Here is a 70,836-nt window from a genome sequence, read left to right on the forward strand (position 1 = left end):
GCTAGCTCCCTGTCACATACAGAAGACTCTCACAGCAGATGTACTGGTCATCTGTCTTGTAACAGTCTTTCTTCCTCTTCCATGATGTTCCCTGAGCCTTATAACAATTGAGTGGTTGTTTTGCAGATGTACCCACTGGGCATGGACATCTCATGGTCAGTTGTTCTCTGCATTTTGACTAGTTGGGATACTGTCTCTGTCTACCGCAAAAGAAGCTTCTTTGATGAGACTGAGGGCTACACTTATCCACAGATATAAGGATAGGTACTTAGAATGCAATTGGGATTTTTGTTTTGTTTTGTTTTTCCCCTTTGAGACTGTAGTTTTGGAGCCTGTCCTGGATCTCGCTCTGTAGACCAGGCTGGCCTCGAACTCACAGAGATGAGTTCTACCTGGCTCTGCCTCCCAAGTGCTAGGATTAAAGGTGTGTGCCACTGCCGCCCGGCTGCAGTTGGGAATTCATAGTCTAGAAAAATGACAGTAGTTATTAGGTTCTCCTCTAATCTATGACATCACCAGTCACAAATAGATTCCTAGGGTTCCGGTACCAGGATGAATTCTCTCCCTACTGAGTGATCCAATTAGATGTCTGTTGGTTACCTGAAAGATAGATGTGCTACTGTAACACCCTTGGGAATATCTTACAATGCTGGTCATTGTCATGGATCATAAACTTTAGATTATTAATTGCTTTTCTCCCTTGGCAGCTTGCATACAGTGAGGGTTCTCAGAGAGGAGGCTTCCAGGTCAGTCCTAGCTTAATTTCTTTCTTTCTTTCTTTCTTTCTTTCTTTCTTTCTTTCTTTCTTTCTTTCTTTCTTTCTTTCTTTCTTTCTTTTCTTTTTTTTTTGAAGAAAACTTACTTGTTCTTTGAAACATTCATATATACACACAATGATTTCATTTTTTTACTTTAAACATCAACTAAAACCCAAGCAGCTGGGCACACCTATGAAGGATTTTCTTGATTGGATCCTGTGAGGTGAGGAGACCTACCTTAAATCTGGATCATTTGAAATCAGAAAACCTACCCAAAGACAGTCACAAGCCTTTAATTCCAGCACTTAGGAGGCAGGGGCAGGTCAATGTCTAAGTTAGAGGTCAGCCTGGTCTTCAGAGCAAATTCTAGGACAGTCAGATTTACACAGAGGAACCCTGAAAAAAAATATGGCCCATCCTAAATGGACCACACCTGTTTGTTTGTTTGTTTGTTTGTGACAGGGTTTCTCTGTGTAGTTTTGGTGCCTGTCCTGGATCTTGCTCTGTAGACCAGGCTGGCCTTGAACTCACAGAAATCGCCTGGCTCTGCCTCCCGAGTGCTGGGATGAAAGGCATGCGCCACCACTGCACAGCTGGACCACAACCTCTGATGGCAGCCTACCTAAAATGACACAGAAGAAGGGAGCCTTTTGCTTTTGACCTGCTTGCACTCACTTTCATTGGCAAGTTTACCTGTCCTAGAACCCTTTTCTTCAGGATTCCAACATACAATGAAGACCACCTAGACATCAGTAGTTCGGTTGTAGACTGAACAAACTGGATTCCACTGCTGACCCAGCTGGACCACAGCCTGTACACTACTCTTAATAAATCATAGATATCATTCTATTGGTTTTTGTACCGCTAGAAATTCTCAATACTCACACAGTGAAGGCTACATTTGAAATTGTGAAGGACTGAGGCACACGAGGCTTCAAGTCTTTAACATCCTTTAGTTAGATAATACCCTCAATTCCAGATCTCTGTAATATATAACTTAATAGTTATCTTAGTTAGGGTTTCTATTGCAACAAGACACTATGACCAAAAAGCAAGCTGGGGAGGAAAGGGTTTATTTGGCTTACACCTCAGCATTGCTGTTCATCACTGAAGGAAGTCAGGATAGGAACTCAAAAAGGGCAGAATCCCGGGGCAGGAGCTGATGCAGAGGCCATGGAAGGTTGTTGCTTACTGGTTTCTTTCCCATTGCTTGCTCAGCTGCCTTCTTATAGAACCCAGGACCAACAGCCCAGGTCTGGCACCACCCACCATAGGCTGAGCCCTTCCCCATTGATCACTAAATGGAAAAAAAAAAGCCCTACAGCTGGATCTCATGGAAGCATTTCCTCAACTGAGACCCCTTCCTCTGATGACCCTAGCTTGTGTCAAGTTGACACACAAAACCAGCCAGTTCAATAGTATTAAAATACTAATTTGATCTACCCAGTCTGGCATTAATTTTAACACCCTGTAAGCCTCAAAAGGATATTTTAAATGTGTTTGTTTGCTTATTTTGGTTCAGGTTTGCTGTGTCCTGAAGGCCCAGAAAAAAAAGAGGAACCGTTGAAAGACAGCTTCAAGTCACCAACACCAACGCATCAAAGGGCTGGCGATGTGGCTTATTTAATGGCAAGCTAACCCTTGTCTAGAACTCAGGAAGCTCTGGGTTCAGTCCCAATGTGATGGTCCCATCAGGAATTCAAGGCCAAGTCTGGGCTACATGAGACCCTATCTCAGTGAAAATCAACAATGTCCAATGTTTTGCAGATTTTACTGTGGCAGGAGGACCCGGAAGCGATGCCTCCTCCTGCAGCAGAATTTATCTGTCTTTGGCTTGTGTATGCGCATGTGCAGGCTGGTGTTCACAGAAGGCAGCAGAGGGTATCAAATCCCTAGGTGCTGGAGTGACAGGTGGTGAACTGTCTGATGTAGGCGCTGAGAGGCCAACCGGGTCCTCTGCAGAACAGTTGTCTTGATCTCTAGCCATCTCTCTAGTCCTCCATCTGACTTTGAGAGGGCTCTCTCCTGTGGTTTGTTTCCGGTTCATTTCCCCCAGCTAGACAGTTCAGAGAGGCCTAACTGAGTGATTTTTCTTCTTTTCCAGTGCCTTATTCTTACCCCCGAATACTACGAAACTATCTGAAAAACATGAAAAAAATTGTAATCCTTTGGAGTCCCTTTCACTCTTTGAATTGTTTTTTTAAAAGATTTATTTCTTTATTATGTACACAGTGTTCTGCTTGAACGCCGGAAGAGGGCACCAGATCTCATTACAGATGGTTGTGAGCCACCATGTGGTTGTGGGAATTGAACTCAGGACCTCTGGAAGAACAGCCAGTGCTCTTAACCTCTGAGCCATCTCTCCAGCCCCGAATTGTTTTTCTTTACTTAATAAATCTACATAAGCTCTGGAGAAAAAGAGAGAGGGAGAGGAGAGAGAGAGAGAGGAAGGAAGGAAGGAAAGAAACGAAAACGGAAAAGAAAAGTAGCTGCAAACAACTTCCCAGCTCCAGAAACCAAAACAACCTGAGGGTGGGCGAGACGACATGGTGCAGGCGCATAAAGCTCCTCCGAGTCTGCATTTGGCGCGAAATTCCCGTGTGGTGGGCGGGGCTCTGGACGGAACCGCCACTGATTGGACAGGTTTGGCGCGAAGTACCGCAGCTCCTGCTCCATGATTGGCTGGGGCTGGTGGGCGGGGCTTGGCGGAGGCGCGCGCGAAGCGGCGGCGCGGAAGGAGCACCGCGTGAAGCCCCGCGTCCGGGTGCTCCCTCCTCTGCCGCGGCCTGTCTTCCGCGGTGGTCTTCCCTCCGCGGTCCGGACTCTCAGCGCTGCCATGGACCTCGCGGCGGCCGCCGAGCCCGGCGCCGGAAGCCAGCACCCGGAGGTGCGCGACGAGGTGGCCGAGAAATGCCAGAAGCTGTTCCTAGACTTCCTGGAAGAGTGAGTGGCCTCCGGGGGCTGGAGGGCCTGGCGGAGCCTGGGGGCCCGGGGTGCTCGGGGTCCGGGAGGGATGGAGCCGGTCCGGACCGGAATCCAAAGCCGCGTCGAGCCCTTTTCCCCACCCTAGTGCCTCCCCGCGCCGTGCTTTGCTTCCTCCTCTTTGCTTTTCCGAGACAAGGTCTCCTCGAACTCGCTGGGTAGCCAGGGATGGTTTTGAACTAGCGCTCTTCCTGCCTCCACTCCGCGAGTGCGGGGATGACAGGGGCATCGCCATGCCCGGCGGCGGCGATGCTGGGAGCAGAACCCAGCCCTGCCGTTTGATTTCAGCGCTCACGTCACAGCCCAGTGAGGCCGGGGTTTGGGGGACCCGGGACTCTAGGGTAGGGTTGAGCACACAGCCAGGTACTGGGAGCTTGCGGTGCTGCGAGCCTGGGACACCCCGTGTTGGAGAAAGTTCCAGCAGGAGTCTGTGGCTCGAAAACTGCACAGTGGGGTGAGTTCTGCCCTGTTTGATGAAAGAATTGTTCTGGACATCTGCCTCCCTCCGTTTCTCCTCTTCCCTGCCATCCTTCTGGGCCCTGGACTCATAGCTTCCACCCCTTGGTTTATTTACATCATGCAGCAGGTACATACTAGTGCATTCCTTACTCTTCTGCCTCCAGTGTGGAGTGCAAACACATTGACTTGGCTTACAAAATTCTTTTTATTATTTGTTTATTATGCCAGTATGTAACAGAAATTTACTGTTTTGACCTTTTGGAGGTGTGTGCAAAAGGTAGCATCTTGAAGTGCATTTCAGCCTGTTGCATCCCTGTCATCCCTGTTGGAAACTCATCTTTCCACACAAACTCTACCTGTTAAACAGTTTTATGCGCCCCTTCCCTAGCCTACTGACAACTGCCACACTTACATCCCTGAATTGGATGATTATAGATGCCTTGTATACGTAGTGTGCGGGACTAATTTTGCTAGACAGCTTATTGCAGTCAGAGGTTTCCTTGTAGGGCAGAGTAAAATTACATGGCATGCGTATACCTACCACATATTGCTTACTCAGTCATCTTCCTTTTGGCTCCTTGAATTATACTGCTGTCTTATGAAATTCTGCTATACTTAAAACTGATTTAAAAAATTCATTTTCCTACTTGTGATAATGTTCTTGGTGCAGTCAGTACAACAGCATGCTCGTACTTCACAACCCAACTCAAGACTGTTGGAAAATACAAAATAGCGGCTCTCAACCTGTGGGTCTCAACACCTTGGGAGGAGCATAATCAGATTACGACTCCTACCAGTGGCAAAATTACAGTTATGAAGTAGCAATGAAATAACTGTATGGTTGGGGGTCACCACAGCATGAGGAACTGTATGAGGGTCACAGCATTAGGAAGGTTAAGAACCACTGCCATAAACCTTTGAGGCAGTAGGCAATAGCTGCTTCTTCCCTTGTGAGGGCAGTAAGCCTGTTTTCCAGGGGCTTCCTCCTGTCAGCTCTGGCTTTCTCAGCCCTCTAGCCATCTTACCACCTCAGCAAAGGTATTGAAAAGGTTCTGCAGATAATAAAAGTGCCTTCACTGGGTGCTGGGGCACGCCTCTAATCAGCAGAGACAGGCGAATCTCAGAGTGTAAGGCCAGCCTGGTCTACAGAGCAAGTTCCAGGACAGCCAGGGCTACACAGAGAAGCCTTCCCTGTCTCAAAAAACAAAACAAAAAAGAAGTGCCTTTACCTTTACTTGGTAGCTCCAAGTGTTGAAGCTAAGCATAAACAAAGACTTTGTTTTTAAAAATCAACTTCCTTTCACAGAAGCAGCTTTGTTTTGGTTTACAGAATAAAGTCTACTTTTTTCTTTTTTAACTTTTGTTTTGTTTTTCGAGACAGGCTTTCTGTCTGTAGCCCTGGCTGTCTAGAACTCACTCCTTAGACCAGGCTGGCCTCAAACTCAGAAATCCACCTGTCTCTGCCTCCCAAGGGCTGGGACTAAAGGCGTGCACCACCACCACCCAGCTACTTCTAAATTTTCTATTACAGTTTCATTCTCCAAAACCACCATCAGCTACCGTAGGTGGTTGAATCATCTGCTTTGTTTTTGGTTGCCTGCTTGTTTTCTTAATGTGTTGGGGAAGGAACCCAGGGCCTTATACATGCTAGACAAGCGTTCTGCCACTGAACTGTGTCTCCAGCATCACCCGCTTCTATTTATTTACTTGACAGGGTCTTACTTTGTTGCCGTGGCTGTCTGGAATGGACAGAAACCATTCTCTGTGCTAGGATTAAAGGAGTACACCGCTGCACACAGCTCCCTGGGCCTCTTTTGACTTTTTTATTTTGAAAAAAGTTCCCTCTGCGTTGCCCAGATGATCCTTGAACTTCCAGTTTTCCACCTTTAGCCTCTCCAGTAATTAGTATTACAGGCCTGCACCACCAAGCCCAGCCACTTGTTTTTTTTTTTTTTTTTTTTTTTATAAATTTAACTTGTAATGACTTTCAGGGAAGAATTCCAATGTTACTTCTTACATATTTGAATCTTTATTATAGATATTCCTTTATGCATAATTGGCTTATTTTTCTGGCACTTCTCATCAATAGAAACATTCTTTATTGTTTGTGTCTTGTCTCCTAAGAATGCTAACCCAGCCTTTTCTGTGCCTTTAGGTATCACATGTAATGCTTTATACTTGAATATGTCTAAAATAAATATTTTAGAAGAATTTGAGCCTGATGTAGTTAGAAGAGAAATTAATTTTGCTCAAAACAAAACCTGATCTACATAGTGTGTGAAAAGAGCAGAAAATAAATCTGTATGATAGTCTACTTTGCCTTTGGTTGGGACATTACCATCACTTCATGTGTTACATATTCTTGGGGTCTTTAACAGTGATACCTCATTTCTATGCGGGGTGTTGTTTGTTTTGCTTGCTTTAAGATTTTTTTTTGTGATATTGGAGATTAGATCTAAGGCTTCATGCGTGCTGGGCAAGCACTCTAGCACTGAACTATGTTCCTGATCTCTTTGTTCTGCTTCTTAAATTATGATTTATAGAAATTTTTTTTTGGTTTTTCGAGACAGGGTTTCTCTGTGTAGCTTTGCGCCTTTCCTGGGACTCACTTGGTAGCCCAGGCTGGCCTCGAACTCGCAGAGATCCGCCTGGCTCTGCCTCCCAAGTGCTGGGATTAAAGGCGTGCGCCACCACCAGCCCGGCGATTAATAGAAATTTAATACTTGGATTTTTAAACTCTGTTTCTTAACTGTCTGATCTTAATTACACATAACAATAATTTTAAAAACCTGTTGTTTAGAAAATGTTAAATCATCCAGAATGTCAGGTATATCTCTGTAAGCCAGTCTGGTCCACAGAGCGAGTTCAAGGACAGACAGGACTATGCACAGAAACCTTGTCTTGGAAAGAAAAAGTTTAGAAAAGTAAATAACTTGCCCCAAGTCCTGGAATGTGGACGTCTCTGATCCTAAAGCTGATGCCCATTAACCAATATACCAAGTTAGCTACTGTCCGGATTCTTTTTTACTGCCTCATTCCTCTGTTTAATGTGACTTTGTATCTGCAGGTTCCAGGGTAGTGATGGAGAAATTAAATACTTGCAGTTTGCAGAGGAGCTGATTCGTCCTGAAAGAAACACGCTGGTTGTGAGTTTTGCAGACCTGGAACAGTTTAACCAACAACTTTCTACCACCATTCAGGAAGAGTTCTATAGGTAAGAGCATGTTCATTTTTCCCTTCAAAAGACATGAAGCCTGAGAAGCCAACTTCTTGCCTGGATGTGTTCCTTTGTAAGGAAGAAGGCCAGCGTCACAATTACTTCCCTCTAAGGAGAGGCCCTTTGGTACAAGTGGTCCTGTTAATTCTGGTGTGTCTTTAACATAGGCCTCTGTGGAGCTGGGTTTCCTCATATCAGAAGTTTAAAAAACAGTTACTTTATATAGTTTTCCCAAAGGAGGAAATGCTCACTCTGTGTCATGCAGCTGTTCTATTATGCGCTGGCTCTAGCGCTCTCTCATAGCCCTGGCTGTCCTGGAACTCGCTCTGTAGACCAGGCTGGCCTTGAACTCATAGAGATCCACCTGCGTCTACCTCCCAAGTGCTGGGATTAAAGATGTGCACTGCCACCGCCCTGCGATTGCTTTCTCATTGTATTTGATCTTTACCTATCCTGTCTCACTCCTGGAATAGGTACTTGGAGTAACTGTCTACTAAGTCCTGGTTTTGCACCAAGGACATTACTTTTTCAGACAGGGTCTCACCATGGTTGCTGCCCAGGTTGACCCTGAACTCCTGCCTGGAGATCTTGCCTCAGCTTCCTGAATAGCTGAAATCACAAGCATACACCACTCATGCCTACTTAAGGGGTCTTTATAACAATAATGTTGTATTTGTCTTGTTAAAAGTTTTTGGGCAGTGGTGGCGCACGCCTTTAATCCCAGCACTCAGGAGGCAGAGCCAGGTGGATCTCTGTCTCTTTTAAAGTTTTGTTGTTGTTGTTTTGTTTTATTTTTCAAGACAGGATTTTTCTGTGAAACAGTCCTGGCTGTCCTAGAACTCACATGTAGACCAGGCTGGCCTCCAACTCAGAGAGATCCACCTGCCTCTGCCTCCCAAGTGCTGGGATTAAAGGCGTGTGTCACCACTACCTGGCCTTGTTTTTTGTTTTAAGACAGGGTTTCATTATACCCTGGTTGGTCTTGAACATGTTTTGTAGGCCAAGCTGACCTCAAACTCAGATCTCCCTGTCTCTGCCTCCCAAGTACTGGGGTCACATTCCAGCATAGCTTGAATGTTTTAGGGGTAGAAATAACTTGAGCTCATTTTGTTTTTAACTATGCATGACACAAAAAAAAATAGCTTTGTTGCCAGACGGTGGTGGCGCACGCCTTTAATCCCAGCACTTGGGAGGCAGAGACAGGCGGATCTCTGAGTTTAAGGCCAGCCTAATCTACAAAGAGTTCCAGGACAACCAGAGCTGTTATAGAGAAACCCTGTCTTAAAAAACAAAACAAAACAACAACTTTGTTCAGAAACAATGATCTACTTTGTTCTAAATAAATGCTTGGATAAATATGGATTTTTGTCAATAGTTACAAAAGAGAAGACACAGATTAGGAGACATGGTCCTGTTTTCATGGTGGATTGGAAGTTGGAGGAGTCTGAAGTATTTTAGTCATAGCTGACTGAAGAACACTTGAAGGGGAACTGGGCAGATAGCTCCATGGGTGAATGTGCTTGCTGTACAGCATTAGGGTCGGAGTTTATTTCCCGGTGCCCACATAAACTAGAGGGGTGGTTAATACCTGTGACCCCAAGGCTGGGGAACGGAGAAGGCGATCCCTATGCTTGCTGGCTAGCCAGTCTAGCTAATCAGTGAGGGACCTTGTGTAAAACATGATGCAGGAAGACACCTAGTGCTGCTCTCGGGCTTCAGATGTTTTTGTGGGTGCGCATGCTCATATCCACAGCAGCAGGGTTATTACAGAAGCAAGCAGCTGTCTGTGACCACGTGGGACGCTGTCGTCTCAAGCTGACAAACATGAAGAAGAAGGCAGACTTGGTAAGAGTGGGCTGTCACTGGTCTGTTTGTTTTTCAGAGTCTACCCTTACCTGTGTCGAGCCTTAAAGACTTTTGTGAAAGACCGAAAGGAGATCCCTTTTGCCAAGGATTTTTATGTTGCCTTCCAAGACCTACCTACTAGACACAAGTAAGGAAGGCATCTTTGGGGGTGAGAGGATCTGTCATACCAGTACCACTTACTGGGCATTCAGAAATGGCTAACAGCTGGCTTTATATTATACAGACCACTCTTACTTTGCTGGGTCTCAGTGTTCTCATCTGTCATGTCTTTTTTTTTTTAAATCTTTTTTGGGGTTTGTTGTTGCCTTTTAAAAAATTTTTTAAATGATTTATTTATTTGCATTGGTGCATCTGTGTAAGGGTGTTGGATCCCCTGGAACTAGAATTACAAATAGTTGTAAGCTGCCATGTGGATGCCAGGAATTGAACCCAGGTCCTCTAGAAGAGCATCCAGTGCTCTTAACCACTGAGCCGTCTCTCCAGCCCCCTGTCATGTCATTTGTTTTGAGTTTTCTACTTAAGTCAAAAGACAGATTTGTTGCTGTAAATATTTTTATAACGGCCAAGCCTTGAGCTATGTAGCTCGTGCTGGCTTCAAACTGCCAATCATCCAGTCTCTTCTTTGCATGTGCTGCTGCACCCAGTTCAGATTGGCGTTTTGAAGTGTTTAAACCTATTACCCATACAATTTAGATTGGAGAAACTTGTTTTCCCATGGAGATAGGACGGGCAGTATGAAGTGAGGCAGATACTTTTTTTTTTTTAAGATTTATTTATTTATTATATATACAGCATGTATGACTACAGGCCAGAAGAGGGCACCAGATATCATTATAGATGGTTGTGAGCCACCATGTGGTTGCTGGGAATTGAACTCAGGACCTCTGGAAGAGCAGTCAGTGCTCTTAACCTCTGAGCCATCTCTCCAGCCCCCAGCGTTGTCATTTTTAAGGCACCTTTTTAGGTAAACTGGGAGACAGGATTTGCTGAGGGGGGATTTGAGAAGTAAGCATAGTTTGCAGAAATTCATGAATAAGGCACAATAATTGGCACATGCCTAATCCCAGTACTCAGGAATCAGAGACATGTGATTTCTTTTGTGTTCAAGACCAGCTGGTCTACATAGTGAGTTCCAAGTCAGCCAGAGATATGTAGTGAAAGCCTATTTCAAAAAAGAAAAGGAAAAAGTAAAAGAAATTAATAAATTTTAGGGCTTTAATGAATATAGAGTCTCAGTATGTAGACTCACTGGCCTTGAACTTACAGTGATTGATTTTTACAGAAATTGACTATTTCTGCTTCCCTAAGTACTGGAATTAAAGGCATATACCAGTGGGGTTCAGAGAGATGATTCAAAGGTTAAGAGCACTGGCTGCTCTTCCAGAGGATCAGGTTCAGTTCTCAGAACACACATGGCAGCTCAAGCTGTCTGTAACTCTAGTTCCAGGGCATCCAGTGTAGAGTGTGTGTGTGTGTGTGTGTGTATTCATGAATCCCAAGCGTGTACAGTGCCCAAAGAGTGCTAGGTTCCCCTGGAGTGAGTTGCGTGTTGTGAACTGCCTGACATGGGTGCTTAGGAACTGAACTCAGATCTTCTGGAAGAGCAGCAGGTACTCTTAACCTCTGAGTTCTTCGGTCCTGAAACAGTATTTTTCACTGAGCCTGAGATGGCCCTCTGACTAGGCTGGCTGGCCAACAAACACCCAAAAATCTGCCGGTTCACCCCTTCGGTGACATGCTGTGGTTTTAGATGCAAGATCAAGGCACCTAGCTTTTTTATTTCTTCAGTCTTTTTATCTTTCATATTTATAATTATTTATTTAGGTTTATTGGGACAGAGTTTATGTCCTGGAACTCACTCTGTAGATCAGGCTGGCCTCAAACCCAAATATCCAACTGCCTCTGCCTCCCGAGTGCTGGGACTAAAGGTGTATGCCGACACTGCCCCGCTCATTTTTATTTTTGTTAGGAATTTGTGTTACATAAAATAGCAGTGGGCCTGCTGACCAAACCATTCTTTTAGGAGATTTGTCTCCATTCTTTTTTTTTTTTTTTTTAAAGATTTATTTATTTATTATGTATACAGAGGAGGGCGCCAGATCTCATTACAGATGGTAGTGAGCCACCATGTGGTTGCTGGGAATTGAACTCAGGACCTCTGGAAGAGCAGTCGGTGCTCTTAACCTCTGAGCCATCTCTCCAGCCCGTCTCCATTCTTTAAAGCATGTTTATCATTAATCACTCTTTTTTTTAAGATTTATTTATTTATTTATTTATTTATTTATTTATTTATTTATTTATTTATTATGTATACAGCATGTATGACTTTATGACTGCAGGCCAGAAGAGGGCACCAGATCTCATTGTAGATGGTTGTGAGCCACCATGTGGTTGCTGGGAATTGAACTCAGGTCCTCTGGAAGAGTAGTCAGTGCTCTTAACCTCTGAGCCATCGCTCCAGCCCCCATTAATCACTCTTAATAGAGACAGAAATTATGGACTGAAGAGATGGCTCAGCGGGTAAGAATGTGAACTGCTATTTGCAGAGGACCTGAATTTGGTTTCCAACACTAGTATCTATCAGGAGGCTCACAACTGCCTTTAACTCTCTAGGAGGATTTAGTGTCTCTGGCCTTTGAAAGCACTTGCCCTCACATGCACATACCCACCAGAGACACTCATACATAATTTTAAAAACTTAAAGAAAAATTTCTTAGGTTTCCTATGCTAAGAAAATGGGAAGTGGAAGCGGACTAGGGTTGTAGCTCAGTGTTAGGTCCTAGGTTTAGTCCCTAGAACTGAAGAAAAAGAAAGATGGATATTTATTAATTTGACTCTTGTCTTCAAACAGGATTCGTGAGCTCACGTCATCCAGGATCGGGGTGCTCACCCGCATCAGTGGGCAGGTGGTGCGCACTCACCCCGTTCACCCTGAGCTCGTGAGTGGGACCTTCCTGTGCCTGGACTGTCAAACAGTGATCAAGGACGTAGAACAGCAGTTCAAATACACACAGCCCAATATCTGCCGAAATCCAGTGTGTGCCAACAGGAAGAGGTTCCTGCTAGACACTAATAAATCAAGATTTGTTGACTTTCAAAAGGTACTTACTTATGTTTAAATCAGGTTCATATATATAAGTATTAGACAAATAGTACAATAGATCAGAGTCACTGTTAGTATTTTTTTTTGTTGTTGTTCTTTGTGATAACTCAATTTAGATGTCAGTTTTTAAGGAATTTATGTAAGCATTAGAGGTCTTTCTCCCTTTTCATAAAGTTTATTGCTGTACCATCAGCAAGTTTTATTCCTGAAGATGCTCTAATTTCTGTGAGGAGGGACTACGACTATTTCAGAAGAACTGGAGATGGAACAATAACCAAAATCTGAATATTCACATACCCGTGGGGTATTCGCAGAGGGATTCTAGGAAAGTACAACAGTGTGTTCTTCTATAAAGTCTCATTTCAACTTGAATGTACCCTAAGTGTGCTCTCAAGAGGACCTTTCAAAGTTACAGGGCCAGGCTTGGTTGTGCACATCTTAGACCTAGCCCTTGGGGGCAGTCGTAGGTAGGTCTCTGAGGCCAGCCTGGTTTACATAGCAACTTCAGGACAGCCAGAGCTACGTAATAGAGAAAGGAAAAAGTGACAGGTTTTCTTCTGTGACTCCGTGTCCATTGCAGGTCATCCTGTAACAATTGTCTCCACCGTGTTAGCAGATTAGCAAGAATAAAGGAGAGTGTCCTGTGAGGTAGAAGTGGTACATAGTCTGGGAATGTGCTTCAGTAGATAGAATGCTGGTTTAGCAGCACAAAGCCTTGGATTTTATCCCTAGCACACCATAAACTGGCTTCGGTGGTGCCTGCCTCTAGTCCCAGCACCTGGGAGGTAAAGGCAGAAGGATCAGAAATTCAAGGTCATCCTTCAGTATGTAATTGGAGACCGTGCTGGGCTACATGAGACCCTGTCTCTAAAACAAACAAAAAAAATCCCCATGTTCCTGAAAGTGCCCACACCTGTCTCTTTGCTTTCCAGTGGGAAACATTCATTGACCTTAAATATAGTTGATTTTTTTCCCCATTAGAGGTCAATACTGAAATAGTTAGGTGTGAAGTTTTGTTTTTGTTTTTTGTTTGTTGTTTTGTTTTTTGGAGTGGGTGTGGCTTCAAACAGTTTCAGTGTGTAGCCCTGGCTGTTCTGGAACTCACTTTGTAGAGTAGGATGGCTTCAAATTCGCCTACCTCTGCCTCCCAAGTGCTGGGGTTCAAGGTATGTGCTGCCATGCCCTGCTGAGGTGTGAAGATGATGTCTGCAGTTTGTAGATGTTACAATAAAGAAAGCGTCACTGGGTAGGCAAGATGGCTTAGCAAGTAAAGGTGTCTGCCACCAAGCCTGACCTGAATTTGATCCCACACACCTATTTTGGAAGGAGGAACGACTCCCCTGAAGTGTCCATGCATGCACACACACATACAGAAAATAAATGAAAATATGAAATTTTTTTAAAGAAAACATCTGTATGTAATTAATGTTAATGTATAGAGGTGTGAAAGTTTGTTGGAAGCTTTTCAAAAATTTCTTTGAGAAGTTTAAGGAGGGTATGACATAGTTGTTTTTTTTTTTTTCAAAGATTTATTTATTATGTATACTGCACACCAGAAGATGGCATCAGATTTCACTGCAGATGGCTGTGGACCACCATGTGGGTGCTGGGAATTGAACTCAGAACCTCTGGGAGAGCAGCCAGTGCTCTTAACCGCTGAGCTATCTCTCCAGCCCCAACATAGTCGTTTTGAAAACAGAATTGTTTTAGAGTAAAAGGTAGAAGTTTTTGGGGGTTTGATTTTGTTTTGTTGAGGCAGGTTCTCATGTAACACAGAAAGGTCTTAAACTCACAGTGTGGCCAAGGATAACCTGATCCTAATGCTTCCAATTACTGAGTGCTGGGATTACAGGCCTGCACAAACACACCCAGTTAAAAATGAAGGCTTTTTGGGGACCGGGGTGGTTCCGAAATGAGGTTTCTCTATAGAACAGTCCTGGCTGTCCTGAAACTCACTCTGTAGACAAGGCTGGCCTTGGACTCACAGAGACCTGCTTGCCTCTGCCTCCTGAGTGCTGGGATTAAAGGTGTGAACCACCACTGTTAAGCAAAAGCGGAGTTTTCAAAGATTTGTTTTTATCTATGAGTGGTTTTTGTTTGTTAGTTTGTATGTATATATGTGTGCTACTTGCATGTAGTACCCACAGAGGCCAGAAGAGGGTGTCAGGTTCTGTGTTACAGGAATTAGAGACTGCCTTAGGTTCTGTTGCTGTGATAAACATCATGACCAAAAACAACTTGGGGAGGAAAGAGTTTATTTCAACTTATAGTTGTAGTCCATCGTGGAAGGAAGTCAAGACAGGAAACTGGAGGCAGGTAATGATGCAGAGAGTATAGAATAGTGGTTCTCAACCTGTGGGTCATGACCCCCTTGTGAAGGGTGAAATGGCCCTTTCATAGGGGTTGCTTAAAAGACCATCAGAAAACAGATATTTTCTTTTTGTTTGTTTTTTGGTTTTTTGAGACACGGTTTCTCTGTGTAGCTTTGAGCCTGTCCTGGAACTCGCTTTGGAGACCAGGCTGGCCTCGAACTAACAGAGATCCGCCTACCTCTGCTTCCCAAGTGCTGGGATTAAAGGTGTGCACCACCACCGCCCGGCTTTTTTTCTTTTTTTTAAGATTTATTTATTTTATGTGTGTGAGTACTCTCTCTGCATGTATGCCTTTATACCAGAAGAGGGCAGCAGATCCCACTATAGATGGCTGTGAGCCACCAACCATGTGGTTGCTGGGAATTGAACTCAGGACCTCTGGAAGAGCAACCAGCACTCTTAACCTCTGAGCCATCTCTCCAGCCCGAGATATTTTCTTACAGTTCATAATAGTAGCAGAAATACAGTTATAAAGTAGCAACAAAAATAATTTTATGGTTGGGGGTCACCACAATATGAGGAACTGTATTAAAGGGTCGAAGCATTAGAAAGGTTGAGAAACACCTCCTTTTAACTTTTTAACTACTGAACCATCTCTTCAGCACCCCACCCACCCCATGACGAGGTTTCCCTGTGTAACAGTCCTGGCTGTCCTGGAACTCACTTTGTAGACCCGGTGTTAGATGTAATTGCTTAGCCAGTTGAACTATTTGACTAAAAGTAGTTTTAGGACACAATTTTATTTATTTATTTTTATGCATATGGGTGTTTTCCTTGCATGTATGTCTATGCACCGTATGTATTGCAGTGCCTATAGAGGCCAGAAGAGGGCATCAGAGTCCCTGGGATTGGAGTTATTGATGGTTGTGACCTTTCATATGGGTGGTTAGGAATTAAATCCAAGTCCTCTGGAGAGCAGCCAGTGATCCTAACTGCTGAGACATCTGCGCTCCTGGTACAACTTGTTAAGTGAATATTGATGTATGTCAAACGTCCCCAGGGCAGGGCCTATGGAGGTAGTTTAGTTGTAACATGTTTGTCACACAAACTTGAAGAGACCTGGATTTGATCCCTGGCACCCCCAAAAAGGCCAAATGTGGTGGCATGTACTTGGAATTAGAACTGGGGGGCGGGGGCAGAGACAGCCAGATCCGTAAAGCTAATTGGTCAACCAGCATAGCCAGATTGTTGAGTTCCAGGCCAGTGAGACCCTGTCTTTAAAGAGGTGGATGGTGCTGCCGAGCATGGACACCTGAGCTAGGCCCCTGGCCTCCCTCTGCACACACAGAAGAGTGTTGTCAGTTGCTTTTCACTCTTATTTGGTGGGGGAGGGGAGCTCTCCCCCAAATAAATCCTACATGAAGGCTTATTCTTAATTATGAATGCCCAATCTTAGCTTGGCTTAGTTTCTAGCCAGCTTTCCTCTTGTTTATTTTATTTTATTTATTTAATTTTTTGGTCTTTTGAGACAGGGATTCTCTGTAGTTTTGGAGCCTGTCCTGGAACTCACTCTGTAGACCAGGCTGGCCTCGAACTCACAGAGATCCGCCTGGCTCTGCCTCCCGAGTGCTGGGATTAAAGGTGTGCTCCACCACCGCCCAGCACCAGCTTTTCTTAGCTTAAATTTTCCTGACTATCTTTTGCCTCTGGGCTTTTCCCATTCTCTTACTTTTGTGAGTCTTACTCTTATTCCGTGGTTCGTTGTGTAGTTGGGTGGCTGGACCCTGGAGTCCTCCTCCTCCTCTAGCTGCTAGATCTCTTTTCCTAGAATTCTCCTTCTGTATATTCTCTCTGCCTGCCAGCCTCATCTATCCTTTCTCCTGCCTTGCATCAGCCGTTCAGTTCCTTGTTACACCATCAGGTGTTTTACACGGGCACAGTAACACAACTTCACAGAGTTAAACAAATACAACATAAACAAAAGGAACACCCCTTAAAATAATACTCTACTACAGAAAAGTGTACACACAGGCTGGGATATGTGGGTATTTGTAGCAGTTGATTTTACTTGTACAGTGTATAAAGGCATCGGTCTCTTTCTTTTGCTGTTGGTGTAGGTTCGTATTCAAGAGACTCAAGCGGAACTTCCCCGAGGAAGTATCCCCCGAAGTTTAGAGGTCATCCTGAGAGCTGAAGCTGTAGAGTCAGCCCAAGCTGGTGACAAGTGTGACTTCACGGGGACACTGATAGTTGTGCCTGATGTCTCCAAGCTTAGTGTACCAGGTCAGTGATTTGTTGCTCAGCTTTAACCAGTCCTGGTCACCTGCTCCTCCGAATACCTGGCTTCTACCAATTAGGGTGAATGTAGAAGTATGAAGAGATTGAAAAACTGATTTTTCTATGAAAGGTGCTGTTTCAACTTTGGCTTATTGAGTATATTAGTTCTTATTAGCACCTTTAGTATTTGAGCTGTGAAACACCTCCTCTCTCACTCTTAGGAGCACGTGCAGAGACGAACTCCCGAGTCAGTGGAGTTGACGGGTATGAGACAGAAGGCATTCGAGGGCTGCGGGCCCTTGGTGTCAGAGACCTGTCGTACAGGCTCGTCTTCCTTGCCTGTTATGTCGCGCCAACCAACCCCAGGGTAAGTCCTACTTTAACCTCTTTATTTCTTTGTTTGCCATGCTAGGGATCAAGCACGGGGTCTGGTGCATGCTTTGAATTGGACTCTGTCGCTAACCCTAGTGGTGAGGTTTACTAAGATGGCAGAGCCTGGTAAAGCCCTTTGCTTGAGCTCGGTTTCCTGTCGGTGATGACTTCTATTATGGCTCAGAGTAACATAAAACAATAGTAGCTTTTGTTTTCCTCACTGGACAAATGACAAGCTCTTACATATCTTTATTAACTGAAGCCTTGCTAGTTGAAGGACTATAGTCAAATCATAACTTTGACCTCTTGAGCACTTCCATTATAGTGGAATTTCTTTTCCTTTACATTATCTTGGCTTTAATGTTTTCGTTTTGTTTTTCTGCCACCTCTCAGTTTGGTGGGAAAGAACTCAGAGATGAAGAACAGACAGCTGAGAGCATTAAGAACCAAATGACAGTGAAGGAATGGGAAAAGGTGTTTGAAATGAGTCAGGACAAAAACCTGTACCACAATCTCTGCACCAGCCTCTTCCCTACTATACACGGTGAGAACTCCATTTGTGATACAGACTTGCAATCAGTAGTAAAGGTTTCATGGGTGGGACTGGTTCAGGCATCTTCATGTCGGGACTGAAGATCACTGACTGCTTCCAGAGAACCTGGGTTTGATTCACAATACCCACATAGTGACTCTCAACTGTCTGTAACTCCAGGTCTAGGGGATCAGTGCCTTCTGAGGGTCCCAAGCCTGCATGTGGTACATAACATACATGCAGACAAAACACCAATACACTTCAAGTTAATATGTCAACAGGCTTTTGGGTGCCCAAAAGGTTGGCTGGGGTTCGAGCAACAGCTCATACAGGGGCACAGATGACTCGCCTCAGTGCTAGTGGATAGCTGGGAGCTTGGTTCCTTACCATGTGAGATATCCAGGGGGCAGGCCTGCACCACAAAGCAGCTTGCTTAGTTCAGAACACAAGATCAGGGAGGAGACACAGTGCTCTTGTGTCCTACTGAATCTTGGAGCTACAGGCCTTTAATTCCACATAGTTATTTGTTGAAATTCAAGTCATACTAGGTACCTGTATTCCCTGCCTTCAAGGAGGAGGCTGACCCAGGAGAAAGCTTGTGAGCTCTATCTGTAGACTGTCTTTTAAGAGTCACTAAATTCATACCTACTTTGAAAGAGGAAAATTAAGTTCCACCTCCTTTATTTGAGACAAGTTCTCACTATGTAGTCTTGGCTGTTTTGGAACTATGTCGACCAGGCTAGCCTTGAACTCACAGGATCCACCTGCCTCTCCAAGTGCTGGGATTAAAGGCGTACACCCCTAACCCCCAGCTTCTTTTTTTTTTAAATTAAGTAACTGTGTGTATATATCATGCCAAGAGGGAGCACATTTGAAAGTCAGAGGACAGCTCTGTAGAGTTGGTTGTTTCCTTCTTCCTTCACGTGGGTTCCCAGTATCAAACTCTGGTCTTCTGGCTTAAGAAGCCGGAACCTTTACCTGCTGGGCCATCTCACCATCCCCCTGAAAGATGAATTTTTATCTGGAGCTTTTCATTTCAGGCAATGATGAAGTAAAACGCGGTGTCTTACTGATGCTGTTTGGTGGTGTTCCTAAGACAACAGGGGAAGGGACCTCTCTTCGTGGGGACATAAACGTTTGCATTGTTGGTGACCCAAGTACAGCTAAGAGCCAGTTTCTCAAGTAAGTGCCTGCAGTAGTACGGTGGGAAAAGCAGTGTGTGTGTGTGTGTGTGTGTGTGTGTGTGTGTGTGTGTGTGTGTAGACCAGCCGTGGTCTACAGCCATGCTCCCAAGAGTGCAGTCTGGTGGTTGCTGCTTTTGAGACAAGGTCTGTATAGCACGTGTCACTGAGCCCAGCCTAGTTTGTTTTAAGTTTTATGATTATTTCAAGTGTATCACAGGTAGAATTCTGTTTCATCTTTGATATGCTAGAGATTGAGTCCAGGGCCTTATATATGCTACCTCTTGAGCAGGGTCCTCATCCCTGAGATGAATTTTAGATTGAAAGTAATAGTTTTGTTTAAAGTATTCTATTTTTCTATTCGCTGTGCTCCCAACCGCAGTGCTGTCGGTTAGGACAGTATTGTGTTTTACATGTATGGTTTTCTTAGATCTTTCATTACTACATTTATTTGCATGTGCAGGTGCACACAGCTCAGAAGACAACATGTGGTAGAAGTTCAATCCTTCCAGGGGATTGAACTCAGGTCATTAGGCTTGTCAGCAAGCACCTGTTAGTCATCTTGTTGGCCCTTCTTAGATCTTCTGTATAGTGTTTTCTAGCATCTTTATTGAAATGCAATTTATGCATTATGACATTCACTCCTTTGCATTTTGCAGCTTGGTGCTTGTAATATATCAGTAGGATTATAAGTTGAACTAAGTTTAGAATATTACTGTTATGTGGAGGGAAACCCTGTACTTAGTAGTAGTCACTCCTTCCCCTACAGAAAGGAACAGTGTACTGCATTGTCCCAATCTGCATTTTTTTTTAATCGGCTGATATGTGGTCATTAGAAATAAACTCCGCACTTAGCATGAAGCCATGTTGGAACTTGCATCAGTATTTTGTTTCCTTCTCTGGCTAAATAATACACGACCACCACATGGTGTTAGCCAGCCTCCATCACTGTGACGGATACCTAAGCAATAAGATATCTAATACCTAAGTTAGTGGAGTTTGTTTTATACATAATAAGGTAAGCAACTTAAAGGAGGAAGGATTTACTTTTGACTCAGTTTCCATCCAAAATCACTTGGTTCCATTGTTCCTGGGGTGATAAGGAGACAAAGTTATGATGGAGAGTGAGGGAGCAGAGCTCACCTCATGAGAACTAGGAAGTAGGGGAAGACAGGAAAACAGGAGCCTTTCCAGGTATTCCAGCAGTGGCCGATTTCTCCTAAATGCACAAATGCACACCCCCCATCTGTTTTCCACTACTTCCCAATAGTGCCGGTCTCTTATGAGTACCTTAAGGGATTCATCTGTTGATCAGATCAGATCCTCATAATCAAATCACTGGGAACTACCAGCTGCTACATTCAAGGGGTCACTCACTGTCCATTTATTAATCAATCAACATTTGAGTTATTTCTGCCTTCGCTTTTATACTTAGTGCTTGCTTGAATTGTAGCTTATAGGAGAATTTTTGGGTTTTTTTTCCTCCTATCCCTTTTTATTTGCAGGAGCAGGTGGTGGTGTTTGTTTTATACATAATGCATTGGTGGACCTTTCGTTTGTTTACATTCTCCCCTGTTGTAATGGAAATACTTTTATGAAAATTGTTATATTGAGTATCAAAAACTCTACTTTTCTGCTTTGTTTTGAGACAGGGTCTTGCTATACAGCTCAGGATGGCCTCATACTCAGTTTAAGAAGCCAAAGGAGATAGAACTCCTCCTGTCAGCTGATCTTTCTGGAAAATGTAGTGTGTTGATATGTTCATGAATCTTTGTGTGCTGTTCTTGAACAGGCATGTGGATGAGTTCAGCCCCAGAGCTGTCTACACCAGTGGCAAAGCCTCCAGCGCCGCTGGCTTAACAGCAGCTGTGGTGAGGGATGAAGAATCTCATGAATTTGTCATTGAGGCTGGAGCGTTGATGCTGGCTGATAATGTAAGGACGTTGTGCACTGTTGGACAGTCAGAATACCTTTTGACCTACCAGTAAAGAGCTATAGTTTTTATTGAATTCATTAGTATGTTACTCAGTTTTATTAATCTACTTTGAATTGAAACTGTCAGTTTTGTTGGTTTGGGATTTTTTGTTTGTTTTTCAAGATAGGGTCTCACTATGTAACTCTGGCTGTTCTGGAACTCAGACCAGGCTGGCCTTGAACTCACAGATCTCACCTGCCTCTGCCTCCCTAGTGCTGGGATTAAAGGTGTGTGCCACTACACACCGCTGAGACTATTGTTGACATACTTTCTGAGCATCCCTAGAATGTGTTGGTTGCTTTGACTAGACATCCCAGTTTGTTTGTTACTTTGCAGACTCTTAACATTCTTAATAGATCCATCCACGGATACATAGTATATTGCATACATATTTGGCAAAGATCAGTTCTTTGTGAGCATGCAAGCTTGTATTCATTGTAGTACTCCTTCACTCTGTACTTTCCCAGACGAAAATGAGTGGCTGAACCACAGTCAGGCTGTGTTTGTCGCTGGCCTGGAACTCCCAGAGATCTACTGCCTCTGCCTCTGCCTCTGCCTCTGCCTTTGCCTTCCACAGAGGTGTGCACCATTACACCCAGCCCAAGTGTCTTGATGCTGAGGTTTAATTGTTGAGAAGAGTACATTGTCTGCATATTAATAAATAGTTTTGCTCTTAGTTTAAGTGAGTCACATGAGATTCCCTTCCAGCTCTTTGTTTTGTTGGACAGTCTTGCCTAAGCAGGAATTAAGAATGTTTACATCCTATCTTCCATTTGCCTAGGGAATGGAAAGGTCTCTGGTAGGAAACTGAGTTTATCATTTTACATCTGTTTTTACAAGGCAGTTTCTCTGCTTTCCTCACACAAGCTAGGCAAGTAACTGCTTTACCACCACGCTGTATCTCCAGCCCTTAATGTTAGATCTGTTTGGTTATAGGGTGTCTGTTGTATTGATGAATTTGATAAGATGGACATGCGGGACCAAGTCGCTATCCATGAAGCTATGGAGCAGCAGACCATATCGATCACTAAAGCAGGAGTGAAGGTGTGTATCCCTTAGCCATGCAGATTGGTATGTTAGAGATATCCACCTGGTGAAATACATTGTTTCAATGTGTGATGCTGATCTAAAATGTAAAATACAGATGTTATAGAGGGTCCAGTGCACATATATTGCTGTGATAGAAAGTAACTGTACTGGCGTAATTTTTATCATTTCTTAGTTTCTCCAAAATTTAAAGCGTTAGAAATGTTTATTGGGGGAGGGGTGCCATGGCATGCATGTGTCGGAAGACAGCTTTGTGGCTTTGGTTCTTCCATCTTTACATGGGTTTCCGAGGGTCACACCCAGGTCACCAAACTTTCATAGAAGGGGCTTTTACCTGCTGGGCTGTCTTGCCTACTGTGTAGCAAAATTTTCATAAACAAAACTTAAATTCTTTGATAAACATGCTTATTATAACAAATAGTGATTGGTTCCAGCACCACAAAATACTCAAAGGTCAACAGATAACTTAAAGAAAATAACTGATTACTATATTATGACCGACATTCGAGAGAATCTTAACTTATTAAAAGTAGTAGGTTTGGTGGACAGATGGATGGCTCACCAGTTGAAAGCATTTACTGTTCTTGCAGAGGACCCCAGTTCAGTTCCCAGAACTCACAGTGGACAGTTTGTAGCTCCAGGGATTTTAGCACCCTCTTCTGGCTCCTACAGGGTCTGCATGCACATGCACTTACACACAGAGACAGAAATGCATACACATAATTTTAAAATAAAATCTTTTAAAAAATCTGAAAGAAAGTTAAATTTTTAAAAATTTGGTTAGTTAAATTTTTAGAGTAATACGCTACTGTTTAAATTTAAGCGAGATCTTCCCCTTCAACTCCTAGCACAGTGGATATCTGGGAATACCTTAAACATTGATAAGCATGTACATACAGTTCTTTCCTCCTTTAACTTCATAGTTTTGTTATCCATCTTCCTATATAGCACCTACTAGGTCAGTTGTGACTTACTAGCCCATGGCATTCAACTGCATGAACCATACATTGAGTGGGTTGTTTTTAGTCTTGTGAGTCACAAGATAGTTATTGTAGTCAACTGAGTTACCACCTGTATCTAGTTAACAAGGTAAATTCCTAGCAGAATGCTGGCTAAGGGACTCATAAGAGATTACATCACCAATGTAAAGAGCCTAGTGTGCTATGTTATCATACTTGAGTTTTGATGATTCAATAGGTAAAAAAAGCTTCCTCCTTTTTGTTGTGGAATAGAATATTTGTTTAATTATATAAAGATATATTACAGTTGTTTATGCTGCATTTGTTTTACCTTGCCTGCATAAGGTACCTGTTTTGTTTAATAAAAAGCTGAGTGGTCAATAGCTAGGCAGTAGAAGGGTAGGCGGGGCTGGCGGGCAAAGAGAATGAGTAGGAGAAGAAATCTAGGCTTGAGGAAGACTCCAGGGACCAGCCAGCCAGGCAACCGATAGACAGACAGACAGACACAGAGGAGGCAGGAAAGTAGGATATACAGAATGAAAGAAAGGTAAAAAGCCCCAAGACAAAATGTAGATGAAGAGAACAGGTTAAAAATAAGCCTAAACTAAGGGACAAAACTAAGGGACAAGCCTAAACAAGTCTCAGTGTCATGATTTGGGGGCTGGAGGTCCAAGAAAGCCTGCCACACCGTTTGCTTCCTTTTAGTTAATTGCAGGAGACAGAACCTTTCCTTGTATCTATATTGACCAGTTTGGGTTTGTTCTTAAGTCTCATGGTTTTCTCTCACGGTCAGGCGACTCTGAATGCCAGGACATCCATTTTAGCTGCAGCAAACCCTGTCAGTGGACACTACGACAGATCGAAATCACTGAAACAGAACATCAGTCTGTCGGCGCCCATCATGTCCCGCTTTGATCTCTTCTTTATCCTGGTGGATGAGTGCAATGAGGTAACCAGCCACTCAGGCTCCTGTTTGTCTTTCCGTTGATGTCTATTGTGTGGCCTCTTGTGCTCCTCGGGTGTACTGCTCCTGGTCAGAGTTCATTGTTCTCAGGTTGAAATACCAGCCTTACCACCTCAGACGTGTGTGATAACACACACACAGCCCACCATCCCCACCACCCCACAAAGTTTTTTGTAACTTAAGCTGGCCCTGAGCCCTGTGTAACCCACTATGGTCATCTTTGGACTGTACTCACATTCGCTGAGCAGGGAGGTCCTCTATTCAGTAGTTACAGTGCAAAACCCTGCTTCCCACCTGACTTGAAACATTATCTAGATTAAACTGCCTTGCTGTTGTAAAAGTTTGGAGACTTGGGCCTGGATTTCTCTCCTTCCCCTTCACAAGTACATGAACATGGCTAACTCCCAGATAATAATAAAATGGGTGAGAGGACACACTGGAGCTCGATTGTTGAATCCTGTCTCCACTACTTACTGAGACCTTGGACAAATTGTTTAAGTCAGTTTGCTTCTATATAAAATAAAATTAATATCTCCTTTATGGGGTTTTTGTGAGGATTGCTTCTAGACATACGTGAGGAGACAGCATCATGTAATGAGTGCCATGTAAATGCTCTGCCATGGCTATTTATAATCTGTTATACGCATTGGTGTTTTGTCGGCATGGATGTCTGTGTGAAGGTGTCAGAAGCCCTGGTACTGGAGTTACAGACAGGTCTGACTGCCCTGTGGGTGCTGGGAGTTGAACCTTGGTCTTCTGGAAGAACAGCCAGTGCTCTGAACCGCTGAGCCATCTCTCCAGCCCCTTAAAACTAATTTTTCGAGACAGGGTTTCTCTGTAGCTTTGCTTCTTTCCTGGAACTCCCTCTGTAGTCCAGGCTGGCCTCTGCCTCCCAGTGCTAGGATTAAAGGAGTGCACCACCTCGCCCAGCCTTAAAACTAATTTTTAAGTTAGCATATGCTACTAGACTTCATTATAGCTTTTCACTTTTCTTTTATCTTTTTCCTTTTTTTTTTTGACAGGGTCTCTGTGTAGCCTCAGCTATCCTGGAACTCTCTCTCTGTAGACCAGGCTGGGCTTGAACTCAGAGATCCGCCTGCTTCTGCCTCCATAAATCTGTGGTTAAAGGCGTGAGCCACCGTGCTTGTCCCTCAGGCCCTGTGTCATTTCCACCCCCACGTCAGTAGCTTTGCTCTAATTGGTTACTCACACCACCCATTTTATTTGTGTGTTTGTTTTGGCTGGTTCCCTTCCTCCCCACTAGTTCTTCCTTCTGTGTCCATAGCAAATACGCTTATTAAAGGTAGTCCACTCCTTCCAGATATATATCATTTTTAGAGTGGCGCAAAGATGGGTACCACGTGCTGGAGAGGTGGCTCAGTGGTTAAGAGCACTTGCTGCTTTTGCAGAGGACCATGGTCGATTCCTGGCACCCACGTGGTGGCTCACCACTATCCATAACTCCAGTTCCAGGGGATCTGAAGCCTTTTGGCCTCTCTGGGCACCAAGCATGTACATGGTGTAAGGATATACACAGAGGCAAAACACTTTACACAGAAAATAAATTTTATTATTGTTGGTTTTTTGAGACAGTCTCACCCATAATTCTGGCTGGTCTGGAACTTGCTATGTAGGCCAGGCTGGCTCAAAATCAGAGATTCTGCCTCCTTGGTGCTGGGATTAAAGACATATGCTACCATACCCAGCATAAAATGTGTTTATTTTTTAATTTAAAAATCTGTTGTAAGGACTTTGTTCGTGGGGCTGGAGAGATGGCTCAGCAGTTAAGAACACTCTGTTATTTCAGAGAATCCAGGTTCAATTCCCAGCACCCACATGATGGCTTACAGACATCTATAACTCCAGTTCCAGGAGATCCAGTGCCTTCTCACCCCAGTGCACATCAGACATGTACATGGTACACAGACATACATGCAAGCAAAATTAGAATAAATAAATCTAAAATAATAATAAAAAAAACTCTGCTCAGAATGTTGGTACTTATTAATAACTTCTTTCAGGGAGCATAGAGGTTAATTTTGTCTTTGTTTTAAGATAGGGTCTCCTATACCTGCTACTGGCCTTGAACATCTTTTGCAGTCGAGGCTGACTTCATTGAACTGCTGTTCTGCCTCTACCTCCCAAGTACTGGGATTACAGACGTGGACTACATGCCTAGATGAGAGATCATTTGTTAGCTGTAAATTACCTGGGGTACTTTGGAGTCGATACTACTAGGACTGATAGAAGCTATCTTCTTGTCTTGAATTAGGTGACAGATTATGCTATCGCCAGGCGTATAGTAGACTTGCATTCAAGGATTGAAGAATCGATTGACCGAGTTTATTCCCTTGATGATATCAGAAGATATCTTCTCTTTGCCCGGCAGTTCAAGCCCAAGGTAATCTGCCCTGCTATACCTGGATAAGTCCTGTGTGCATGTGTGCGTTAAAATTGGATTTAAATAAATGGGTTGTGTGGAAATTAACTGAGCCTGTACTTGGCTTTGGTTTGATTTTGTTTTAGCTTTAGTTTTGATTTTGATCTTTTTTTTTTTTTTTTTTTTTTTTTTTTTTTTTTTTTTTTGATTTTGATCTTTTGAGGCAAGGTCTCCACTATGTAGAACAGGATGGCTTCAAGCTCATAATCCTGCTTTAGAGTCCTTTTGCTTGGTTTATAGGAATGTGCCGATGTACCTAGCTGTATTTATCTTTTTAATGTCCTTAAGTCTTTTTAACTTATTGCTTGAAAATTTCATACTTGAATATAATGTGCTTTGATAAATCTACCTCCCACTTCCAGACCTCACTCCTCCCATACCCTACCACTTTTCCTTTCCAACTCTGTATACTCCTCTTACAACCTAAGTGCACTATAATCTCCTTGGATTTTAAAATTTTGTGTTGTTTTGAATACTAGTTTGTTTCTTCAGAAATAGTTGAGAGGAGATTATTTTTTAATCTGAATAATTTCATATTTGACTTGTTAGATACTAGTAAAAATTGACGGGCATAATAGTCTAATAGTCTACTTAAACACTGTCTAATAATGAAATTAAATAAATAGGATTTTGAGTGACTTTTGTATGAAGAGTGCATGTTCACCAGGACTATATATTGGTCCGCTCTGTGTACCAAGTTTCTTGTTCTGAAAAACTGAGGGCCTTTTAGGTCAGTATATGCTGTCTTGCCCCCCAAAGCCAGCTTGAGTTCATTAGCTGAGCCTTAAGTATAGTCTGAGTGTTAATTCAGTTAACGAGCTATGACACTTGAAATACAAAAGGCATTTCATTTTATTTCACTCTTCATTTGTTAAACATCATTTAGAAATGGTCATTTGCTTAAACTAGTCTATTTTCTTCCTGTTCATAAAATTAGTACATGGAATTTACAAGTGTCTTAGTGCCCATTTCTGAAGTAATTTATTGTCTTTGTGATAGCTTTGTGAAGTTTCAGTCTCTGAGTTCCCAGAATGTTCCACCTGGGGTCCTCTTTAACTGCAGGTTAATGTAGCCATCAAGGGAAATGAGTGTAGACGTCTCCCTGACTTGACTGGTTTTCAAACAGATTTCCAAGGAGTCCGAGGACTTCATTGTGGAGCAGTACAAACGCCTGCGCCAGAGGGATGGCTCTGGGGTCACTAAGTCCTCATGGAGAATCACTGTGCGGCAACTCGAGAGCATGATCCGCCTCTCAGAATCAATGGCCCGGATGCACTGCTGTGATGAGGTACCATGGTCCCTCTGATAACACAGGAATGCATGAGTTGGCTTGTGGGCATGTTTTTATCTTTGTTATGGAATTTCCAGAACCAGTTGGTACTAGTCTCCCAGTGGAAAGGTTGCTGTCTTGCAGTTATGAAGTATGATAGTTAGACTGATAGTAACAGATAATCATGTTTATTGTAATCAATAGTTGTGGAGTAGATAGAGGTGAGTAATCATTTATCCAGGAGAAGCATATTTCATCTCTACAGTGTCCTCGGCCTCTGGCTGTGAATTACAGATGTGACTGTGACTCCTTTCTCAGAAGGAGCCTTCCTCCTTGAGGTTTGTATAATCAGTGTGTGGTAGATTTGGCTATTAATTTTTTTGTGTGTGTGCTTGGGATTAAATTCAGAGCCTTGTACATGCTAAGCACACATTTGACACTAATCTATACCCTTAGCTCCGTGGGTTTTAAATTGCTCTTTGAGCCCTGGATTCATAGGCAAGCGTCAGAGTATGGAGAGAGGATATTGGAAGCCACACATCTCTGCTTCAAAGAGGCTTTTGTATACTTTATATACAAAGTTCAGTTAGAATTCAGACTTTGTCTGTGAAAGGGCTGGTTGGATCTCACTTTGTAACCTGGATTAAACCCCCAGCCCTGTGCCACAGACTCCCATGGATGGATCATAAGTGAGTGCACTTTGTTTTTGAGATGGTGTTTATGGCCCAAGCTGCCCTTGAACCTGGAATTGTATCATGTGCCTGTAATCCCAGCACTTAGGAGGTAGTCTCTGGATTCAGTTCTCAATCTGTGAGGGGGAAGGCGGACATGGACACGTGGTAGTGGCAAGTGCCAGCATTTATGAGGCAGAGGAAGGTGGATCTCTGAGTTCAAGGACAGCCAGGGCTACATGAGAGAGAATTCTGTCCCAAGGAAAGACAGTGTAGCTGGGGCGATAGGTGGCTTAGTGGTTAAGAACCCATAAAGTGCATACTGCTGGGCTGTAGAGATAGATGGGCTCAGTAAAGAGAACTGGATGCTTTCCAGAGAACCCAGGTGTTGTGGGAATTCTGCCATTCGGTCTAATGACCAATGGAATGGAGTGGGTTGGCCAATGGGCATGGTCTTCTCTGAAGATAATTCGATCCTTTAAGAATCGGAGGAGGAGGGTCATACGCCCCTTTATATTCCCAGCACCCACTTGATGGCTTGCAGTTGTCCGTGACTCCACTATTCCCAATACTTTCTTCTGGCCTCTGCAGATATAAATGCAGAATCCCCCCCCCCCAAAAAAAAAAAAAAGAGTGTGCACATAAAATAAGGGGAAGAAAGTGCATACTGCTTTTGTAAATAAAAGTCAAGTACTTTTACTGAAAGAATCTACTAAATGGTTGTATCAATTTGTATGACTCCAGTGGGTGAGAGTTACTCTTTGTTCCTGCCAATGCATGATATTGTCAGTCATTTCAGCCATTTTAGTGAGTTAATAGTGTACATGATGAAGAGCACATTCTTCTTAGCTCTTTGCTATAAAATATCATCTTATATACCTAAGTTGTCTCATTACTGGGTTAGGTCCAGCCTAAACATGTGAAGGAAGCTTTTCGGCTACTGAATAAATCAATCATCCGTGTAGAAACGCCTGATGTCAATCTAGATCAAGAGGAAGAGATCCAGATGGAGACGGATGAGGGACCAGATGGCATCAATGGTGAGGAGCTTGCTCATCACTGGTCTAAAGATAGAAACTGATCTTGCAGGATGTCATGATACCTGTCTTAGTTTGGGATTTCATTGCTGTAAAGAGACATCATAACCATGGTAACTCTTATAAAGAAAACATTTAATTGGGTGACTCACTAGTTTCAGAGGTTTAGCCCATTATCATGATGAGGAGCATAGCAACACGCAGGCAGACATGGTGCTGGCAGCTGAGTACCCTGCATCTTGCAGGCAACAGCAAGTTGACTGACTGTCACACTGAGGAAAGGTTGGGCAAAAGAGACCTCAAAGCCCTCCCCCACAGTGACACACTTCTCCAACAAGGCCACACCTCCTAATAGTGCCACTCTCTCTAGGGGGCATTTTTCTTTCAAACCACTATAGTACCAGTGTACCTGTTGATGGCTATGAAGTAGATGTATTCAAAAGGGGAAGGCAGATGGATTTTAAATTGATTAAGTAGTTATACAAAGTATGTGTGCTTGAAAGAGTGGAAGAAAACATCAAAATGGGGTGGTAGATAAGTCCTTTGGCCTCTACTCTTTACAGTATTCTTTTTTGCTTTTGAATTTAAATTTTCTTGGGCGAGTACATGATTCAGTGGGCAAATACCCTTGCATGAAAACATAGTTCATTACCCTGCACCCAAGTAAAGATGAGAGGACAGAATCTTCTGATTTCCACATACATACTATGGCATGCTCACCAGTGTCAATACACATAATGATAATTAAAAATGATTAAACCTTTCGGTCACATTGAAACAGATTGTTTTTGTTCATAACACTACAGATTGATGGTTGGTGCAGGGGAAAGATGGTATTATGTAGGTAGCCTAAGTTATACTAAATTCATAGCCTTCTGGTTCAGTCATTTAAGTGCACAGATTAGAGGTGTGTGCCGCCATGCCCTGTCCCTTATATTCATTCCTCTCCAGTCAGTTGTCTTTACTAGTAGGATTTTAATTTGTTCCAGATTTACTTATAAAGTGATTGTTTTCTGAAGCTCATAGTAAGCTGAAGCAATGTGTGCATGGATGCTAGATGAGGGTGTGTTGAGGGTACAAGGACAAGACTCAGTGGTTGTTCTTTCCTTAGGTCATGCCGACAGCCCTGCCCCTGTGAATGGGATCAATGGCCCCAGTGAAGATGCCAGTCAGGAACCCCCCGTTTCCAAGCCCTCTCTGAGGCTGGGCTTTGCTGAGTACTGCCGAATCTCTAACCTCATTGTGCTCCACCTCAGGAAAATGGAAGAAGGTGAGTGAGTGAGTGAGTGAGTGAGTGAGTGAGTGAGTGAGTGAGTGAGTGAGTGAGTGAGTTTGTGCCCAACACTGCTTACTTGCTGTCACTCAGACAGGCTGTTTCGGCCGCTTGGGAGGTTAAGCATGTGTTCTCTCAGGAGAGATGGTCATTTATGTGGACTTACAGATCAGTTTTGTTTGTGTACTTAGTTCATGATTTTGAAGTAGACTCTTTCGATCTGTCATATAAAGAACATAACATTTTTGCAGGTGAAATTACAGTAGTTGCTTTCTTCCCAACAAATGGTCTCCCAAGGCGTTTATAAACCCAAGAAACCTATTTAACTATTACTAACTTAGTAAAATCTTCCTCTGCCCATCAGTACCTGCTTATTAGGACAATGGCCCACTTCTTACCCTTAAATGCTTGTTGTGGTTATCGGTTTCACCATTCTCCTTGTGGGCAGGAGGAAAAAACATCATCTGTTAGAGTTGTAGTTAATTCTTTTGGTGTATGTGTGTATAAGCATTTTGAGTATGAGTGTCCATGGAAATCAAAAGGGGATCTGGATCTCCCAGAGCTAGAGTTATGGTAGGTTGTGAGCTGCCCAGCGTGTGTGCTCGAAACTGAAAAGTTCCAAGGATGACTCTGATAGCTTCTAGCCCTCATTCATCATGCAAAATTCCAATCTGCTGGAGAATTTCACAGCCAGCTTCACCTATGCTTGGAAGAATTGGAATAGGAAGTAGATTCTGTAGCTAGAGTTTTTCTGCCTTGCCCACAGTCAGGACAAATCTTTGTCACCCGCCAGTCCCACAGCCGCTCAGACCCAACCAAGTAAACACAGAGACTTATATTGCACACAAACTGTATGGCTGTGGCAGGCTTCTTGCTAACTGTTCTTATAGCTTAAATTAATCCATTTCCATAAATCTATACTTTGCCACGTGGCTGGTGGCTTACCGGCATCTTCACATGCTGCTGGTCATGGCGGCGGCTGAAGTGTCTCTCCTCAGCCTTCTGCTTCCCAGAATTCTCCTCTCTCCTTGTCCCACCTACTTCCTGCCTGGCCACTGGCCAATCAGTGTTTTATTTATTGACCAATCAGAGCAACAGATTTGACATACAGACCGTCCCACAGCAAGATTCTGGCTGGGTGTGATAGCCTACACTTTTAGTCCTAGCACTCAGGAGATAGGCATGTTCAAAACCTGGTATACATAGTGAGCTCCAAGCTAGCCAAGGCTGCCCAGTGAGAAGACCTCATCTCAGAAGAGCAAAGAAAATAAAGTACTCTGAAGAGGAGCTTACAAATAGATCTGATGTTATATCTTTTGTACGTGTGTGGTGCTAAGGATTGAATCCAGTTCTTGGTACATCTTAACACATATTCCAAAACCAAATCCTGACTCTTGCACCTTATTTTGCAGTTTCTAAAATCAAAACTAAAGTTGTTTGGGTGTGTGTGTGTGTGTGTGTGTGTGTGTGTTTTTGCCATTAATTGGCAGGGTAGTTTGTTAGAGATCGGTCCTTTTAAATGATGTGTTTTTGTTGTAGAGGAGGATGAGTCAGCGTTAAAGAGGAGCGAGCTGGTTAATTGGTACCTGAAGGAAATCGAGTCAGAAATAGACTCTGAAGAGGAGCTCATAAATAAAAAGAGGATCATAGAGAAGGTGGTTCATCGTCTAACGCACTATGTATGTATCCACTGCCTGGGCTCCAGGGTAATGGGGGCGGATTCTTATATCAGCAGGTTTCATAGTAGGCTTTTTGATGAGTTTGTTTATTTTGAATCATTGGGGTATAGTCATAATTGTGGTTAAGGAGAATTAACAGCAGGAAGGGACTTCTTTTCCTAAGATAAGCAGAATTTAAAAGCTGAGCAAGTAGCTTTTGAATCTTGTTTTGTGGTGTCTTTAGCTGTACAGCACTGAACCCTGGGTTTGTGTGTGCTGGTCACACTTGGGTCTGTGCTGTGTCTACGCCCCGTTGGGTGCTTTTTACCCTTTGTTTTCACCCCGTCTGCTTCATTCACACTTGGCTGTGGTGGGTTCTCAGCCAGTGTCCGCTCACATCACCTGGTGCTTCATCTGCCTCCCCCTCCCCCTTCTCAGTCCAATAATCAGTCTTGTTTGTCAGAAATTGCTTAGGAGCTGAGAAAGGAGAGGACAGATGGCATGTTCTACATTTATTTTTACTTGTTCAGAGAGAAAATTTCCAGATGAATTATTTTGAGATGTTTTGTTGTTTGTTTACTTAAAGATTGTGTCTCACTGTGAAGCTCACACTGGCCTAGAGTTCAAGGACTTTGTGCCTTAGCCACCTGAGTGCTGGTATTACAAGGTGTATACCACCATGGCAGCTTTGACCCATTCTTAGTCCAGTTAGAAACAGAATCTGCCTAGCATGTCCACGGCCCTGGGTATGATACCTCGTGAAAAATAGATAAGAGCTGGAGAGATGGGTCAGTGGTTATGAGCATGCACTGCTCTCCCTGAGCACCCAGGTTTGATTCTCAGCACCCACATCAGGTGGCTAAGAACTGCCTGTAACTCTTTAAAATAAATTTTAAAAAGAAATAGAACTTTGCTGAGTATGATGACACACACTTAAAATCCCAGTGCTCAAGTGAGTAGGGCAGGAAAATTGCAAGTGTCCGGCCAGCCTGGCTGCGTAGACTGTCTCCGAAAGAGGGAGGGGAGTGCATGAGAAAGAAGAGCTTACAGGCAGTAATTAACAATTAACTGGCAACATTAAATGAAACTAAAACAGATTTAGATGTTAGGGGATTTTGCACAATTGTATAATCTTAATTCAAGCACGGTTTCCATTTTTGAAGTTATGCTAACAAGCATTTGATAAATTTGTAGGATACCTTATCTAAATCCCAACACCTGCTGAGTTTCCTAGTTTTTCAAAGCAGTTTCGAGTAAAGGTCAGCATCCTCATAAGAAGGGAACCAAGCAGAATACTGGTTCTAAGGTGTGGTTCTGGTCCAAGGGCTTTGGGACAGGAGACAAGAGAATGTAAGTAGCAGACATTTAGAGGAGTGTGGATCTGGACTGAAGACAAACTGTTCCGCAGGATCACGTTCTGATTGAGCTTACCCAGGCCGGACTGAAAGGCTCCACCGAGGAAAGCGAGAGCTATGAGGAAGATCCCTACTTGGTAGTCAACCCTAACTACTTGCTTGAAGATTGAGATGGTGAAGGTAACTTTATGGCCGGAGAGGAGGACCTGTGGTGTCCAGCCTCTGCCCCGGAGCCTGATGACACGAGAGAGTTCCTGGAGCCATGCTTGAGGACTGAGAGCTGAGTCCACGGCCCTGTGAGCCTTGTACTGGGACAGGCTTGGGCCCTTGTGCTTCCTGTCCTAGTGTTCTTTGTGGAAGACCTTGGTCTTCATGTGCAGGAAAGGCTGCTGCCTTTGTCACATATGTATCTGGAGATGCCTCCTTCAATTTCCAACTGCTTTTATTCACAAAAATAAAAGAACTTGTTCTGCAGTTGTCTGTTGGATTCATTTCTGCTCTTGATTATTACCTCTGTTTCCATGAGTGAGTTTCTTCTGGCTTCTTCTCTAGTAGAAAGGCCACATCAAGTGAGAGGCCTTGGAGGTGACTTTCTGAAGTTAATACCAGTGGCTTTGCTTTGGGGGGAGGGGCCGTTGTTTGGTATGAGTGGCAGGGGTAGGGGGTCCCAGGTAACCTCTTAGTCTTGAATTGCCTGATCTTCTTGTTTTAGTTTGATCACTGGGACTGTAGGTGTGCCATTAATTATATCTGGCTTCTAGTATAAAGACTGTTTACCATTTACTTGGTACTGATTTATTTTAATTCTCTATCCTAAGTGTAATTTTTTGAAATTGTTTTCTTTTCTTTTTTTTTTTTTTAGAAGAAATAGGCCATTTTTTAAAATTATTACTAATTCTTTTTTTTTTTAAGGTTTATTTATTATGTATACAGTGTTCTATCTGCACTTATCCCTGCAGGCCAGAAGAGGGCACCAGATCTCATAGATGGTTGTGATGAGCCACCATGTGGTTGCTGGGAATTGAACTCTGGACCTCTGGAAGAGCAGCCAGTGCTCTTAACCACTGAGCCATCTCTCCAGCCCCCATTTTTTTTTTTAATTGAATTTATTTGTTTTGTAGGGGTGTGCATGCTGTGGAATTTGTGTGAATATCCCAAGAGAACTTGCTAGGTAATAGATCTTAGATCTCTCCTGCCATGTGGGATTCTCTAGATATAGGACTCTGGTTATCAGGATTGACTATTTGTTTACCAACAGAGCCATCTTACCTTCTTTTTTTTTTTTTTTTTTTTTTTTTTTTTGAGACAGATTTCTCTGTGTAGCCCTGGCTGTCCTGGAACTCCACTTTATAAACCAGGCTGGCCTCAAATTCATGTATATCCTCCTGCCTCTGCCCCCAGAGTGCTAGGACTGAAGTCATGCACCACCACTGCCTGGCTAGAGCAAGCATTTCTGTTGCATGGGAGGTCACAAGTAACTTGAGCCAGCTCTGGTGCCTGTGGTCAGAGGAGGGCCTCAGATCCCCTGGTGAGTCACCATCTGGGTCCTGAAAAGCAAACCTAGCTCTTTTGCAAAAACAATAGGTTCTCTTAAGTCACTGATCCAGCTTTCCACTCCCACCCCAGTTTTGTCTGAATGTTGGTTTTTTTAGACAGGGTCTCACCAGCTCTGGATGGCCTGAAACTCACCGAGATCCACTTACCTCAGCCTCCTGGGGCCCGAGTTAGAGATGGACATCACCATTCCCAATGTGTCCCCATGTTTTCAAAGGGAACAGATTGGAGAGGGGTTCATTTTTTTTTTTTTCTTTTTTTTTCTTTTTTTTTTTTCAAATTAAAGGCTGTAGAATTTTTTTTTTTTTTTTTTTTTTTTTTTTTAACGTTTATAATGTTCTGTCTGCAGACCAGAAGAGGGCACCAGATCTGCGGTTGTGAGCCACCATGTGGTTGCTGGGAATTGAACTCAGGACCTTTGGAAGAACAGCCAGTGCTCTTAACCAATGAGCCATCTCTCCAGCCCGAGGGGTTCATTTTTGTTAGGTCAAATTTAAACTGATTTGTCAGTAACACAAAAAGTGATCTTTTTTTTTTTTTTTTTTTTTTTTTCCTTTTCGGGGATTTTCAAGTTCCTGTCCTTGTTTTAAGTGGGAAATTTGAAGTTTGTTATCGTAACCTTCATTCCTGGCAGGAATGAAGATACGTTAAGAGATCTACAACCCCCTTCCTTTATCTAGAGACCAATTTGAACAAGGAACCCCATGGGATCAGGATTTCTCCTGGAATTCCACACAGTCTTGGAGTAGGGCAGGAAGAAAAGCAGAAGCTGGGTGCCGGTCAGGGAGGGAGCTTGTCTTCCGGGAAGAAGCTGCACAGAGGTCAGCGCTTCTCAGACCCCTGTGCACTGAATGGGTCAGTGATGGGCAGGGCCACATCTTGACCAGAACGCCTACACTGTGCCCTGTATTTAAATTTAAACCTCATGGGGCTGGAGAGATGGCTCAGTGGTTATGAGCACTGGCTCCTCTTCAGAGGACCTGGTTTTGATTCCCAGCATCCATATAGTGACTCAAAGCCATTTGTAACTCCAGTTCCAGGGGATCCAACACCCTCCTCTAGCCTCTGAGGCTACTTACCGTGTATGTGGTGCATATCCAGGGGAGAAAAACAGTCGTACACATAAACCTTTGTTGGTTTTGGTTTTTGGTTTGTGTTGGTGTGGGGTTTTTGAGATAGCCCTGGCTGTCCTGGAACTGGTTCTGTAGACCAGGCTGGCCTAGAACTCACCGAGATCTGCCTGCCTGCATCTGCCTCCCGAGTGCTGGGATTAAAGATAAGTGTCAGCACCGCCTGGCAATAAATCTTAAAAAATAACAAAACACGTCAAGACCCTGAAGATAGGGTTAGAAGTTAAACACACCTCTTTATCTTCCCACCATGTCCACACCGAATAATTATTTTTGTTTTCTCACTGTTACGTGTCTGGCATTTGGGGGGACAGTGGCTGAGCCTAGCTTGTTGGGGCTTCCAACATCTCATGGTATTTAAATGTGTAGAGATTCAGACGGAAGGACAGGGCTCGGTTGGTAAAGTCTTGCTGTACAAGCAAAGAGGACCTGAGTTCTGATGCTCGGTACCCATGTGAAAAGCCAGGTGTGACACCTGTAATTCTGCACTGAAGAGGCGGAGACAGGCAGTTCCCTGGGACTCACAGTTGGGGAAGACACCCAAGATCTACCTCTCCCACCTCGTGTGTGTGTGTGTGTGTGTGTGTGTGTGTGTGTGTGTGTGTGTGTGTACCCCACAAGTGCGTGAACATGTGTACAGAAACACAAAACCCTTTTCTTTTCCTGAAGATTACACCAGTTGAACCAAGTTCGGCTTTAACTATCCTAGATAACCCAGTTAAATATTGTGTGGACAATCACTGTATTTTACAGCCTCAGCTGTGGTTATAAGGTCAGGATTCCTCCCACAGGCTTCTCAAAGTGCCTTGAACATGGGTCTGCCTTGGCCGGCCCTCTTCCTGGGCACCGTTCTCCTGAGTCTTTCCTGCCAGGGGACTGACTGGGAATCGGACAGGAATTTTATCTCAGCCGCTGGTCCTCTGACAAACGGCTTAGTGCTTAGCCTGAGCCATCCGCTGGGAACCCGGGGCTCTGATGCGGTAGCTGGTAGCACGGCCATCTCCATCTGCCAGCAGCCGTTGCCGTCTCTTCTCCCACAGTATTTCCACCGTCTTCATGCCAGTCAGGTCACCCATTACAAAGTGCTTCTGTCATGGGCACAGCTTCTCCCGACAGGAAGCTCCAGGAATCCAGACCAGGAAGCGGTGGGGTGCTACAGACAGCTGCTGCGGTCCCTCAAGGCTGCCCAGCTTCAGCCCATGGTGGTCCTGTGCCACCAGGCCCCTCCCACCAGCGGCGCCAGCCAGAGAGACGGCGACTTCGCTGACCTCTTCGCCGACTATGCCGCATTCGCCTTCCAGTCCTTCGGGGACCTCGTGGAGATCTGGTTCACCTTCAGTGACGTGGAGAAAGTGATCATGGGTCTTCCCCACCAGGGTTCGAAAGCCTCTGCTCTCCAAACCCTCAGCAGTGCCCACAGGAGAGCCTTCGAAGTCTACCACAGGAAGTTCTCTTCTCAGGGTGAGTACACACGGACACGGGGGGCGCAGCAGTGGCCTTCACCACCTCCTCCGTTTGCTTCCGGGAGCAGGAACTGGTGTTCCTCCCACCTGTGCGCTCCCTCCCAGGAGCCCCCCAGAGCTGAGCATTGTTAAGAATCCGTCCCCAAAAGGGACGCAGATAGAAATGCCCAGCGTTTGTCTGAGATGTCTTTTCCTTTGAGATAAAGTCTCTTGTAGTCCAGGCTGGCTCACTATGAGGTCAGAAGATAAGCTGGAACCTCCTAACCTCCTGACTTCTCCTGAGTTCTGAGGTGACAGACATGCTACCACATCCAGTGCTGGGGTTTGTGCTTGCCAGGCAAGCACTAACCACTAGGCCGTATCCTAAGTTCATGTTCAACGCTATATATGGGTGTTGTCTGACACCGTGTGCATGCCTGTGCCCTCAGATCCCCTGGGACTGGAGTTACAGAGGGTTTTGAGTCACCATGTGGATGCTGGGAATCAAACCGGGGGCCTCTGGACGAGCAGCCAGTGCTCTTAACTGCAGCCCTTGAAAACTGTCTTCTAGAACTCTTCCTTAGGGTCAAGTCCATGCAACTGTCTTTCTCGGTCCTTCCTTGAAGGGAAGGTTATAAATAAAGTCAGGATCGCTGCCACATTCTTCTAACAGTTCTTGAACACAGAGCTGCCTTGGAGAGAAGAGTGCAGTCCTGAGTGTCTCCAAGGAGACTCAGCTGTGGTTCCCCTTCAGACTCCACTCTTAGGGAAATAAGCGTATACTTTCCAGTTGGAGCTTGTAGTGCATCAGGGGAGGCACAGGTAAAGATGCATCATGGGTAATAAGAAGCCTGTAATTTGGGAATGCACAGTGGCGACTAAAACTGAAACCTCGTGCATGGGAGGCAAGTGCTCTACAACTTGTATTAGCTCACTTTTTACTATTAACAAATTATGGTGCAGTGACTATTGCTATGTATAAATTCTTGCCCACCCTGATAATTCCTTTTGATACAGCCTTAAAATTGAAATTAGCAAGGTGTGGTGGCACATGCCTGTAAATGTAGCATTAGAAAGACTGAGTGTGCACATCTCTGTGAGTTCAAGACCAGCCAGAGCTACATAGTCAGATCCCCATCCTCCCCCCAAAAAATAAGAAAAGAGATAAAAGATGAGACCAGTGTTTTATAATAGCTGCATTCTTTAAGACCTCAAAGCACAGGTGCTGTTACACCCATTGCTGCAATGTTGATAAGAACGAAACCCGTGTTTAAAGTAGTTTTTCTAGTTAAAAGTTTAAAAACTAGCTGGGCGTTGGTGGTACGAGCCTTTAATCCCAGCACTCAGAAGGTAGAGGCCGATGGATCTCTGAGTTCCAGGGTCTACAGAGTGAGTTCCAGGACAGCTAGGGTTACATAGAGAAACCCTGTCTCGAAAAACAAACAAACAAACAACCCCAAAAGTGTAACTGAGCGATATGGCTGAGTGCTTGCATGGTGGAGTACTTACCGTGCATGCAGGAAGCCCTGGGTTCGAGTTACCGCACTGCATAAACTGGGCACAGTGACACATGCCTGTAACCCAAGCACTGAAGCTGAGACACATGAGGTCCTGACTCATAAACTAATTAGTGAACCAATTAAAACAACATAACTAAAATGAACCACAAGCACTGAGAACGTAGTTAAGTCTGTAGAGCACTTACCTGGCATGCATGGAGCTCCCTTCCCAGCACAGCTTAACTCAGGAGGCGGGGGCAAGAGGAGTGAGAGCTGAAGCTCATCCTCAGTCACATAGCTAGTTCAAGGCCGACCTGGGCAAGAAACGGGACCCAAAATAAAAAGGAAAGAAGAAAAAGAACTTTTCCACCCCAAGACAGGGTCTCACTATGTAGTTCTGGCTGTCTTTCAACTCACTGTATAGACCAGGCTAGCCTTGAACTCACAAAGATCCACCTGCCTCTGCCTTCCAAATGTTGGGATTAGAGCTGTGTGTCATACCTGGCCAGGAGAAGAAAATCCACTTAACAATAGGAAGCAGGAGCTGGATGTAGTGGTATTCCTGTGATCTCAGCACTCAGGAGGATTGTGTATTTGAGGCCAGCCTGGGACACCTAGTGAGACCCTATCTCCAGTCCTACCCCCTAACACACACACACACACACACACACACCCACACACACACACACCAGGGGCTCAGGACTGGAGTAGACATCTCTCCAATGAAGATGTGGAAAGGAACAAACAGCAACAACAGCCCAAACCACTAGAGAAGTGCCCACCAAAACCGTGAGTGTCCACTCACACCGAAGGACGGCTGTGAGGAGACATCGCTGAGGACCTGGAGGAACTGCAAGGCTGTGCATCGCTGTGCAGAGTGTAAAAAGGCGCAGCTGCCGTGGCGGAAGGGTGAGCGCCCCTCGGGGGCACGTGCAGCAGACGCATACACAGCACGGGAGCACTCCGGCTAACACTGGGGACCCCCACCCCGCTGCAGACAACCCATAGAGCTGACGCTGGCAGCTCATGAGGAAGTTGTTCATTTGGGAAGGTCAGACATGGGCTGGGAACACACCATCCCACCCACGTGCGCTAATGCAAGGTTCACTTAAGCGTGGCAGTCTAAGGTTATAACGTGGCCCCACTGGGCCTGTCCCTGAATTCCTGGAGACAGCTTTATCTTATCAGAATGAGGACTGCCTCCCAGAGACAGTCCCTACTCCAAGCTTTTCTTTTCTTTCTTTGTTTCTTTTCTTTTCTTTTTTTTCCCCCGTGACACAGGGTCTCGCTATGTGTAGCCCTGGCTATCCTGGAGCTCACTTTGTAGACCAGGCTGGCCTCAAACTCAGTGATCTGCTGCCTCTGCCCCGCAAGCGCTGGATTAAAGGTGTGCGCCACTATGCGCGGCTACTCTGAGCTTTTCAAAGTCTATGCATAGCAGAGCAAGCCTCGGGGTCGGGTGCAGCTCAGGGGTATGGTGCTCGTCCAGCTTGTGTAAGACACAGTGCCTTCCTGCTGCAGAGACTGAATGCAAGAGGAAGTACGTGACCCCACAGTTCAAGTCGCAGAGCCCCTGCTCTGTGTGGGTCCAGTTTTAAGCTTAATGTTGGAAGGAATCACGTGTTATCAAGTCTTGTGTGTGTGTGTTTGTGTGCCCGTATGTGTGCAAATGCATGTGTGAGCCCATGTATGTAGAGGCCAGAGGACAAGCTCAGTCATCATTCCTCAAGACCTATTCACCACATTTTTTTTTAAATTCTTATTTTGGCCCTTCGGTGGTGGTGGTGGTGGTGGTGGTGGTGGTGGTGGTGGTGGTGGTGGTGGCACACACCTTTAATATCAGCTCTCAGGAGGCAGAGGCAGGCGGATCTCTAAGTTCGAGGCCAGTCTGGTCCATAGAGTGTGTTCCAGGACAACCAGGGTTACACAGAGAAACCCTGTCTCGAAAAACTTAAAAAACAAAAAAACTTATTTATTATTAGTGTGTGTGTCTGTGTTCTGTGTGTGCCACACACGTATGAAGGTCAGAGGACAACATCTAGAAGTCAGTTATTTCCTTCCATATGGATTCTGGGATTGAACTCAGGACGTCCGTGCACAGCAAGCCCTTTTACATACTGAGCCATCTCGCCAGCCTAACGCCTTGTGAGACAGGTCTCTCCCTGGCCTGGAACTCACGAAGGAGACATGCTGGCAGGCCAGCTGTGCCCTACTGCTGCCTCTGTGCCCTACTGCTGCCTCTGTGCCCTACTGCTGCCTCTGTGCACTACTGCTGCCTCTGTGCACTACTGCTGCCTCTGTGCACTACTGCTGCCTCTGTGCACTACTGCTGCCTCTGTGCACTACTGCTGCCTCTGTGCACTACTGCTGCCTCTGTGCACTGCCACCCATGTGCACTACCACCCCTGGCTAATTTACATGGGCTCTGGTTCTTGAACTCAGGTCTTCATGAGGCAGTCACTTCAGCAACTGGGCCATGTTCCCAACTCTAGTCCTTCGCGTTTTCTTCTCAAGGAGCACACAATGGCCGGGTGGTGGTGGTGCACGCCTTTAATCCCAGCACTCGGGAGGCAGAGCCAGGCGGATCTCTGTGAGTTTGAGGCCAGCCTGGGCTACCAAGTGAGCTCCAGGACAGGCGCAAAGCTACACAAGAAACCCTGTCTTGAAAAACCAAAAAGAAAAAAAAAAAAAAAAAAAAAAAGGAGCACACAATGTATGGGACGCACATGCATGCCAGTTAGACAGTAAGGAATCCAGCCCCTCCACAGTAGTGTTTCTCAGAGCCATCTAAGGACCGCACCAATGGACGGCTTGTGTTAAAGTTCTTGTTCCTGGCTGCCGATGTAGCTAAGTCAGTAGAAGGCTTGCCTAGCCTTCGGGAGGTCCCACCTTCAATCCTCAGCACTGCTGGTGCCTACCTATAATCCCAGCACTTGGAGGGGAAGGCAGGAGGATAGAAGTTCAAGGTTATCCAGGTTGTCCACTTGGAGAGTTGGAGGCCAGCCTGGGCTACATGAAACCCTGTCTCAAAAAAGGCATTGGGGGTAGGGGGTTAGTGGAGAGATGGCTCCTAATGGGCTAAGAGTGATTGCTGCTCTCGGAGGACCAGAGTTTGGTCCTCCCACAGCAAGTGGTTCACAACCCCCTGTAATTCCAGCTCCAGGGGTTCCACACTTTCTTTGGACCTCTGCTGGCATCTCTATATGCATTGCATATACTCACATGGACATAGAAACATACATTCCATAACAACAACTCTATTTTTAAAAGAGTTGTTATGTTCCTGGGCCGATCCATATCTTGACTCTTGACTCAAAATCTGAAGATGGGTCCTGACGTAGCTTTCTTTTTCTCTCTTTCTTTCTTTTTTTTTTTTCTCTAAATTTATTTGATGAGTGTGTGAATCAAGTTTTTTTGTGTGTGTGTGCATGTATACTTAGTAAATAGGTTTAAAGTCCTTTTTTTGTTTGTGTATTTTTGATTTTTTGGTTTGTTTTAGTTTGGTTTGGTTTTTCAAGACAGGGTTTCCCTGTGAAGCCCTGACTGTCCTGGAACTCACTCTGAAGTCTATGCTGGCCTTGAACTCAGAGATCCACCTGTCTCTGCCTTGCAAGTGCTGGGATTAAAGGCGTGCACCACCACCAGCCAGCAGCTTTTTTTTTTTCTTTTTTTTCTCCCCCCCCCCCATACAGGGTTTCTTTGCGTAGCTTTGTGCCTTTCCTGGAACTCACTTGGTAGCCCAGGCTGGCCTTGAACTCACAGAGATCCGTCTGGCTCTGCCTCCCGAGTGCTGGGATTAAAGGCGTGCGCCCAGCTAGAATAATTCTTCTTATTCTGACTTTTCCAAGTGCTCTGTATATAGGTCTCGATTCAGACAAAACAGTCTCTCTTTTTGGAGGGTGGTGAATTCTGAAAGATTGGAGAAACAGAACAAGCCACCTCCAACCTCACCTCACCAATTCCTCAGCTGGTCTTGTTTCCTCAGACTGGAAGCCTCTGAGTCCTCATCCAAATGGATCTCTGCTGAACTGCTGCTAAAAGCCTAAAAGCTTAACAAACTTAGTTCCTGGTCCTCACACCTTATATACCTTTCTGCTTCCTGCTATCATTTCCTGAGATTACAGGTGTGTGTAACCATGCCTGGCTGTTTCCAGAGTGGCTTTAAACTCACAGAGATCCAGGCAGATCTCCAAAACAGTCTCTTAACCAGGCATGGTGACATACAAATTTAGTCCAAGCACTCAGGAGGCAGAGACAGGCAGACCTCTGTGAGTTCAAGGCCAGCCTGATCTACAGACTCTGACTTCCAGGATAGCCAGGGTCACACAGTGAGACCCTGTCTCAAAAAAAATCCGAATAAAAACCAAAATAGTCTCTTAGAAAGATGCTATATTTTTTAGTTATTTTGTTTTTTACAGTCTGTCAATTGGCTAAAGACAAGTCGTGGTAGTGATCTATCTCTTCAGAAGCTTAGCCCTCCCTCAGCTACTGCTCCTTCCTCTGTTTGGTTCCAGGAGGAAGACTCTCCGTGGTCCTGAAGGCTGAAGATATCCCCGAGCTTCTGCTAGCCCCATCCTCGGCTGCACTCACCAAGGTAGATGAGCATCTGGAAGGCCCAGGGAGAACTGTGATTCTATTTATTTATTTTGAGATAAGGTCTCTGTAAGAAGAAAAGAGCAGGAGGCCGCTCAAGGGCAGTGGGGCTGGTTTATTTCTGGGTCCACCAGAGAAGGGCTGTCATCAGAGCAGAGACTGACTTCTCTCACTGGCTAGGGTGTTTATCAGGGATGGGGAGGAGGGTTGGTCAGAGGGCAGAGGCTGGGTTTGGCCAGGGTTGTTGATTGTTAATCTAGGTCATACAGAAACACTACTTGTGTTGACTTCATGATTTGGACTTAGGGGAATTGGAACTGTTAGTTACAGGAGGAGGGCAGGGGTGGTGGTGGGCCTTAGGCTGTAATGTAATCACAGAGAAGGGGTGCTGTTTAGGCCAGAATGGGGGTGCCCACAAGGTAAGATGGTCATGCATTCTCTCAGTCTCACTCTGTAGGTCAGGAAGCCTCGAACTCACAGATCCGCCTGCCTCTGCTTCCCAAGGTGCTGGTATTAAAGGTGTGCTCCACCATACCTGGACAAATTGCGATGTCTTAAAAGTGAGGTTTTTTTATTTGTTTCTTTTTATTATTATTTTTACATTTTTGAGATCGGGTCCTATGTATGTCAGACTAGTCTAGAACTCAGTCTATAGCAGAAGATGAACTTGAACCTCTGACCCTCCTGCCTCCACCTCCTGCGTGCTACAACCTGATTATAGGCACGTGGCACCTGGCAGTGCTGTCGGGAAAGCTGGTGAGCGGGACTGCAAACCCTGCCCTGGTCCGACATCTCTGTGAATTCTTCCAAACGGAAGAATCCATTCGCAGATCTCTAGCTACCTTCAAAGGAAACAGACCTGGCTCTTGGTTTGTTGTGTTTTAGCTCTTAACCAGAGTTCAGACAGGCAGGGTGCCGCACGCCTTTAATCCCAGCACTCAAGAGGCAGAAACAGGTGGATCTCTGTGAATTTGAGGCCAGCCTGGTCTACAGAGTGAGTTGGAGGCCAACCAGAGATACCTAGTAAGACTCTGTCTCAAACAAAACAAAACAAATTACTTCTGGAACCCACATGGTCTACACATGCCCACACATGGAAAAAAACAAATTAAGAGATAACTGAAAAAAATATACTTCTGGGGGTTGGAGAGATGACCCAGTGGTTAAAAGCACTAGCTGTTCTTCTGGAAGATCCAGGTTCAGTTCCCTGCACCCGCCTGGTGGCTCACAACCATCTGTAACCTCCAGTTCCAGGAGAATCAAAGTCCTCTTCTGCCCTCCTTGGGTACTTGCACATGCTACACAGAAAATAAAAATAAATTAACCTTATAAACAAAATACACTTCTTAGAGTACCGTCCTGATTTATATTCTCTGTGCTTTTTTATTCTTTATTTATTTATTTTTAAAGATTTATTTATTTATTATGTATACAGTGTTCTGTTTGTATGTATGTCTGCACACCAGAAGAGGGTGCCAGATCTCAATACAGATGGTTGTGAGCCACCATGTGGTTGCTGGGAATTGAACTCAGGACCTCTGGAAGAACAGTCAGTGCTCTTAACCACTGAGCCATCTCTCCAGCCCTCTCTTGCTTTTTTAAATTGTAACTTGTTTTTTGTTTTGTTTTAGAACAAGGCTTCCCTAAGTAGCCCAGGCTGACCTTGAACTCTTGAGCTTCTGGCAAAACGGAGTCCAGAGTCAGAAAGAGAGGCACACACTGCGCAGGTCCACTGGAAGACCCTGGGGGTTTGCACTTTGTGGTGATATTTTATTTGTGCTCTAACAAATAAAACGTATCTGGGGATCAGAGAACAGAGCCAGCCACTAGATTAGATATAGAGGCCAGACAGTGGTGGCACACACCCTTAATCCTATCACTTGGGAGGCAGAGATCTGTCTGGATCTCTGTGAGTTCAAGGCCACACTGGGAACAGAGTCAGGCTGTTAGCACACACCTTTAATCCCTGCACTTGAGATCTCATGTCTTTGCTTGGGAAGAACACACACCTTCAATCCCAGGAAGTGATGCAGGAAGCAGAAAGGTATATAAGGCGTGAGGACCAGAACTAGAGGTTTTTTAGGCAGTTCAACTGAGACCCTCAGGGGTAAGAACCCAGAGGCTTTCAGTCTGAGGATTTGTGGAAACAGGATCAGCTGAGGAGTTGGCAAGATGAGGTTGGCTGTGGCTTGTTCTGTTTCTCTGATCTTCCAGCTTTCACCCTAATATCTAGCTCTTTTTTTTTTTTTTAATTCATAAGACCATGTAGCAATTCATGTTACAGCACTTCCAGAGGGAACCCGCACACTCCCTGGGTTTACCCCAAAGCTTTGTGCTGCATGTGTTGGGTGAGATACCAGTTCAAAGGCTGTTGCTAGACAAGCATTTTTAGAATCAGCCCTTTGGACTCTTGATAGCAATTATCACTCATTGTAAATTAATTTAGATGGCATCTAGTCAGCAAGAGACTTGTTTTTCCAGAACCTTATTGTAGCTGTTTTTCAAGTTTCTTTGCTGTCAGACCTGGACTCTGGTGAACCCTGAGGATCACTTGATTAGGAAAAGCATTGGGGAGCCAGTGAGGGCTTAGGGGTCAGGCCTATGAGACACTTGGCTCCCAGCTGGTGCCTGGCCTGTGAAACAGCCGACCTGTGGGAGACAAGGGCCGTGATGAGCTCGTGAGATCCCAGCCAAGAGAGAAATAGAGTGGCCAGTCAGGCATGTGGAGTCAGGTGTGTGTGTGTGTGTGTGTGTGTGTGTGTGTGTGTGTGTGTGTGTTAGTCCCACTACTTGGAAGGCAGATGCAGGCAGATCTCTAGGAATTCAAGGCCAACCTAGCCTACATAATGAATTCTGGGCCAGCCAAAGACGGTACAGCAAACAGCAACATCCAAACAAGAAAGACACACTCCTGGGTTTTAGGTGGGTCCTGGAGATCAGCTCACGGAAAGAACTTCCTGAACCAGCCTTTTCCCCAGCCCCTTCCTTTCTTTTATTTTTTCACTTTTATTCTTCAAGACAGGGTTTCTCTGTGTAGCCCTGGCTGTCCAGAAACTTGCTGGGTAGACCAGGCTGGCCTCAAACTCAGATACTGCCTCTTCTGTCTCTCCCAAGTGTTAGGATTAAACCGCTTGGCCTTCCTTTTTCTTTGCTTTTTAAAACACTCATTACATTTTTGTTTTTGGTGTGGTGTGTGTGTGTGTGTGTGTGTGTGTGTGTGAACTCATGTCCTCAGAGTTGATGGCAGACACCTATATCTGCTAGGCCTTCTCACTATTCTCTTCCTCCTCCTCCTCTTCTTCCAGACAAGATTTCATGTTGCACAAGCTGGCCTTGAACTCGTGAGGTAGCCCAGGATGAGAGTGCTGGACAGACAGGCACTGCCATGGCCTGTTGATGTGGTGGTGCTGACAGACCCAGGGCCTTGCACACGCTCAGCAAGCCTTCTGCCCCTGAGCTCCATGCTCAGAAGAGCTGGAGCCCTTGGCCAGAGGATGGTTAGAGAGCAAGGCTGGTCAGGACTGTGTAGCTTGTGTTTTCTGCTAGTCGAACTGGTCCAGCCAGGCCCAAGAGGGTCCCCACACATCACCAAGGTCAAGGGGAGCGCTCCCTGGGGGAAGCTCCAGACTCCGATTCCCTCCCTAGTGCTCCCCCACTTGTTGGCACCCCACACCCGGCACACCCATTTTCACACTTACTAGTTAACCACACACTCACGCTCCTGCCGTAGTCACGTGCACACACATCCCCAGCTTTCTCCTGGGGAATCCCCAGATTGAGTTAGTCACGGGGAGAATCACAGCACACTGCTGAGGAGGGCTTGTTCCTAATGGTGGAATTTCCTTATTTCTAGGACTCGGTTGACTTCCTCTCTGTTGATTTGACTTATGAATGTCAAAGTGTGGCGACTCTCCCACAGAAGCTGAGTGAACTGCAGGTAATGTGAGAGCGTTTCCATCTTGATGGGGAGTGGCAGGTTCTGGACAACTCATTAGAAACTGATGCTTTGGCTGAGGCGTGGACTGAGCCTTCCATCACCGTCTGACCTGCCGAGTCTCAGCTTCGGAGAGTCCCACTTGAAGAGACCATCAGGATGTGGGCTCACTGTTTGCTCGCTGTGGGCTCTCAGCGGGCTCACTGTAGGCTCTCCGTGGACTCTCTGTGGGCTCTCTGTGGGCTCTCCTTGGGCTCTCCGTGGGCTCTCCGTGGGCTCTCCTTGGGCTCACTGTGGGCTCTCTGTGGGCTCACCGTGGACTCTCCGTGGGCTCTCTGTGGGTTTGCCATGGGCTGGCTGTTTGCTTTCTGTGGGCTCTCTGTGGGCTCTCTGTGGGCTCTCCGTGGGCTCTCCGTGGGCTCACCGTGGACTCTCTGTGGGCTCACTGTGGGCTCTCCGTGGGCTCACTGTGGGCTCTCTGTGGGCTCTCCATGGGCTGGCTGTTTGCTCTCTGTGGGCTTGCTATGGGTTCCCTGTGGGCTCTCTGTGGGCTCTCCGTGGGTTCGCCATGGGCTCGCTCTTTGCTCTCTGTGGGCTTGCTATGGGTTCCCTGTGGGCTTTCCTTGGGTTTGCTCAGTTGATAAACCACTTGCCTAGGATGAGCACAGCCTGGAGTCCCATCCGCAGCACAACATAAAACAAGTGTAGTAGTGCATGCTTGTAATCCCAGCACACAGGAGGTAGAGGCAGGAGGATCAGGAGTTCCGAGTCATTCTCAACTACACAGTGAGTTCAAGGCCAGCCTAGGCTACATGAAACCCTGCCTGAGAGGGAGGGGTGGAGAAGAGAGAACATCACTACAAGCTACCACGTGAAAGGGTGTGTGCAGAGGCCACCAGACCCCAGCCACAATAAAACTGATGTAAAGTGAAGTCAGACATGCCAGCCTGAAGATCATTTCCCTATACACCAAAGATGCTGGGGGGAAACTGAGGAAGGACAGAAAGGTCATAAGAGCCAGAGCACCAGCAAGTTTGCCGTGAGATTGTGTCTCCTGCTCACATCAGGAGCTACAGCCATGAAGTCACCACCACGACCGCCCGCCCAGATGTGAGCTGAGCAAGGACCACACCAACGAATGTGCAAAACTGGATGGAGGAAGCCCCGGAAGCCTCAGCTCTGCACAAAGAACTACAGACAAGAGCAGAGCTGGGAGCGGGAGAGGGGTCCTCCCCAGGGGAGAGGTCACCATTGGTTGTCAGTGCCAAGCGGCCAGCCCTGAAAACACACATACAGATAGCAGTATATGGACTCAACAGACTACATTTAGGAATATATGTATGTAGATGTCACTACAAATACGTATATGCAAGCAATAAGAATTGACAAAAAAGGAGGCCCTGAATTTGAAGATGAGAAGGGTAGATTGGAGGGCTGGGGGTGGGGGTGGGGGCCGGGGGGAGAAAGGGAAGGAAGAAATGTAAATGACAATCTCAAAAATAAATAAAAATAGTAGAAGGAAATCAATCACACATGCTGAGATCTCCACAGTGACAGTGACTGACTTTTGGTTTGTCAAGACAGGGTTTCTCTATGTAGCTTTGCGCCTTTCCTGGATCTTGCTCTGTAGACCAGGCTGTCCCTGAACTCACAGAGATCCGCCTGCCTCTGCCTCCCGAGTGCCGGGATTAAAGGCATGCGCCACCACTGCCCGGCTGACAGTGACTGACTTTTAAGAACAATTTCTGTGTGTATCTGTGTGAATGTATACATAGTTGTGCAAATGTATGTGCCCCCTGCTGGGAGGGAAAGGTATTGCCTGTGTGCACAGAGGCTGGAAGAGAGCTGGAGTGACCCGGCCTTTGTGTGAGGCCTGCTGTTACACAGGATCCGAACTCCTGATTGTGAAGTCGGTCTCTTAGTCACAAGGCGTCTCTCTAGGTCTTTGACTTTTGGTTATAGAAAGTTGGAAACAAATCACAAGTAGAAAGGACAGTGGAGACATGGGAAGCTTGTTCTCCTAGCCAGCGTGTCTGCCTGTTGGCATCAATTCTCCTTTCCAAAGTGTCATAAACCTGGATGGAAGCCAGGGCTTTACACATTCTAGACAAACACTCTGCCCACCAAAGACATTCTCAGCCTCACAAACCAGGATGCTTTTTAAGCAAACCACAGATGCTCATGAACATGGTGATGTGGCATCTTGGTTAAACTTTTTAGATAGTGCAGGCTCCTGACATTGCGGAAACTTAGCTCTCAACCCTAATATTGTTGCTGGCTTATGAGGTGCGCCTTCTAAAACAAACTGGTGTGGGTATCGCTTCATTTTGGAAGGGTTGGTGGCCAATGGTCACTGAATAGTGAGTGTCTTTCTTTCTCAGAGTCCGAGTCACTGCCCTCAGTAAGTGGGATGGCTGGAGGTCATTTCTAAAAGGTGAACATGTAGCACCTCACCTGTTCCTGTTACTAAAGACACACTTGTTGGTCTTTATCTTTTCTAGAACATTGAGCCCAGAATGAAAGTTTTCGTTTACACCCTAAAACTTCAGGACTGCCCATCCACAGGGAAGAGTCCCTCCTCCCTGCTCTTCAGTCTGATTGAGGGTGAGTGGACCAGCACGTGACTCGTGTTGAGTGACATTTGGTACACTGGCGTGTTGGGTAGCAATGTTGAAATCGGGGTCCTCATGAAGGAGGGGCCTAGGAAAATGGCTGGACTGAGAGTCTATAGAATGAGGCTAAAGTCCCCTCTCTGCCTTCCCTGGCAATGAGCTCTTCCTGTCCAAAGACACTGTGAGTTTCTGTACAGATGCCAAGGAGCCCAATATGGACAGGAAAACCTTCAGGCCTTTGATGGAAACTGTCAGCATGGAAGCATACCCTGTTCTGGGTAGCCCCACTGGCACCTAAGATGCTAAAAATGTCTAGAACTCACTATATGTAGCCCAGCTAGGCCTTGAACTGAAGGCTAGTCTTTTTGGTGTATGCATGCATGTTGTGTGTGTGTGTGTGTGTGTGTGTGTGTGTGTGTATGTGTGTGTGTGTGTATGTATGTGTGTATATGCATATGTGTACATATTGGTGAAGGTGCGTGAGGAGGACAGAAGAGGGTGTTGGATACCCTGGAAATGGAGTTACAAGCAGTTGGGAGCCACCTACAGAGGGTGCTGGGACCTGAACTCAGGTCTTCTAGAAGGGCAGTCTGCTCCTTAACCAGTCATATCTCCTACCCCAGCCCAGCTTTTTGTGTAGGTCTGGAGCTTGAGCTTAGGCCCTCGTGTTTGCCTGGAAGGCACCTTACCAATTAACTCCCCAGCCTTCTTTTTCAAAAATTTCCCAGCCAGGTGGTGTTGGCACACACTTTTAATCCCAGCACTCGGAAGGCAGAGGCAGGCGGATCTCTGTGAGTTCAAGGCCAGCCTGTTCTACAGAGCGAGTTCCAGGACAGCCAGGGTTACAAAAGGAAACTCAAAAAACTGTCTCATAAAACAAAAACAAAAGACCAAAAGGGTGGGGGAATAGCCTACTCCTGATTGCCCTGAGACCTCCTGTGTCCAAGACTCCAGGGTGGTCCAGCTCTCTTCGGAAGTGTCTAGGTGATTGGTATTCACCCTGAAAAGTGAGGACCAACATTCTAGTGTTTAAGCAGGCCAGACACATCCATGGCATTTTCAGAAGGGCTTAGAGTCATCACTTGGGGTGTGGGTGGGTTTTAGAATGAGGCAAATTGCTGATTGCATGTGTGTGCTTGAGCCCCACACACAGTCAACCGAGCTGCTTTTCTTACAGCCATCAATAAAGACCAAGTGCAGACTGTTGGGTTCGACGTCAGTGCATTCCTGAGCTGTCCATCCAGTTCTGAGGAGAGGTAATGTTGGCTTGCACAGTTAACTCTAAGGAACCGGTAGTATGGGACTCTGCAGTTGTTTACGTGGACAGTCACTGGGGACCATTGTGCTTGTCTCTTGGTGCTTTTGTTTGCTTGATGTGTGTGTGTGTGCACATGTGCGCACATGCATATGAAAGCCTGAGTGTGTATGTATGTGCACCACCTGCCTAAGTAAACCCGCAGAGATCAGAATAGCTTGTCAGTTCCCATGGAACCTGATGTCTCATGTGAGTGCTGGGAACTAAACCCAGGCCTTCTGCAGCAGCAATAAACAGTCTTAACTGCTGAGCCCTCCCTCTCTCAGGCCTGTCTTTGCCTCTTGGAGCAGCAAACAGGTTCTAGTCGTTTAACAGCTGAGAGATGGAGGCTCGGAGGGAAGGCTGGAGAAGCAGTTCCTCATTGAGATGTACCCGGGTCCAACACAGTCTGGCTTCCTCACTGTCACATTCTCCTAGGTCTACATATTTAGCAGAGATTTAAGATACTGTCTATATGTGGCAGAGAAAGCTAGTTCTTGGGCCAGCTAGATGGTTCAGTAGGTAAAGGCACCTGCAGCCAAGCCTGATGACCTGAGTCCAGTCCCTCAGGCTCACATGTTGGAAGGAGACAACTGACACCCACAAATTGTCTTCCTACCTACACACACACACACACACACACACACACACACACACACACACACACGTCATGTGCACACCCCCACACACAGAGTCCCTAGATAAATAAATAGGTAAGATGGCTGGGTGGCTGTTGACTCCGAGTGTGAAGACATCTGCCTTGTGTTCTAGTTGTCTCTGTTGCTGTGATAAAACACTGACCGAACCAACTCAGGGAGGAAAGAGCTGATTTCATCTTGCGGGTCACAGTCCATCATGGAGGGAGTCAGGGCAGGAACTCAAGGCAGGAGTTGAAGCAGAGGCCGTGGGGAATGCTGCTTGCTTGTTTGCTTTTCCTGGCTTGTTTAGCCCTCTTTCTTTGTTAAAGGTTTATTATTTTACTAATTTATTTTATACATTTGGGTGTTTTGTCTGCATGTATGCACACTGTATTCCTTGGAACTACAGATGTAGACTTCGATGAGCCACCATGTGGTTGCTGGGAATTGAACTCAGGACCTCTGGGAAAGCAGCCAGTGTTCTCAACCTCTGAGCCATCTTACCTCTCCAGCTCCAGCCTGCTTTCTTGTACAACTCAGGCCCAGGGGTCATACTACCCACAGTGGGCGGGGCTCCCCTGCCTCCATCATTAAGTCAAGAAAATGCCTACAGACTTGTGTACAGGCCAGTCTGACCTAAGCGTTTTCTCAGTCAAGGTTTCCTCTTCTCAGATGACCCTAGCTTGGTGTGTGAGATGACAAAAAAACTGAACAGCTCACCATGCAAGCCTGGTGACCCTACTTCCATCCCCAGGTCCCATGTCAAGGCAGAGGAAGACAAGGGACTCCATGAAGTTGTCCATATACAACAACCACCACACAAATAGTGAAACTTAAAAAGGAAATAAATATAATGATGTTTTTAGAGGGAAGGAAGAAGAGAAAGCAGTTCAGATGTAGATCTGAGCAGCCCACGGGAGCTCCCTGAAGTAAGTTCCCGACCACAGGTCTTCAGTGTGAGATGTGGAACACCTCCCCCGAAGCACAGCACCATCAGGAAGCCAGTGTAGAGCGGAGCAATGCTCCAAAGAGTCCTTGCTTTAAAAAGTTACAAGAGCAGTTCGGGCTGGAGAGGTCATGCAGTCTGCAAAGAGCCTTCTCTGTCAGCACAGGGGCCTGAGCACCCACAGAACAAGTATAAAAAGCCAAGAATGGTGGTACATGCTTGTCACCCCAGAGGTGGCCCTCCTCCTCCTGGTTCTTCTCTTCCTCATTCTGCCCCTCCCTCCCTCCTTCCCTTCCTTCCTTTTTTCTCCTCCTTTCTTCTTCTTAAGGTTTCCCTGTGTAACCATGGCTGGCCTGGAACTCACTCTGTAGACCAGGCTGGCCTCACATTCACAGAGATCTGCCGGCCTCTGCCTCCTGGGTGCTGAGATTAAGGGTGTGCGCCACCACGCCTGACCCTGTGGGGCGTTTGTAACTCAGTCATTAATTACGTCCCCTTATGTCCCTTCCACCCCACAGCCCGTCTTGCTCTCTGACTGACAGCCCGGCCTTTCCGACTGAGCAGCAGCAGGAGAGAACAGTTGTGCCCTCTCCCCTTGCATCAGCCTACCAGAGAGTCTGGGCAGCCTTTGCCAACCAGTCTAGGGAGGAAAGGGATGCCTTCCTGCAGGATGTGTTTCCAGAAGGGTTCCTCTGGGGCGTATCTACCGGAGCCTTTAACGTGGAAGGAGGATGGGCTGAAGGCAACAGAGGCCCGAGCATCTGGGACCACTACAGTAACCTGAATGCTGCCGAGGGCCAAGCGACGGCAAAGGTGGCCAGTGACAGCTACCACAAACCGGTCTCTGATGTCGCCCTGCTCCGAGGCCTCAGGGTTGGGGTGTACAAATTCTCCATCTCCTGGTCCCGGCTGTTCTCTCACGGGGTGGAAGAGCAGCCCCAACCTCCAGGGCGTGGCCTACTACAACAGACTGATCGACAGCCTGCTGGACTCGCACATCGAGCCCATGGTGACACTGTTCCACTGGGACCTGCCTCAGGCCCTGCAGGATCAAGGCGGGTGGCAGAACGAGAGTGTGGTGGACGCCTTCCTGGACTACGCAGCCTTCTGCTTCTCCACTTTCGGGGACCGTGTAAAGCTGTGGGTGACCTTCCACGAGCCGTGGGTGATAAGCTACGCAGGCTATGGCACTGGGCAGCACGCACCAGCCATCTCTGACCCAGGAGTGGCTTCTTTTAAGGTACTTCCCCCCATCCCTGCAACTCCTGCCAATTAGAAAATACTTTGGCTGTCTCTGCCCTGGAAAGGAAGCCAGAGAGGGAAGGATGGGTACATTTTGTTACTATTGTCTTGTACACCCAGGCTGATGCTGCACTCATCATGTAGCTGAGGATGACCTTGAGCTCCTGAGCTCTTACTTAGATTCCTGAGAGCTGGGGTCACAGGCATCCACCGCCAGGTCTGACCTGTAAACAGTGAAGAGAATTAGACCTAGGGCTAAGCACTCTGCCAACTGAGCCGCACCCTCGGCCCTGGTCAAGTCTTCTTAACTCCAAAGACGAGTTCCAGGCTTGGAGGGGTATCCTCATTGTGGGGCTCTTGCCTAGTGTGCACATAGCCCTGGATTCAATCCCCGCCTCCTGCTGCTGCGATGATGGACATGGGCCGCCATGCCTGCTTTTATGGGGGGAAGACCAGGGCCCTTGCATTCTAGCTAGCAATTCTATGTGTATAACTTATCTGTAGTCACAGCTTTTAAGCTTTTGTTTTTATTTGCTTTGGTGTTTTCCAGCTAGGTCTCAGTTTGTAGCTCAAGCTAACATGAAATTCCAAGTTTTCAGTCTTCAGCTCACAGAAATCCTCCTGCCTCAGCCTCTAAAAGACAGACCGGGGGTGGGGGGTGGGGGAGACAGGCCGAGCCACCATACCTGGCTTTTGTAAGCTTTTCTTATGGTTGAGAATTTCCTGAGTGTTTATAGTGGCTCCTGAGATACATTACAGAGACCGGACTGAGAAAGTCTTGCTTTTCTCCTCCACTTCTGTAGTTGTCACTTTTCTGACTGCTATAACAACAGACCTGTCAAAAGCACTTACAGGCTGGGTGGTGGTGGTGGCACACATCTTTAATCCCAACACTGGAGAGGTAGAGGCAGGTGCATCTCTGAGTTCAAGACCAGCCTGGTCTACAGAGCGAGTTCCAGGGCAGCCAGAGCTACAGAGAGAAACCCTGTCTTGCAAAACAAACAAACAAACAAACAAACACACAACAACAGAACACTTAGGGCAGGCAGGGTTCCTCTGGGCTCTCAGTTCTAAGGTCCGGCCCAGCATAGCGGGGAAGGCATGGCGGCAGGAGCGCGAGGCAGCCGGTCACACGGCATCCACTGTCAGGAAGCAGAGAGATGGATGGATGGATGCTGGGGCTCAGTTCGATTTCCCCCTTTTATTCAGTCCAGGACCCCAGCCATGGAACGGTGCCACCCACCTTTAGAGTGGGTCTTCCCACCTCCATTAATCCGATCTAGAAACTTCCTCAGCACCTGCCTTGTAGACATGCCCGGTTTGTCTGCTAGATGACTCCAGATTCTGTTACGTTGACAATGTTACTTGTCACTGAATTATTTTTTTTTCCCTCTTCTTTTCCTCTGTGGTTCTGTGGGTGAAAGGAACCACAGCTTCCCATGACCCCCTTTTCTCTATGTCCTGGACCTCAAGAGCAGCTAGACAAGTGCTTTGCACCCGAACCACACCCCTCTTCTTCCAGTTTCTGCTCTGTGTTGCTTCGTGGTGTAATACCTTGTCTTATGGCTGCCAGGACAAGACACCATAAGCTGGGGCCTTAACAGTTTCCTCACAGTCCCGGTGCCTGAGAAGTTTAAGATCAAGGCACTGACCTGCTCAGTTTCCAGTGGGTCTGTTCCTGTCTGTAGGCAGCCTTCTTGTCATGTCCTCCGGGGTGGGGAGAACATGGAAGGGGGCAGACAGAACTCCCTTTATAAGGACACCAGCCCCATCCTGTCCTACCCGTTACCTCCCAGGGACCCCTCCAAACACTACCACACTGAGGCTCAGGGCTTCACATGTACATTTAGAGGGACACAATTCAGCCCACAAAAAGGTACACAGGTAAGATTCTTGTTACTACTAGGTTTCTTTCCAGTATTGGGTCTTCTTCTTCTTCTTTTGTGTGTGTGTGTGTGTGTGTGTGTGTGTGTGTGTGTGTGTGTGTGTGTGTTTTGTTTTTGTTTTTTGAGACAGGGTTTCTCTGTGTAGCTTTTGGAGCCTGTCCTAGAACTCACTTTGTAGACCAGGCTGGCCTTGAACTCACAGAGATCCACCTGCCTCTGCCTCCCAAGTGCTGGGATTAAAGGCGCACACCACCACTGCTCAGTTAAATTTTTTTGTTGTTGTTTTGTTATTTTGTTTTTCAAGATAGAGTTTCTCTGTGCTGTTTTGGTGCCTGTCCTGGATCTTGCTCTGTAGGCCAGGGCTGGCCTCCAACTCAGAGATCCACCTGGTTCTGCCTCCCGAGTGCTGGGATTAAATGTTTAATTAATTAATTAATTAATTATTTGTGAAGTGGGTCTCTCTACATAGCCCTTGCTGTCTGTAACTTGCTCCATAGATCAGGCTGGCCTCAAATCAGAGATCTGCCTGCCTGTGCCTCCCCAGGGCTGGGATTAAAGGTGTGTGCCACCACCGCCCAGCTGGGTTTTCTTACATGTTTGCTTTTGTGGCGTTTTCACAATTGGCCTTGGTTTAGTGATCCTGGTTTCCTCCTCACTGATTGATCAGTGCTACAGCTGTGACGGCTCTTTCCTTTGTTTGAAAGAGGACCTCTGTAGTCCAGGATGGCCTAGAACTTGCTTTGCAGACAACGATGAACGTCCGATTCCTGTGATTTCAGCTTGCACCACCATGCCAGGGTCGTGTAGTGCAGGAGTTGGAGCCCGGGGTTTTGTGAATAGGCGGCTGTCTACCATTGCAGCCCCATCCAGCCCCAATGCTGATTCTGTTGACTTCGGCAGTAACTAGTGCCGCTGTTGACATTACCTTCCTCCCTTTTCCCTCCCAAGGTGGCTCACCTGATCCTCAAGGCGCACGCCAGAACTTGGCATCACTACGACCTTCACTATCGCCAACAGCAGCAGGGGCGCGTGGGCATTGTGCTCAATTCAGACTGGGCAGAGCCCCTGGATGGGCAGAGTCCCCAGGACCTTGCTGCCGCTGAGCGCTTCCTGCACTTCATGCTGGGCTGGTTTGCACACCCCATCTTTGTGGATGGGGACTACCCCACTGTCCTTCGGACCCAGATCCGGCAGATAAACCAGCAGTGTGGTGGTCCTGTGGCCCACCTCCCGGAATTCACTGCAGCGGAGAAGCAGCTCCTGAAAGGCTCGGCGGACTTCCTTGGTCTGTCTCATTACACGTCCCGCCTGGTCAGCAAGGCTGGGCGGCAGACCTGCATCCCCAGCTACGATAACATCGGAGGATTCTCCCAGCACGTGGACCCCACGTGGCCCCAGACTGCATCTCCCTGGATGCGGGTGGTGCCCTGGGGCATAAGGAGGCTGCTGCAGTTTGCTTCCATGGAGTACACGAAAGGAAGAGTTCCAATCTTCGTGGCTGGGAATGGCATGCCGTTCGGGGAAGGAGCCGATCTCCTTGACGACTCTGTGAGGGTGAACTACTTCAACCTGTACATCAACGAGGTGCTCAAGGGTAAGAAGGCTGCTGATCCCGAGGGGCCGGCTCTTCCCCTGAGGCTTCAGAGTTCTGTTTAATGAGACAGGGCAGAGACTGATCTCAGGTCATCAGGCTTGCTCACCAAGAGCCTTTCTTTACTGAGCCATTGCACCAGCCTCTCCGGTCCAGGAGTCTAACGCACTTGGTTAACCAGTGTTTATTGAGAGCACGAGGAACCAGGGACTGTGTAAGACAGTGAGGACACCGTACCGAATAAATGTCATCCCTCCTGAAAGAGGCCCTCAGTCCCTAGTGGGGTGCAGATGGGCTGACACAGGCTAGGACCCCAGTCCGCTGACTCCCCTCAGGGCACCAGCCCTTTGAGCTCCGCCCTCCTCAGCTGGCCGTCCAGTCTGCACTCTGCTTCCCTTTTCTGTAGCTGAGCCACACATACACGCTCAGTCTGACCCACGCACCTTCTTATCCAAGTGGAAAGGATGGCAAGTGGTTTTCAGCACGTAGGTCGCTCACCTAGAATGAGTTCACAACACCTGTCACTCAGAAGCCGATGAGAATCGGCTCAGAGAATCGGCCATCTGAGAAGATGTGATTAATGGCCTTGCATCCATATCTTCTCCAGCCTATGCCTCCATCTTCATGTGATCCAGGGACACTTGTTGCTAGGTGTGGTGGTGCATCCCTTTATCCCCAGCACTTGGAATCAGAGGCAGGAGGATTGAGAGTTCAAAGTGATCCTGGAATACTTAGTGAGAGCCTGTCTCAAAAAAAATTAAATAGGGGGCTTCAGAGATGGCTCAGTGGTTAAGAGCACTGGCTGTTCTTCCAGAGGTCCTGAGTTCAATTCCGAGCAACCACATGGTGGCTCACAACCATCTATAATGGGATCTGATGCCCTCTTCTGGCCTGCAGTATACATAATAAATAAATAAATCTTTAAAAATAATAATAATAATTGACTAGGTCAGGGGATGTAACTCAGGAGGAAGAGTGCTCTCCTAGCATGCTGGCAGCAGTGGGGTCCATCCGGAGCGCTGTGTAAACCGGGGAGTGTATGCCGCTCACACCAGCACTCAGGAGGCGGAGGCAGTGGGATCAGGAGTGGAACTCTAGTCCCAGGGACCTGATGGCCTCTTCAGACCTCTGTAGGCACTGCACACATGTGGTGACAGACGTACATGCAGGCAAAACACCCGTACACATAAAAATAATTTTTAAGTTAAAAAAAAAACCCAAGGAGGGTGGCATGCTGAGGAACAACAGCTGAGATTGTCTTCTGGTTTTCACATGCATTCACACATGCACGCACATGCACGCGCGCACGCACGCACATTTGCACATGCCTAACTTTTGTTTTCTCTTTATAGCTGTCAAGGAGGATTTGGTGGACGTCCGTTCATACATTGTTCGTTCCCTCATTGATGGCTTCGAAGGACCCTCAGGTTACAGCCAGAGGTTCGGCCTGTACCATGTCAACTTTAACGACAGCAGCAGGCCAAGGACTGCCAGGAAATCTGCCTACTTCTTCACCAGCATCATAGAAAAGAACGGTTTCCCCGCCGGGAAAGCAAGAAGCAGCCCCCTGCCTCCGAAAGCAGACCTTGCCTCCAGAGCCCCAACCCTCTTCAACTTCCCATCTGAGGTGCCCTCCAAGGCTAAAATAGTGTGGGAGAAGTTCTCCAGTCAGCCCAAGTTTGAAAGGGATTTGTTCTATCATGGCACATTCCGGGATGACTTCCTGTGGGGTGTGTCCTCTTCGGCCTATCAGATCGAAGGAGGCTGGGACGCTGATGGCAAAGGCCCCAGCATCTGGGACAATTTCACTCACACCCCGGGGAACAGTGTGAAAGACAATGCCACCGGAGACGTAGCCTGTGACAGCTATCACCAGCTGGATGCCGACCTGAATATTCTTCGCACCCTCAAGGTCAAGGCCTATCGGTTCTCCATCTCCTGGTCTCGGATTTTCCCCACAGGAAGGAACACTTCCATCAACAATCACGGTGTGGATTATTACAACAGGCTGATTGACGGCCTGGTGGGGAGCAACATCTTCCCCATGGTGACGCTGTTTCACTGGGACCTGCCCCAGGCCCTCCAGGATATTGGAGGTTGGGAGAACCCCTCTTTGGTTGACTTGTTCAACAGCTATGCTGACTTCTGTTTTAAGACCTTTGGTGACAGAGTCAAGTTCTGGGTGACCTTTAATGAGCCGTTGTCTATGGTGCTGTTGAGCTACAGTTCAGGGGTATTTCCCCCAAACGTGCAGGACCCGGGCTGGGCACCTTACAGGGTCAGCCACGTCATCATCAAGGCTCACGCCAGAGCCTACCATACTTACGACGAGAAATACAGGCAGCAGCAGAAGGGGGTCGTTTCCCTGAGCCTCGACACTCACTGGGTGGAACCCAAGGACCCAGGGCTCCAAAGAGATGTGGAAGCTGCCGACCGGATGTTGCAGTTTTCCCTGGGCTGGTTTGCCCACCCCATTTTTAGGAATGGGGACTACCCAGATGTCATGAAATGGAATGTGGGGAACAGGAGTGAACTGCAGCGCCTGCCCGAGTCCCGCCTGCCCATCTTCACAGAGGAGGAGAAGGGCTACATCAGGGGTACCGCTGACGTCTTTTGCCTCAACACCTACTCGTCCGTGTATGTGCAGCATAACACCCCTAGACTGAACCCACCCAGCTATGACGATGACCGGGAGCTGACGGTCAGCGACATGACCTCTTCGTCCGTCTCCACGGCAGTGCACGCGGCCGTGCCCTGGGGGATGCGGAGGCTGCTGAACTGGATCAAGGAAGAGTATGGCGACATTCCCATTTACATCACTGAGAATGGACAGGGGCTGGAGAGCCCCACGCTGGACGACACAGCAAGGATATTCTACCACAAAACCTATATCAACGAGGCTCTGAAAGGTGCATGAGACTCAGCCTCTCGCTAAACCTCCCAGGCTCCTGTCCTCCGTGCGTCATGTGTCCAGTCTCCTGTCCTCTGCCCGTCATGTGTCCAGTCTCCCTGTCCTCCATCCGTCATGTGTCCAGTCTCCTGTCCTCCGTCTATCATGTGTAGCTAGAGTTTTTCTGCTTTGCCCACAGTCAGGACAAATCTTTGTCACCTGCCAGTCCCACAGCTGCTCAGACCCAACCAAGTAAACACAGAGATTTATATTGCTTACAAACTGTATGGCCGTGGCAGGCTTCTTGCTAACTGTTCTTATAGCTTAAATTAATCCATTTCCACAAATCTATACCTTGCCATGTGGCTCATGGCTTACCCACATCTTTTCATGCTGCTTGTCAGGGTGGTGGCTGGCAGTGACTCCTTCTGCCTTCCTGTTCTTTTATTTCTCCTCTCTGTTAGTCCCGCCTATACTTCCTGCCTAGCCACGGGCCAATCAGTATTTTATTTATTGACCAATCAGAGCAACTTGACATACAGACCATCCCCCAGCACAGCCAAGTGCAGACCATCTCAGACACCTGCACTCAGGCCCGTGGTCCTGATCATCCTCTATGCGGACCTGCTGGGTAAAGTCACAGGGAACCCAAGAACAGGCTCCCACAGGACATACAGAACATCCCACAGCAGTCATGTGCCCCATGCTTTGACAGGTGCTTTGAAAGTCACTCTTTTGGGCATGGGCAGGGCTCAGTTAGCAAAGTGTTTGCCTTGCAAGCCTGGGGACCAGAAAAGGAGCCAGCAGGATGTGTTTGTAATCTCTGTGCTGAGGAAGCAGAAAGGGGTGTGTTCTTGGGGATCACTGGCCAGCCAGCCCAGACCACTTGGTGAGCTCCAGGTCACATGAGCAGTTCTGGAAAAGAAAAGTGGGTTTTCTGAGGTTGTGTTCTGGCCTACACACACACACACACACACACACACACACACACACACACACACACACACACACTCACACACACACTCACACAGATAAATAACAAATAAAAAATGTAAGTTCGCACTTGAAGAGCTGGGTTTGTGGCTCAGTTCTCGAATTGCTTGCCTAGAACACAAAGCCCCGGTCTCCAATCCCAGCCCCAGAGAGGGAGGGCATGGTGTGCACACCCGCATTCCCACCACTGGTGCAGCCCGGGTAGAAGGAACAGAAGAAACCCAAGTTTATCTTTGACTATAGTGAGTTCAAGGCCAGCCTGGGCTACATGAGATCCTGTCTCAAAACATTTGAAATGACATCAATAAATTCACACTGGTGTGCTTAGTGTCTAAACAGGGCCGAGGCTCTTGAATTTGAGAGGCCTATCCTTTTACCTCACTTGCTGTAGGGTCATGGAGGCTAGCAAAAAGTTAGTAAATGCATATTTGACCTTCACAATCCAGTCTGGAGCAGTCCTCCGAGAATTCGTTCCAGGTCACATGTGCCTCTGTCCCAGCTGCAGTCAGTCCTGTCTGCTGTCAAGACACTTCCACTGTGGCGTCACAAAAGTCTCACGGTTCTTCTGTGCACGTTCTGCTACTGGACAATGAACTTCTTGACTATAAGGCACTGTCTTTCGTTTCTTTTTCTTTCTTTTTTTTTTTTTAAGATTTATTTATTTATTATGTATACAGCATATGTGACTGCAGTCCAGAAGAGGGCACCAGATCTCATTACAGATGGTTGTGAGCCACCATGTGGTTGCTGGGAATTGAACTCAGGACCTCTGGAAGAACAGTCAGTGCTCTTAACCGCTGAGCCATCTCTCCAGCCCAAGGCACTGTCTTTCAATTTTACACCCCAACAGCCTATCTTGGCCAATACCCAGAGAGTCATACACTTATTTGAAGTCATCCCAGAAAGAAAGCAAAATATTTCAACACCAACTTGAGAATGCAGGTTTAAGAAACACATCTATCCTTTGCTGAGAGGTGTTGGTGCACACCTTTAATCCCAGCACTCGGGAGGCAGAGCCAGGCAGATCTCTGTGAGTTCGAGTCCAGCCTGGGCTACAGAGTGAGTTCCAGGACAGGCGCAAAGCTACACAGAGAAACCCTGTCTTGAAAAACCAAAAAAAAAAAAAAAAAAAAAAAGAAAAAGAAAGAAAAAAGAAAAAAAAAACACAGTTCTGGTGGAAGCTCCACCTCAGCCCCCTCCCCCAACTCTCTCTTCCCAAACTGCCTCATCTCAGAAAGCCCGCCAAACACGGCTCCTCCCCCAGAGATGCTCAAGACCACTCCCACAGGGTATTTAAACTGCACCCCCCAAAGCAGACATGTCTTTTTGTCCCTCTTCCCCATCTCCTCTCTGAGAGGCCAGGAAAATCATCCAGGAGCATTTTCACCATTAGACCTGGGCTTTTCCTCACTCGGTCTGATTTGGTCTGATTTGGTCTGATTTGGTCTGATTTGGTCTGATTTGGTCTGATTTGGTCTGATTTGGATTGCTGCATCGGCAGAGAGGCCTGTCGGGTGCAAAAACTTTTCAGACACAAAAACAAAACAAACAAAAAGCAAAAAGTGAGAGTGAGGAGGTGGCCTGTCCTCTCTCAGGAGTCATCTGACTGTACACTTCCCTGGTTGAGGGACATAGCCTGGAAGCCAGTGCCCGCACATGGCTGGCCTTCTCGGGGCTCCTGCCTATTGCCTAACGCTTTCTTCTGCTCTCTTTGGCATAACCTAGCCTACAGGCTGGATGGTGTGGACCTTCGAGGGTATTCTGCCTGGTCCCTGATGGACAACTTTGAGTGGCTGTCGGGCTACACAGTCAAGTTTGGATTGTATCATGTCGACTTTGACCACGCGGACAGACCTCGAACAGCAAGAGCCTCCGCCAGAAACTACACAGACATCATCGCCAACAACGGCATGCCCCTGGCCAAGGAGGACGAGTTCCTGTACGGAGAGTTCCCCAAGGGCTTCATCTGGAGTGCGGCTTCTGCGGCGTATCAGGTGAGGAGTTTGGCGCCCTGAGCTCACTCTCCTTCATTGCTGTGGGGCTCCAAGCTTCTGCACAGTGCCGGGGAGGCAGGCACACACACAAGCCAGAGCCTCCAGAGGACCTGTGCAGACCCGTGTGTGTGTGCGTGTGTGTGTGTGTGTGTGTGTGTGTGTGTGTGTGTGTGTGTGTGTCTCTATGTGTGTCTGTGTGAATGTGTGTGTGTGTACCAAGTACTTCCCACCGCCAAATTCATTTGGGTGGGGGCTGGCTTCTTACTTGTCTTGTTGCTCTGATAAAATACCAGACAAAGAAACTGAAGGAGAAAAGGGTTGAAATTTAGGTTCACAGTTTAGGATGCCGTCTCTCGTGATACTGTCATGAGACTGTATGGGGGGAAGTCCTGACAGCAGGGGTCACATCCCATCCTCAGGAAGCAGAGAGGATGGATGGATGCTGGTGCTCAGCTCACTCTCTCAGTTTTATTCAGTCCGAGACTCCAGCCACTGAACGGTAACTGCCCACATCCAGGGTGATTTTCCTCCTTTGGTTAATTCGGTCTAGAAACTTCTTTGTAGATTGGCCAGACAGTTGTTTCCTAGGTGTCTGTAGATCCTGTCAAGGGCTGAGATGAGCATCTGAAGGGCCAGATGGGGCAGGTAGAGCCATGACAGACAGAACGTCCAGGGAGAGGCCGCAAGCCCGTCATCTCCCTGGAGGCCGCCTCCTCTCGCCCAGCTCGTCTGCACAGGCAGCTGGCCTAAGTGGGCTCCGAACTCAGTCTGGGTTTTTCTGATGCTCGGACATCGGACGCCTCCTGTGTTCGTGACAAAGGAGGTGAATACAGACCATAGGATACTATTACCTTTCCTCAGGAGTTGAGAGAGAACAGTGAATGGGCACGGGATGTGGTCAGCGCCGGCATGCTGACCCTTGCCAGGCATGGAGCTCTGGGTTTGATCTCCAGTACCACAGAGAAAAAGCAATAGACAACTTGTCTGATGCGGGGTTCACAGGGTCCCTGTCCTTGTCTTCTATTTTTTGTTCCTGTGATAAAATACCATGACCTAGGCAACGCATAGAAGAACTAGTTTACTTGGGCTTTCTCTAGATAGTTACGGCTATAGATAGTCTACGGCTGGAGATGGCCGGTCTCCAGTGGCCCACCCCACCATGTGATAAAGTCCGCCACACTTCCACCAGACTGACGTTTAGTAGGAAACATCAACTACCTGTTCATTCATTCTCTGTTCAGCTCAAGGAACCCCAGGTCCCTGTCCTGTTAGGTGCTCTGGCCGACCTTACACTCGGTAGGGGCCAATGTCAAGCCCCCAGAGGCTTCGTCCTGTGTGTTTCAGGCAAACAACATCAGTCCTCTGTAGCAGAATTTCTCAGCTTGGGTCTGATCAGCATGTTCTTTTTAAAGAACTCCCTCCCTCTCTTCCTCCTTCTCTCTCTCTCTCTTTCCTTCTTCTTCTTTTCCTCCTCTTTATCCAGTGGTTTTTGTTTTGAGACAGGGTCTCATCTAGGTCAGGCTGGCCTTGAGTTTGCTGAGCACCCCAGAATTCTTGGGGTCTTGACCGTTCGAACGCGCTGCTTCCATCTCCTCAAAGGCCGGGCTTATGGGTGCCCAGAGCCAGGCCTGGTTCGTGCGGTGCTGGCATGGAACGGCCCGTGGGTCCGGGCATGCTGGCCAGGCCTCCACTGGTGAAGCCGCACCCCAGCCCGGCTTCCTTAATCCCTTCTGGCACAGTGGGCTCACCTGTACCTTTTCCTCTCCAGTTGTTAAGCAGCCCTTTGTCTAGGATGCCCAGCTGTTTTTCACAGCAGCAAACTGTCTGGATACTGGTACCCTCACTGCCCCTGGAGTATCATAACTTGTGGGTCCTCTCAGTAGTCAGAACTGAAAAACACATGGATGTACCCCCACATACAGTTGTGTAAATTTACTCTTCCAGCCACCCCACTTTGCGTTTATTGATTATATACACGACAGGGTCTTATGTACACCAGGCTGGCTTCAAACTCACTCTGTAGCCAAGGATGACCTTGAACTCCTGATCCTCCTGCCTCTGCCTTCCAAGTATTGGGATTACTGGCATGCACTAACACCCCCAGTGTATGTAGTGCTGGGAATAGAGCCCAGGGCCTCATACAGGCCAGGCCAGGCCTCTTCTAACTTAGCCACATCCCCCAGTCCCACACTTGGTGTGTTTAAAGCCTTGAGTTCATATCCATACATCCGGTTCAAATCTGACTCCGTGGGGAAATGCTGGTCCTTTCACTCTCCGTATTGGTGTCTCCTCCTCCAGTAGAAGTCTCTATATAAATAATCTCGCTGTATATAAATCTGGCTTCTCACCGCCTCAGCTGGTCCTCTGGTCCCAGCCTCCTCCCCCTCCGCGCGGATGGTTCCTATGGCGATGCTCCTGCTGGCTCTCGCCACTCTGCCCCTCTCCCAGCCAGGACGGGATGTGCTTCGTGGTTAAAATGCGACACCGTCTCAGCTGCGGCACTGTACTTGCGTGTGACAGCACGTTCGTTGGAGTGTTTTAAAGTAAATTGTGGTGCCTGTCTACCCACTGGACACCACAGACAGGCAGGAGCTAGGGAGGAGGAGCAGGAGGAGGAGGAGGAAGGCAGAAACGGCCGTGCGTCTGGACCACAGCTACGTTTTTCACACCAGTACCCTTGCAGTTTGCTTTGCTGTAGTTAGAGGTGGTAGGGGGCGTGGAATTGTTCGCTCAGGACTTTTGGTGAGTACCCACCATCTGACAGACCCCACTGCCAGCATTGATTGGAAACTAAAATGAAATCCATCATCTTGGAATGCGACTGGGGATGCAACTCGGTTGGTAGAGCACTTGGTTCCTTTGTTACATGAGAGTTCAAAGCCAGCCTCGGCTGTGTGAGACTCTGTCTCTCCCTGTCCCTGTCTCTCTCTCACGTACAGAGACAGAGAGACAGAGAGATGCCCACTCTGCACGGTGGCGTGGGCAGCCAGTACAGCCACAGAGCGCAGGGCGATGCTGCCAGGTGCTCAGGCAACTTCAGTAACCGGCGGCGGCGGCAGGGTGCCATGCGGAGGAGGACCTGCGTCTGGTCACATGACTCAGGCTGCCTCCTCTTGTCTCCAGGTTGAAGGCGCGTGGAGGCAGACGGCAAAGGACTCAGCATTTGGGACACGTTTTCCCACACGCCCCTGCGGGTGGCGAACAACGACAATGGAGATGTGGCCTGTGACAGTTACCACAAGATCGCTGAGGACGTGGTGGCCCTCCAGAGCCTGGGCGTGTCCCACTACCGCTTCTCCATCTCCTGGTCCAGGGTCCTCCCCGACGGAACCACCCGGTTCATCAATGAAGCGGGCCTCAGCTACTACGTCCGCTTCATTGACGCCCTGCTGGCTGCGGGCATCACTCCACAGGTGAGGGAGGCTGTGGTCCCCGAGGCAGTGAGTGGGGCACTCGGGGGACCCATCTAGTGTACAGACAAAAGCTGGCTTTTTATTGTATTCATCTAATCCATCTATTTGTAAGGTGCTGCCTGCCCCTCCTATCCATTTATTTGTTTCTCAGATAGGATCTTACTGATTTATGTTTGAGACAGGGTCTCCTATATCCCAGCGGGCCTTTGAGTCCTTGGCTGGCCTTGACCTTCTGTCCCGTCTATGTGCACCATCATGCCATGCATTTGGTGCTGGGGATGGAGCCCAGGGCTTCATGCGTGCTAGGCAAGTACTCAATCAACTGAGTCCTATTGCCAACTCCCAAAAGGTAGGTGTGTGTGTGTGTGTGTGTGTGTGTGTGTGTGTGTGTGTGTGTGTAAATCCAGAACACAGCTTTCCAGGAGGACCTCTCTCTTCCACCATGTGGATCCTGGAGGTTGAACCTAGTTCAGGTTCGGTGGCAAGTGCCTTCACCGGCGGAGCCACCATCCCGGCACCAAAACGGCTTTTCAGCTTGAGTTTTGAACTGTCCATATACTCACGTGGTTCAGAGTTAGAGAAGGGAGCGTTTTCGTTCCTGTCTTGGAGATAGTCCAGACCTCCCTGAGCCTCTCCAGGCCAGCGTCTGTGCATGTCTCCTGTCGATGAGGAAACGGTTGACAGAGCACTGCTCTGGCTTCCCCCAGGTGACCTTGTATCACTGGGACCTGCCCCAGGCCCTTCAAGACATCGGGGGCTGGGAGAACGAGACAATTGTGCAGCTGTTTAAGGAGTATGCAGATGTGCTCTTCCGGAGGCTGGGGGACAAGGTGAAGTTTTGGATCACACTGAATGAGCCCTTCGTCATCGCTGCCCATGGCTATGGCAGTGGGGTGTCTGCTCCAGGTAAAGGCCCAGGGCCACCTTGTCGGCTGTTTGGGTCCTAACATTCTTAGCACGTTGAGAAGTCATGGCCAGGCGGTGTGTTGGAAACCCCACCTCCATGGGCCTGGGGAGGGGGGTCAGTTGGAAAAGTGCTTGCCATACAAATGTGGGGGTCTGAGTTCTCTTAATAATAAGTTTATTAAGGTACACAATATTTTAGGGAACACAATACAACCACATTTCCTCTCTTTTTGTCTAAAATTAAAGAAAGCTTATAACTAATACAAGAAAAACTATCCAATAAGTATATACAATATATACAGCCAAAAATTACATTAATGATGTCTAGTCCATTAACATTTGACAGATTCAGATAAAAACTCCATTATATATATTAACAATGTCCAGTCCAGTAACATCTGATAAACTCAGACAAAAAAATTTCATTACTTATCTTATTTAAAACAAGTGTTCTTTTAAGTAGTTCCATAATCTCCCTTTTATCTTATATCATATTCTCTCTTTTTTTTTTCATATACATTCAGTAGTCTACCTGTGCAAAAACAAAACAGACAAACAGACAAACCAGGCATGGTGACACCTTCCTTCCTCAGCCCTGGGATGGCAGGGGCAGGGGCCTCTCTGGGCCTCACTGGGCGCTCAGTCTAGCCCAGTTCAGGTCCACAAGTGACCCTGTCTCAGAAGTAGACGGTCTCTCTGTGAATGGCACCTTAGGCTGTCCTCTGGCTCCACCTACACTCACACATGTTAGCACGTGTCCCTACACACACACACACACACACACACACACTTCAGGCCTGAAATGGGTTGGGGGAGGTATTTCTCAAGTCACCGCTAAGTGACCTCCTGTGGCTCTGCTTGGCATTTCGACCCGAGCACTAGTTCTTGTGTCCTGTGTTATTGTCGCCATTGGGTGTGTCCTGCAGTCCTGACTTCATGGTGGCCCCTGGAGCTCCAGGATGTCAGCGTCTGAGTGTTCATCATGGTAGACATCCCACCAGAGGAGGGGGACATAAGTTGACATAGATCGTATCGTACCTTGTCTCAGCCAGAGTGCGGCTGCCCACGGACAATCCTGTGCCTCTCTCTCTCTCTCTCTCTCTCTCTTTTTTTCTTTTTGGTTTTTCGAGACAGGGTTTCTCTGTGTAGCTTTGCGCCTTTTCCTGGAACTCACTTGGTAGCCCAGGCTGGCCTCGAACTCACAGAGATCCACCTGGCTCTGCCTCCTGAGTGCTGGGATTAAAGGCGAGCGCCACCGCCGCCCAGCTCCTGTTCCCTTCTTACAAGCACTCTTCGCTGCCTGTTCTCCTGGGAAAGACGCTGTAAGGCCGACTTCCGGTCTGCCATCCAGTAGGAGGGAGAGCTGGAGTAGGAATGGCAGTCTCCCAGGTGTCAGATCCTTCCTTCCACGCACAGAGAGCATGGTGTTTCCTGCTGACATCCCTGTGTGTTTCCAGGGATCTCCTTCCGGCCTGGCACTGCTCCCTACACTGCTGGCCACAACCTAATAAAGGCTCACGCGGAGGCTTGGCATCTCTACAACGACCAATACCGAGGCAGCCAGGGAGGCGTCATCTCCATCACCATCAGCAGTGACTGGGCCGAGCCCAGGGACCCCTCCAAGCAGGAGGACGTGGAGGCCGCCAGGAGATACGTCCAGGTCTGTCCTCGGGGAGCTCTCTCTTCTTGGCTATCTTCTCCCCCAGTGTGGTTTGAAGGAAATAGATGGAGACCAGGAATCGAATGTTTTAGATCTAAGCCCAGTTTTGCTCTTACTTGATTTTGTGAGCTTGAGGGGAAATGCTTAACTTTTCTGGTCTTCCGGTTTTTCATCTGTGAACTAGATGTTTCTTACTCAGAGGTTTGCTGTGACAAAGGGGACGAGTTATAAGAGACTGGGGTTTTTGTTTTGTTTTGTTTTTAAAGATTTTATCTATTTGTTTTTTGGAGACAGGGTTTTTCTGTGTAGCCCTGGCTGTGCTGGAACTCAATTTGTAGACCAGTCTGACCTGGAACTCAGAGATCCACCTGCCTTTCCCTCCAGAGCACTGGGGTCAAAGGTGTGTGCCACCGCCGCCACCACCGAATTTATTTTTAATTACGTGTATGTGTGCCTGTGAATGCAGGAGTCTGTGGAGTCCAGAAGAGGGCATCAGATATCCAGGAATGGTTGTGAGCAACATGACCAGGGTACTGGGAACCAAACTCGGGTCCTCTGGAGAGCAGCAAGTGCGTTTGAAAACTGAACCTCCTCTCCAGCCAGGGACTGAGGTTTTTTTTTTTTTGTTTGTTTTGTTTTGTTTTTTCTTTTTTCTTTTTTTTGTTTTGTTTTGTTTTATATTTATTTATTATGTATACAGTGTTCTGCCTGCATGTATGTCTGCAGACCAGAAGAGGGCACCAGATCTCATTACAGATGGTCGTGAGCCGCCATGTGGTTGCTGGGAATTGAACTCAGGACCTCTGGAAGAGCAGCCAGTGCTCTTAACCACTGAGCCATCTCTCCAGCCCTGGGACTAAGTTTTAAGTCTTAAAAAACTGTCTGTGGGTTGGCAGGACGGCCAGGTAGGT

The 70,836-nt window shown here is 46.9% G+C and overlaps 2 protein-coding genes across 2 annotated transcripts in view; both read left to right on the forward strand.

Moving 5' to 3' along the window:
- Positions 1-3,457: 3,457 nt before the first annotated feature.
- Mcm6 (minichromosome maintenance complex component 6) lies at positions 3,458-34,182 on the forward strand. Its single transcript, XM_028874957.2, has 17 exons — positions 3,458-3,701; positions 7,267-7,413; positions 9,299-9,409; positions 12,134-12,383; positions 16,815-16,980; positions 17,196-17,341; positions 17,740-17,890; positions 18,919-19,060; positions 20,852-20,993; positions 21,971-22,078; positions 23,834-23,989; positions 26,277-26,405; positions 27,571-27,732; positions 29,290-29,425; positions 30,534-30,692; positions 32,235-32,374; positions 33,762-34,182. The coding sequence occupies exons 1-17, from the start codon at positions 3,595-3,597 to the stop codon at positions 33,876-33,878; spliced, it is 2,469 nt and encodes an 822-aa protein (XP_028730790.1). The 5' UTR covers positions 3,458-3,594; the 3' UTR covers positions 33,879-34,182.
- Positions 34,183-37,163: 2,981 nt separating this feature from the next.
- The window catches only part of Lct (lactase), a 42,672-nt gene continuing 8,999 nt past the window's right edge, over positions 37,164-70,836 (forward strand). The window contains 14 exon segments of the mRNA XM_028874955.2: positions 37,164-37,853; positions 43,848-43,927; positions 47,780-47,863; positions 50,362-50,464; positions 51,650-51,728; positions 53,869-54,268; positions 54,270-54,590; positions 57,427-58,072; positions 59,422-60,978; positions 63,678-63,946; positions 67,070-67,085; positions 67,088-67,359; positions 68,067-68,265; positions 69,723-69,925. Coding sequence (XP_028730788.1) covers positions 37,205-37,853; positions 43,848-43,927; positions 47,780-47,863; positions 50,362-50,464; positions 51,650-51,728; positions 53,869-54,268; positions 54,270-54,590; positions 57,427-58,072; positions 59,422-60,978; positions 63,678-63,946; positions 67,070-67,085; positions 67,088-67,359; positions 68,067-68,265; positions 69,723-69,925 — 4,878 coding nt within the window. The 5' untranslated portion in view covers positions 37,164-37,204.

This window comes from Peromyscus leucopus, chromosome 15 (assembly GCF_004664715.2).
Source record: "Peromyscus leucopus breed LL Stock chromosome 15, UCI_PerLeu_2.1, whole genome shotgun sequence".
NCBI lineage: Eukaryota > Metazoa > Chordata > Mammalia > Rodentia > Cricetidae > Peromyscus > Peromyscus leucopus.

Coding starts and splice junctions, on each gene's coding strand:
- Mcm6 (XM_028874957.2), top strand. CDS start 3,595: ATGGACCTCGCGGCGGCCGCCGAGCCCGGCGCCGGAAGCCAGCACCCG. Junction 3,702..7,266: donor TTCCTAGACTTCCTGGAAGA/GTGAGTGGCCTC, acceptor TTGTATCTGCAG/GTTCCAGGGTAGTGATGGAG. Junction 19,061..20,851: donor GCTAAGAGCCAGTTTCTCAA/GTAAGTGCCTGC, acceptor GTTCTTGAACAG/GCATGTGGATGAGTTCAGCC.